This window comes from Berghia stephanieae, chromosome 9 (genome assembly GCF_034508935.2).
Source record: "Berghia stephanieae isolate SIO BIC M18660-M18661 chromosome 9, UCSD_Bste_1.3, whole genome shotgun sequence".
NCBI classification, from domain to species: Eukaryota; Metazoa; Mollusca; class Gastropoda; order Nudibranchia; family Aeolidiidae; genus Berghia; species Berghia stephanieae.
In genome coordinates this window covers 25,297,166-25,358,592 of record NC_088368.1, presented here as the reverse complement: position 1 = coordinate 25,358,592, position 61,427 = coordinate 25,297,166, and the positions used below count along the sequence as shown (strand labels likewise).

The window sequence follows — 61,427 nt, the reverse complement described above, 5'->3', positions numbered from 1 at the left end:
CGGACAGAGAAAGATGTGACGTCACGACTTTTGCCTCTCATTGGACGCTGTATTAGAGACAGAAGAGAGAAAGAAGACAATTGAAGATCTATATCTGATATTGGTAAGAGAATATATGGCCTAGAACTGTATTCCTCAAGAGATGATTGAGCGTTTAACCCCATAGTAATGAGAAAAGAGAATTGATCTTGTTATAGAGGTGATTTCGGGGAGTTCTTTTTATTTGAAACGTAGCTTTGTGGTTTAAATGAGCTTTTTTTTATGTAGCGCAATATCCACTGACCAACAGCAACACGTAACATGTAAAACGAAACATGACGCCTGTTAGGCGATATTACAATTATTTTTGTGACAGAGACAACGCTCTCAACGACCAGGTACTCATTTTACACCTGAGTACGGTGAGAGAATGTGAGTTAAGGAGCCTTTTTCCAAGGACTCAACCATGCACCGAACGATGCTCGAACCGAGGACCTTCTGATCCGAAAGCTAATGTCATACTCATACCACAAGACCACGACATAGCCGCACTAGTGGTATGTCATAATTTGTCTCTTGACCTACAGATCCCTGGTTTCAGTCTTGCTATTGGTGCAAAGGAAGGGGAGGGGGGGGGGGGGGGAACACTGTTTTACTAAACACAGCTTGCCCAAATAGGTCTATAGATAGTATGCACTTGGCTAATAAGTTCACAACATTGCCATCCGGAAGTATAACTGGCCAACACACAAAACTGTGTGTAACCATGAACGTTTATATAGTCAGATTAATACAGTTAAGTGAGAATTACTCATAAACGCGGATGGCAAAAAACAATAATAAAGACGTGAGTGACGTCAACTTCGAACTATCTATAGGCTTCTGTCCTCTTCCCCGTAAAAGATTCGACATACTCTAGATTATCACGATATGGCGTTTAATGACTTTATCTTGTGCGGAAGCAATGGAGGAAATTAATAGCTCTATTTCAACGCCATATTGCTCTCTCTCTCTCTCTCTCTCTCTCTCTCTCTCTCTCTCTCTCCCTCCCTTCATCATGTACCTTTTACAGTAGTAGTAGTAGTTATAATAATATTAATAATAGTAATAGGAATATAGTAGCGTAATTTAGTCTAATTATAGTAATGTCGTGGCATAAAAAGGAGGGGCGCATTTATTTAGGTTTCAAAATAACAAACATTTTCCCAGATCTATCTATCTGGGAATTATTATTGAAATGTAAGTAAATTTGAATTTATTCTATGTAAACAGCAATATATATATATATATATATATATATATATATATATATATATATATATATATATATATGTATATTATATGTGTGAAAATAATTCAACTTTAATCAAATACAAGTAATGCTTAACAGGTAAAATACTGTGAAAATGTAAGAAAAATTAGGCAAAGCCCCTCTTTTCAAAATAAGCTTAAAAGTTAAGATGTCGCTTACCCCCACTTGTATATCTAGTCCGTCGTTGTCTTCAGATATGATATTTATTATTATATATGTTAATATAAATAAACTTTAATCATACACAAATAATGCTTAAAAAGTAAAATACTGTGAAAAAGTAAGAAAAATTAGGCAAAGCTAAAAAATTTAGATGTCACTATCCCACTTGAATATCTAGTCCTTCGTGGCCATCGGATATTATTATTATTATTATTATTATTATTATTATTATTATTATTATTATTATTTTATTATTATTATTATTATTATTATTATCATTATTATTATTATATTATTATTATTATTATTATTATTATTATTATTATTATTATTATTATTATTATTATTTTTTTTATTATTATTATTATTATTATTATTATTATTATTATTATTATTATTATTATTATTATTATTATTATTATTATTATTATTATTATTATTATTATTATTATTATTATTATTATTATTAATAATAATATTATTTCGGATAAACTTGGTGATAAAAAATGATTTTATTTTTGAAAAATAGATATACAGTGTTTTCTTTTTTAATTTCTTATAGTGTTAAAATTTGTTTCATCAAAACTTGAATACATTCTGCCTATATGGCAAAAATAAAAAAAATGTCTGATGAAATCTTACATAGCTCTTGAGTAATTCAAACCTGAATTGTGTCAATAATAAAAATAATTTTAAAAACTCACTGTAGAGTTAGGAAATGATAACTCATCAATTTTACGGTAAAGCAAATAATATACGTTCTTTGTTTAGAAATGTGTTTTAGTTTAGTTTTTAAAAATACACTTTTAAAGAAAATAAGGAAATAAAATATCTTCGTGTCCAGTCTGTTCAGTTTATTTTTTAATTTTTAAAACATTTTTGTTTGGGAAAGGGGGGTGGGGTGGGCTTTTCGTATTGTGGTATGACATTTGACTTATGTCCAGTAAGTATACAGTTCGAGTCTCCCTCTGGGAGTCGTAAATAACAATGTAAATGGTGCTGCTTGAAGCTCGAAGAAATAAATAATAATGTGAAATAGAATTTAAAATACGAAAACAGAATGTATGGACGTTTCGGGTTTCCCCGTTATTATGGGAGTCGCAACGTTTAGTCTTTAAAAAAACAGAGGAAATGATTAATCAACCGTACGCTGATAATATATATTATGTGGTCTAGTGGTATGTCACTCGCTTTCGGATCGGAAGGTCCTGGGTTTGAGCCTCGGTCGCGCATAGTTGAGTCCTTGGAAAAAAAAAACTTTTTACTCACATTCTCTCACCGTACTCAGGTGTAAAATGAGTGCCTGACCGTTAACAGCGTTGTCTCTATCCGAAAAATTGTAATATCGCCGAACAGGCGTCATGTCTCGTCCTATGTGATAAGTGTTGCTGTTGGCCAGCGACCCCTTGTAAAGCGCTTTGAGCACGTTTAGTGGATATTGTGCTATATAAAAGCGCATTATTTTTAAAATAATAATGCTGGACATTATCGGACCGTATCGTTACTATAATTTTTAGAAGACAACGAAAGAGAGAGAGGTAGGTAAACAAAATGACAATGAAGAAGGGACATGCTAAGAGAAGGGGCGTTCGTTTTCCTGTCTTGAAGGTGTAACGAGGGGTGGTGGTGGTGGTGGTGGTTGTACACTTGAACGACGAGTTAACTGAAACGACATACAGAGGAGGTACAAAATACAGAAAGCATTCTTTATTTGTTGTTTATGATAATTTGAGAGAGAGAGAGAGTGAGTGTGTGTGTGTGTGTGTGTGTGAGAGAGAGAGAGAGAGAGAGAGAGAGAGAGAGAGAGAGAGAGAGAGAGAGAGAGAGAGTTAACTGAAACGACATACAGAGGAGGTACAAAATACAGAAAGCATTCTTTATTTGTTGTTTATGGTTTGAGAGAGAGAGAGAGAGAGAGAGAGTGTGTGAGAGAGATAGATAGATAGATAGAGAGAGAGAGAGAGAGAGAGAGAGTTGTATTTGTGTGTGTGTGTGTGTGTGTGTGTGAATTATTATGTATGAGATTGTGTATGTGTTTCAATTTTAGTACATTCTGCTCGTAACTTCTACCAGTTATTACAGTAAAAATCTGTTTTATTTCTATAGCAGTAATGATAAAAATTCATTACTACTATCATTTACAAAGTCCTGATAACGTAATAGAATTTGTAATTTTCTATAATTTCCATTTGACATAATAATTAGCTTATTTATAAATGAATTTATATATTATGCAATTCTTGAATTTTTGTCTCTACTGATGGCGTGTGAGACAACAGAAAACATATTAATATTTTGTCCGAGTAGATAGAAATGTCCCGCAACGAGCCTGACTTCTATTGATTTGACTGCATCACAGACATGTTGACCGAGGTCACTGACAGTTGGGTGATGATGAAAATCTCTGGTCATCGTTTTGTGTCCATGGGTAAGGCATTTACACATAGCTACTCCACTCAACTGGTGTGGATTAGAATCTTCTGTGAATGGACATGGCAGTGATGGACATCGAAATATTGTCAGTAGAAGAAGACGCACTGTATGAAAAGCAAGATTGTATCCTTGTAGCATACGGTCAAAAAATGCGAAAAATTATCAAACCGTACGGTCGAGTAATGCGAAAAATTATCAAACCGTACGGTCGAATAATGATAAACCCTCTTTGTTCATACTCTGTCACCAAACTCAGGTGTAGACCTCAGGCGTTGTCACTGTCCAATGAAAAAAAAAGTAGAACGCCACACAGGTGTCTTACATGTTAAGTGTTGATGGTGGCTTGGTACCTTCTGTATGGCCCTTTGAGCATATTTATTGGATATTGCAATATATAAAAGTTCAAGATCTTCTTTTTTTTAAGTAGAAAAATAATTCATTGTATTGACACAAAGTATCACCACAAAACACCTTGCAATAAATAGGAATTTATGATCTTTTGTTGTGCAACCAAAAAGAATGTTGAATATCTCCATGTTGTGTAAATCTATAGCTGGGAAATATCACTTTTTCATTGTCCCTAAGGCTCAAATAGACAATTACAACGTTAGGTTGATACATAATGAGCAATCTGAAAATCATGTCATCGACAAAATATGTCCATGGTAGTTGAGAGTGAGAAAATTTAACCCTTAACAACGAAATCGAATTTCATCAAAATTAGAATTTCTATCTGATTAACGTGCAGACTCAACACAACTTTTTCTTTGTTTCCCCCCTCCTCTTCCTCCTGCTCCTCTTCATCCTGCTCCTCTTCCTCCTCCTCCTCCTCTTCCTCCTCCTCCTCCTCCTCCTACTACTACTACTTCTACTACTATTACTACTACTACTACAACTACTACTACTACTACTACTACTACTACTACTACTACTACTACTACTACTACTACTACTACTACTACTAATACTCTACTACTACTACTACTACTACTACTACTACTCTACTTCTTTCTTCTCTTCTCTACTACTACTACTACTACTACTACTTACTACTACTACTACTACTACTACTACTACTACTACTACTACTACTACTACTACTACTACTACTACTACTACTACTACTACTACTACTACTACTACTCCTTCTTCTTTTGTTTAAGATTTTATTTATTTATTATTGGAGAGAATAGATCCTTAAACTATCAAAATCACAGCAACAGAAAAATACATAATTCGATAAATAAATAAATTAAAAATATTCGCTTTTTGTGTTTGGTTTATTTCTAAATGGAGGTCCCAATACTCGCTTCACATGCAAAGGGATTGAGTTCGATCCCGGGATGAAGTCGAAATTTTTATTCTGCCCCCCCCCCTGTCCACCCAGAGGTGAATGTGTACCTGGGTCAGCTAGATCTGGCGAATAATAATTTGAAATAGACTAGCGTCCTATATAAAGAGTAGCATTGCAATTGCTATTGTTTTTTGTTGTTTTTTTTTCATTCACGCCATGGAAACCGGGATAAACTCCGAATCCATGGATCTACTGACCTAACGGTAAAAATAAAAAAAAAAGAAAAATAAAGAGATAAATGGAATTTTACTTGTACTTCATGCGGCTATGTGGTCTAGTGGTATGACACTCGCTTTCGGATCGGAAGGTCCTGGGTTCGAGCCTCGCGCTCGGCGCATAGTTGGGTCCTTGGAAAAGGCTCTTTACTCACATTCTCTCACCGTACTCAGGTGTTAAATGAGTACCTGTCCGATAACAGCGTTGTCTTTGTCCGAAAAAATGTAATATCGCCTAACAGGCGGCATGTCCCATCCTACATGTTAAATTCTGCTGTCGACCAGGGACCCCTTGTAAAGCGCTTTGAGCACATTTAGTGGATATTGCGCTATATAAAGCTCAATTTAAAAACATTATTTCTGGCGTTTGATTTACTCCTATATAAAATCGTTTTATGGCATGAGATCACATGAGATGAGTGGTCAGGATACGATAGAACTCCGCATTGAACGGATTAAGTACTATTACAAAAACATATCTTGCTTTTGTCATCACTAAAAACTGTGTGAACAAATTGAAACGGATCCGGTTATACCGAGTTAAAAATAATATAGGACACTATCGGACTATGAAGTTAAGCAACCCCTTTTCGTTATATGAGAAGCGGTGTACCCTATAAATATGACACACAAAAAGCATTTCTCGTTAGAGTATCGAATAAATACGTACTATGGAGTTATGATCATCTGGAGAAACAAGCATAAAGTGTATTTGCTTTCGTTTACGATTTATTAAGTTCTCATCTAGCTAGATTGATTAAAAGGATTTATTTGTGTTTTCAAATTACACGTACGATTTGACATTGATTACAACTAATAAAAAGGTAGGTGACGTGAGCTATAATGAACAACCTCACATAACCAGTGAGTAAAAAGAAAAAGTCATAAAAAATAATTAAATAAATAAATAAATTAATTAATAGACAGGTGTATAAATACCTATTTTTAAATAAGGAAGAGAAGAAAAAAGAATAAATATATTTTTAAAAATAATTTAGATTGATTCAAAACTGAAAATGTTATCAAGTAGCTTCCAAATATGCCCCGAGCAAGTCTCGAACCCAGGACCTTCCGATCCGAGAGCGAGTGTCATACCACAAGACCACATAGCCGTATTAACCATTATTATTTAATTCTTCAAGATTCAAGCAGCAACATTATCACTACTTAGATTCCAAGAAGTTGGACACTTTAAAACGAATAGAAAGATCAAACATGGATACCGTAACTATGGCAACTGTTGAGACATGCACGATTTGATTCTTTAAAATCCTAAATATTTATTAGTTTTTATAGACGTTAAACAAAGGGATGAGAAGTTGTTCTAAAAAGTGGGAAGCACGATTTTCTTTACATGTGTGATTATATGTGTTAATACATGGGATTATCTAATGTTCAATTAATGATATTTAAACAGCTTGTTAGCTGAGTCCTTGGAATAGACTCTTTACTCACATTCTCTCATCGTACTCAGGTATAAATTGAGGATATGGCCGTTAACAGCTTTGTCTCTGTCAGAAAAAAATAATATCACCTAACAGTAACAGGCGTCGTGACTCGTTCTACTTGTTACGTGTTGTTGTTGGTCATGGACCCTTTGCAAAGCGCTTTGAGCACATTTTAGTGGATATTGCGCTATACAAAAACTCTAGTTAGTATTTTTATTTACAAAAGTGAGACCAGAAACGTTCGTAGTATCTGTCTTCTTTAATTAATTCAAACTCCCATTAGAGTTTACCATTGAAACTAAATAGACAAGGTATTAAGAAAGGAGGAACAAACAATTCATCATCATCATCATTGCCATTTTCAACCGGGGTCGGGGTATAGGCCACAGACAAACTGTTTCCATCCTTCTCTATCCCAACTTTTCTAACGCGTTCCATGTCTTATCACTTCTCTGTATATCAGCTTCTTTAATTCTTCTCTATGTTCCACGTGGCCTTCCCTTTGATCTTCTGCCCTGACGGTTCCAGTCCAATACTTTCTTTGTTATAGTCGAGTCATTCTTTCTAAGTTAAGGGTGTGTCCAATCCACCTCCATCGTCTTCTTCCTATTTCCTCTCCCACTAGTTTCTGTTGTGTTCTTCTCCATACTTCTTCATTCTTAATTCTATCCATCCATTATATTCTGAGTAGCTTACGCATGCCCTGTTTTCGAAAATCCGTATCCTCCTTATACATGCCTGTGATGCATTCCAAAAAACAATTGCTAAAAATTATTTCACTCAGGTTACAGAGCGATAGGCCGCAATAAAATAGTCAAATGTGGGAAATTATAAATTCTTCTTCTTCTTCTTCTTCTTCTTCTTCTTCTTCTTCTTCTTCTTCTTCTTCTTCTTCTTCTTCTTCTTCTTCTTCTTCTTCTTCTTCTTCCTTTTTTTTTTTAGAAATAATTAAAATTACAAATATTGTGTCGGCCGTTTCTTGACCCACTATGGGCCCCTTTTGTGGAATGATCTGCCCAGAAGGACAAGAGAGGCAACATCTATGATAGTTTTAAATCATTGTTAAGGCACTCCATTTTTACCGTTACATTTTCATGACATTGATTGGATATTACATACATTGCTGCTATTAATATCATTGTGGTATACGTTTTGTATATGCTCATTTTTAAATACTTATTTGTGACGTTCATTGATCTTCTCAAAGTGATGAAAAGGCGCGATGTAAATGCCATGTATTATTATTATTATTATTATTTATTATTATTATTATTATTATTATTATTATTATTATTATTATTATTATTATTATTATTATTATTATTATTATTATTATTATTATTATTATTATTATTATTATTATTATTATTATTATTATTTATTATTATTATTATTATTATTATTATTATTATTTATTATTATTATTATTATTATTATTATTATTATTATTATTATTATTATTATTATTATTATTATTATTATTATTATTATTATTGTTATTATTATTATTATTTTATTATTATTATTATTTATTATTATTATTATTATTATTATTATTATTATTATTATTTATTATTATTATTATTATTTAGACTGTAACTTCAATTTTGAATATTATTATTCCATTTTCCACGGTATTTTTCTTTCATTTGAAATGTGAGACTATTCTAGTGCTTTAATTGTTTTTTGGTTTTGGCTGAAGAAGAGTTTTGTGCCCAAATCGTTCCGAGTTTAGTATTTCGTTCTTTTTCGAGGTTGTTATATTCAATTTTGTTTAATACTTTTTACAATCCGCATCTTATAGCAACTTAGTGTCACGTTTACACATTTACTTTATACTTTTTTTTTATTCTAACAGATTCATATCACAGCATCAAAAATATATGTCCAATATGGCGCATTCCAACCTTTGGATGGTAAGTAATATGTCAAACCTGTGTCTCAAAAATGTGATATGTATATCGGAGTGGTATTGATGCTGGACATTTAATTAATCGTCAAAAACATGAAATCTAAAATTACGTTTATGATTTATATTGCCAAAATGAATAGCATAGTCTCATAACGTGCAAACACAAAGTTTCTTTTATTTCTGTCCATTTTAACCCCCCCAAAAAACACACATTATAATGCATATGACAATAATAAATCTTTTAGATATACGGCCACATTTGTGTTGTTTTGCTTGTTTGATTGGACTAACTAACAATAATCAAATGGAATAGAATATTCAATTATATTAACGAAGACGGGTAATGTGGGCGTTTGTTTTGTCAATCAAGACAACAACAAAAACAACAAAACAACAACAACACAAACAACAACAAAACAACAACAAAACAACAACAAACAACAACAACAACACAAACAACAACACAAACAACAACAAAACAACAACAAAACAACAACAACAACAACAACAACAGCAACAACAACAACAACTACAACAACACAAACAACAACAAGACAACAACAACAACAACAGCAACAACAACAACAACAACAACAACACCAAAAACAACACCAACAACAAAGATGAATGAATGAAACACCATCGAAGAGGAATTTGAGATGAAAGAACGGCCTTGTAATGGTGAATCAATCACCTTAACTTGAGCTTGGGCTTTTATTTTTTTATATAGCGCAATATCCTAAACGTGCTCAAAGCGCTTTACTAAGGATCCATGACCAAAAAGCATCACGTAACATATTGTAGAGCGAGGCATGACGCCTGTTAGGCGATATTAAAAAATCAACGATGTTAAAAGGCAGGTACTCATTTTACACATGTATATCGTGAGAGAATGTGAGTAAAGAGCCGTTTCTCAGGACTCAACTATGAACCGAGCGAGGCTCGAATCCAGGATCTTCCTATATATGAGAGCGGGTGTCACATACCACAAGACCACATTATAACCACACAACAACGCCACTCTCGCGTGTTCTGTTGACAAAGGGGAAACCCGAAACGTCCACATTATCTGTCTTCCTTAATATAATCGAAGCTTCCATTCCATTTGACTTTTGTGATTTATTTCTTCGGGCTTTCACAAGCAACAATTACATTATCCTATATTCTTGTTTGATTATGCTAATTAGACGTGCAGATATTTTCAGTTCTGATAACCCAATTCATTATGAGCTCATTGGTTGTTGTATGATATGATATGAATTTTAATGGGCCAAAATAGGCTAAGGCCTTTAAATTCCTATGACCCGTTAGCATGTCAGCAAAGCAAATCAATTCCAAATTTTAGCCAAGAACATTTTAATTTAATTTACAAGTGATTTTCCAGCAGTAACAGCCACGGATCTGAAATGAGAGATACAAGGCATATTGAACATATTGATGGAAATCTCAAAATATTTTCCATTACAACAATGTTAACACAAGTATATAATTGCTTTCGTGATGTCAGACCTGCATATATCTACACGTTGGGTTTCTTGTATTTGTTTTTATCCATTAATATGCATTCATCTGCCAGAATTAACTTTTTTGTGTGTCTACGATTTTTTTTCTTTATTGCAGTTCCATCTGCTAGCACTGCTGTGTCTTGGGTTCCAGACTGCTTGGTGTAATGTTGGTAAGAAGTGGTGGCCTTAAACATATCAGTACTTTATAAGAAAATATGTTAGAAGTTTATAAGAAAATATGTCAGTACTTTATAAGAAAATATGTCAGTACTTTATAAGAAAATATGTCAGTACTTTATGAGAAAATATGTCAGTAGTTTATAAAAAATGATGTCAGTACTTTATAAGAAAATATGTCAGTACTTGATAAGATAATATTATGTCAGTAGTTTATAAGAAAATATTTCATTACTTTATAAGATAATATGTCAGTACTTTATAAAACAGAAATGTCCCTATAGACGGCAAATAATTATCAGGGTTATAAGTAATGTATTATGGGTTTTATTGGGGTTTTTTTTAGTTGACTGAAGAAGGGGTTTGAAGCCTAAATGTTCTTGGCATTATTTTATTCTTTTCTTCAAGCTGTTCTATTTTTTTAAATTTATTACTTTCTACAGCTGACAGCTTTTATGAGCTCAGTATCTAATCGATAACGATTGAGTGAAAAGATTATATTTCAAATCCAATCCCTTGAATGGGGGACAAAGTATAGATATAGATAGAATGAACTTGACGTCACTCGGGTCTTTGTTATTGTTTTTTGCCATCCGCGTTTATGAGTAGTTCTCACTAAACTGTATTAACCAGACAATAAATGTTCATGGTTACACATAGTTTTGAGTGTTGGTCCGTTATACTTCCGGATGGCAATGTTGTGAGCTTCTTAGCCAAGCGCATACTATTTATAAATACAAAGACCTTTCCACACGGAACTGGTATCTCAGTGTTGTGGTTTGTTGTTTTTATGAATTGTGTGATTTTATGTGCTTTGTTCACCGGTAGAAACCATCGAACCTAAAAATATTCTTTCCATGTGTACTGTAACTGTCCTCTTAATAATGTTCACTCTGTTGAACACAACTAAAGGACCGAATCTGTGAGAAGCGCATTCACCTCATAAATATGATCTTTTAGGAAAGTAAGAAAAAAACTTATAAAATTTCATATAATTTTTACTCGAAAATAACTTTTAAGCATCTGTGGGGTTATGTTGTCGTGTGGTATGAAACTCAACTTCGGATCGGAAGGTCCAGGATTCGAGACCCGCTCTGAGCGGCGCATAGTTCACTCCTTGGAAAAGGCTCTTTACTCACATTCTCTGACCATGCTCAAGTATAAAATGAGTACCTTGCCGTTAATGGTGTTGTCTGTGGGGGAAAATACAATATCGCCTAACAGGCGTCATGCCTTATCCTACATGTGTTGCTGTTGGTTAGGGACACCTTGTACAGCGCCTTGAGCACGTTTATCGCTACTGAACAAATATCGTAACCCTGTCCTTACCACCTACAGCAAAATCGTCACATTTGTTTCGACACAATATTCATTTTTTCTTATTCAAATTTATTTTGCACATCACAATGATCTTTGTTTAAATAATAAGAACATAAAGGTTTGTTGTAGAGAGATTGTTTGAGTTTTTTTTTCTGCTGGGTAAACCTGCCATTTTGGGAAAATACTGAAAAGGATCGTAAGGAGAGAGTTAAGGGCTTGGAGTGATGGGAATTGAATCAAATCCAAGAGTAACCAAGTGATTTGATATATTTGTCCATTAAAAACAACAGAAACTAGTACAGTAGAATCCTGATAAACTCAACACCGCCGGACCAGACATATTTATTGACTATTGATAGAATGAAGTTGACGTGACTCGGGTCCTGTTATTGTTTTTTTTTTATTTTTTTTTTGCCATCTGCGTTTATCACTAAACTGTATTAACCAGACTATAAACGTACAAGGTTACACATATTTTTTGTGTGTTGGTCCGTTATACTTCCGGATGTCGGTGTTGTGAGATTCTTAACCAAGCGCACACTATCTATCAGCAAGTTTGACTTAATCCATTATCAATGGAACTCACTTATATGAATAACAGAAAATTTGGGGGCCAACTAGACGTGTTGACTTTAAGCAGAAGTTGACTTTAAGAGTGTTGACTTTATGCGGGTTCCACTGTAACCATGGGGGTCCTGATAGCTCAGTTGGTAGAGCACTCGCTTCACATGCAATGGGCCCGACATCGATACCGGGTGCAGTCGGGATTTATTTTTTTTTCTGACCCGCCTGTCCACTTAGCAGTGATTGGGTAGCGGGGTCTGTTAGACTTGGCGGGAAATAGTTTGCAATAGACTAGCGTCCCATTAAAAGGGTCGGTAGCAAGCAATTGTTATTGTCCTTTTCACTCTATAGAAACAGGGATAATCTCCGGCTCCATGGACTAAATGACTCGGAAGGACTTACTATATGGATAGTATGCAGATGACGTCACTCAGGTCTTTGTTATTGTTTTTTGCCACTCGCATTTATGAGTCATGCTCACTGAAAAGTATTAACCTGACTATAAGCGTTCATGGATACACACAGTTTTATATGTTGGTCCGTTATACTTCCGGATGGCAATGTTATGAGCTTCTTAGCCAAGCGCATACTATCTATAGACTCCGAATCCATGAGCATCAATCAATATCTATGATTCACTTTCTTCTTTCCTATACAGTGTATTCCTCCGACATGCCCATTAACGATGAACCGGCAGAGGGAGGATCCATAGATGAAGCTATTGTCAATGCTGCAAACTCTAGTAAGTAATATAATATTATGTTCATCTCAAAGTTTGTTGAAAATGTTCATATCATACTAATGTCACTAATACAACTTGGATCATCGGCTGTCAATAAGTACATATAGAACGTTTTACTTATCTTTATTCTAGCAATTAGAAGATTTCTGAATTAATGTGATCTAACCAAGGCCTTCTTGAGTACTGTAGTTACGTCATGGATCTAACATATTAAAATCACGTATCAGTCAATTCAATACAATGCAATGATAATAATAATCATAATAAAATAAAAAATAATAATAATAATAATAATAATAATAATAATAATAATAATAATAATAATAATAATAATAATAATAATAATAATAACGATAATGATAATAATAATAATAATAATAATAATAATAATAATAATAATAATAATAATAATAATAATTATAATAATGATGATGATGATGATGGATGATGATGATGATGATGGATGATGATGATGATGATGATGATGATGATGATGATGATGATGATGATGATGATGATGATGATGATGATGATGATGTACATTTAGTAAAGCGCTTTCTATGCAATCGCAATAATATAAAAACGTATAATGAAAACAAGAAATGATTTAAGATTTAGATACACATTACGTGCGGCAATGCGATCTTGTGGTATGACACTCGCTTTCGGATCGGAAGGTCCTGGGTTCGAGCCTGTCTCGGCGCATAGTCGAGTCCTTGGAAAAAGTTCTTTACTCGCATTCTATCATCGTCTCTCTCTTCTACGTTCCATGCCTGGTTCAGGCTTCGGATACTGCATGAATTACCTCTCTCCATTCCTCCCTGTCTCTTGCTTTTTCAAACAGCTCTTGGATTGTTAGGTTGGTGAAGCCCTTTAGTTGGTCTATGAGTGTTTTTCTTTGTCTCCCCCGGGCGCGTTTACCAGGTATTTTTCCACAACTTGCCAGGTATTCATTCTTATCTTTCCTTACTATGTGTCCGAAAAAGGATAGTTGTCGACCCGCTATTAAGGGCATTAGTTTCCTACTCAGGAGTAAAGTGAGTACCTGGCCCTATCGGAACAAAAAATTACTATCGCCTTACAGGCGTCATGTCTCGTTCTACATGTTGCATGTTGCTGTTGGTCTGGGACCCTTTGTAAAGCGCTTCGAACACGTTTAGTGAATATTTTAACTATAAAAAAGCTCAAGTCTTATATGTTTCTTCTTTTTACATCATGAAAACAAGAAGAAAGGATGTATGATTTATATAACACGTTACAAATATAAACTCTTTACTTTCATCGTCAGGCAAAGAGTTTGAGTTTTTCTACGACGAAAACGCAAAGTTTCTGAAGCTGGAATATGATATTGTGATGTCCTTTGACGAGTATGAGGCGATGCGAGAAGCGTAAGTAGACAGGCCCTGCATAGGTTTTTTGTTTGTTTTTGTTTGTTTTTTGTTGTTGTTTTATTTTTAGAAAGTAGTGTGTGAAAAATAAGAAATGATAGTTGATTAATTCGGTGGTCTCGATGACTAAGTTGGTAGAGCACTCGCTTCTTATCTCAAAAGGATTGAGGTTAGCAAGTAATTGCTATTGTTCGTTTCACGCTATAGAAACCAGGATAAACTCCGGCTCCATTGGCTTTACGGCTCTGAAAGACTACTCTTTATAGTGGAGAATAAACATAATTTCTTACATTGCCACTAATTCTAAGTTCCTCTGTCTTATAAGTATAACTCTATATTAAACTGTCAGAGCTCCAATTCATTTTGATACTCTGATATACCGTGATGAGACGGTGGGTCACAATTAATTGTTGCAGTGTGAGAATATAAGTTGATAGCTATTTTTCTTTTCTTTTTTTTTTCAAGGACTCAGTTTTGGGTCGGCCATAGTGAGTCTCGAACCAACGCCCTGTGTGTATCCAAAAACGACTGTCGTGCCTCGAGACCACACATTATCCACATATAAGCTTCCGTCGCATACTCTGTTCAACTGTTCTCTGTTCAAGTGTTCAACTCCTTTGTTCATACTGATGGTACGAGCGCATTCCAGTTGCGCAGAATGACATGACGACAGAATTTGGGCCAAATTGATTCTCATCTGCGCAGTAATTTGTCCAGGCAATGGGTGACATTTGTGCAGAATAATCTTCTCTTGTCAGTAGACACTTGCGCAGTTATTTTGTTTTATGTTAAAGTTGACACGAGCAATTATTATGCGGTGAGACTAAATCTGGTTGTATTTTTGTCGTTAATGTTCACCGTTTACGCAGTTGACGAAATATGGAAACTGGTTATTTCTACTCTGTGTTACTTTTGTTTTCATATACAATCTGCGTCTTTTGAAATTTTAGCTTCAATAAAACGGAAAACTTATAATCGGTCAAACTATATGCGCAAGGAAGAAAGGACGAAATCGGAAAAACGCGAGATGATACAAAATCCTACGGTGAAATTGATAGAGAAGAATATATATACTTAAAATGGAACATTTATATCTTTCAAAAATGGGGATCTGATCAATATGTAATTTATTAAACTCTCACTGTGACTGTTTAATAATTTTGTACGTAGTTTTAATGGGCATTTAACATACACATTGTTTCGTAAAGTGTTTAGCCATTAATAGGTTACTATCACATTATCATTAAAAATATATGCATTCATAAGGGCAATAGGGATCACGGTGAACGTGAAATGAAAATGAATGAAGATGACTAAAGATTAAAAACAAAAGGTTAAGTATAACTATAAACGAAGGCAGCAAAAAACATACAAACGTCATGTAGCAATATGAAACTCATTTGATGTGCAAGTGTTAATGAGACCATAAATAAAGAAATTGCGTCATATGTCCACAAACATCCAGAAAAAAATCCCTCGCTTGTGTTACCGGCATCTGATAAACAAACATGCCATTTAAACTTTTTTTTTAAAACTGCACAAGATAACTCGCAGCCTATCCTGCGAGTCATTAGATTTTAGTATATTACAGTGCTGCCTACTTGAAACGTCAGAAATTCGTAGTTTCCAAGGAAAAAAGAAAAGTCACCATATAAATAGCATTATACATTATAATTTGATCTGAACATGATAAAAAAGTACTCCAAAGTCCTAAATATCGGCTCTCTTGAATGGCACTTTCCTTTTCAATAAGATTTATTGAGTCAAAGACACATTTGAAGCTCCGCAGCCGGAGCCAAAAATTTGTAACTCTACAAATTGTTCGTAGTACTAGGAGGTCTGCAATACGCAAGAAGCGCTGAAGATATCTTGGGCACATCCTTCGCATCATGGAGCCTGATAGTCTCGTGAAGCGACTCTAATGGTCTGCAACAAAGGAGGCTCAGTCTATCCAGAGGGCTCCTTTTTTCATGGACGCGCCTTGTAGGTGTCTTACTATCATAGTAGAATTCAATATGTACTGTACTATCTACTGTTTTCTGTGTTTATGTAACAGTAACGCAGAAGAAGAGCCAGCGGAAGCTGCCAGAAAGAAGCGAACTGTTGGACTTAAAGCTGGCAGATGGGGTGCCCAAAGATGGGAGAACAACGTTGTGAACTATCAATTTAATCCAGATTTCTGTAAGTAAAAAAATGTCTTTTTAACAATTAACTGTCATATTCTGAAAATCCGTCATTCAAATGACTATAATCTTGGCAAAAACTCTCAAACTTTGGACTAGTAGTAGTAGCAGCGTATGGCTGCACCTCCAAATTCAATTCGTCAATCCAGCTTCGGAAGTCCTCCTCCGCCCTAAGAACTGTTTCATATCCACCTGCAAGTTTAGTAACTGGACAGTGGATGGCGATGTGATCGCTGGTCTCTGGAGCTGCCTGACATATTCGGCAGGCATCACTGTTCTCAAGTTTCCATCTGCATCAAATATTATGTGAAAAAAAAACAAAAACAAAAAAAAGACAAAAAACAACTTGGGACTGAAAAAGACCTCTCGCGGTCCAAAGTTTGAGAGTTTTTGACAAGATGAGGGCTATTTAAATCGATCGACATTTGAAGGAGAGTTTTCTCGCCAAATCTTTAAATACATATTTTTCCAGAGCACGGCAGTTAGCAGTTAACCTTACCGGCACTTTTTTACAATTATCCCAGGAATGGCAGAGATTTTTTAAAACTCAAACAATCTCTCGATAAAGCAACTCTATGTACTTATCAATTAAACAAAGTTCCTTACGAAGTACAAAATAAATCTGAATAAGAAAAAAATGCATATTGATCTTAACAAATTTCAATCGATTTTGATGTAGGCAGTAAGAAGAGGGTTAATCAAAACTCTCCCCAATACAGGGTTTACTATAACTCACGAAATTTTAACCAAATTTGGTTGAAGACTCTCATTTACTAGTAAACTGCCGTACTCTGGAAACACATATATTATTTTAAAATTTGGCCAGAAAATTCGTCCTTCAAATATCTATCGATTTAAATGACCCTCAACTTGGCTAAAACTCTCAAACCTGTGACTTACCGATGTCATGATGCCGGTCATTTAACCCTCTCCTTACCAGCCATTTTCAGAATTTTCCCCAAAACTCCACACCACCCAAAACAAAAACAGACATTTCTTACTCAAACAGAAAATCAACAAGCACATTATATACATAATATTGTTCGACAATATGAACTCTATTACAGAATGTCGTTTTTCTAGCTATAGCAACAACACATGAAATCCGGATGAGAACAGTGGCTGTAGCATCGTAACAAATGTGACGATTTTCCAATAGGTGGTAAGGAGAGGGTTAAATAGATCAATATTAGAAGGACGAGGTTTCTGGCCAAAATTCTAAACACATGTTTTTCCAGTGTACTTCAGTTAACTGGCTAATAATACTCACCATTTTCCTACCCCAGCTGGCAAAGACATCAACACAATCAAAGCAGCTATGGCAGACTGGGAAAGGCACACCTGCATCGACTTTAGACAGAACAACCGGGCCCAAAACAGAATTATTATCAAGAATGGAGGAGGGTTAGTAGAATTAATTAGTTGTGATTTATATAAAAACTTGAGTTTATATATAGCGCAGCGCAATATCCACTAACGGTGTTTAAAACGCTTTACAAGGGGCCCCAAGATAACAGCGATACTTAACATGTAGGACGAGATATGACGCCTATTAGGCGATTTCCCTTTTTGTTTTTGACAGATACAACACTGTTAACGGCCAGGTACTCATTTTACACAAGAGTACGGTCAAAGAACGTGAGTAAAAAGCCTTTTCAAAGAACTAAAATGTGTCAGTGAATGACACAATCAGTCGGAAGGTGAAAATCTTTGCATTTTTGCATATTCTGAAAGAATATGCTCCCCAGAGCATTTAATCTTTATTTGAAGTAAATCGGGTGATTTTTCATGAAGTTATGGTCAGATGTATGGGAATGGTATCCAGCAACTTTGCTCAAATTTCATCCTTTGTTAACTTGACTAGCTGTAGCTTTGATGTTTCCCGAAGATGTACAAAAAGGGTTGATTTAATAATTTATGACAAGAACCCAGTTTTGATATGACATTCTAACTAAACTTGGCACTATCTCAGTTCAAACCTTTTCACTATCCGACTGATTATGTCATTCACTGTAACAAATATGTGTCGTTCAGAGTGGGACTCGAACTCACGACAGTCCGATCCGAAGGCGAGATCATACAACGATACCACAGAGCCCCACACCTTTTACAATAAGCGGTGTCCAGAATTCCTTTGTTGCTTCACATGCAAAGAGACATGGCTCAATCTTGGGTAGAGTTGACATTTTTTTCTTTCTTACCTCCCTTGAGCTTTTGAAGTTTTATATAGAGCATATCCACTACTAATATGCTCAAAACGCTTTACAATGGGTCCCTAGTCAACATCAACACTTAACATGTAGAACGAGACATGACGCCTGTTAGGCGATATTACAAATGTTCAGATAGAGACAAAGCTATAATGGTAAGATACCCAGTATAGCACCTGAGTACGGTGAAAGAATGAGAATAAATAACGTTTTATATGAACCCAATTTTGCGCCGCTCCGAGAGGGACTCGAACCTACTGGCCCGAAGGCGAATGTCATATCATAATGTATTAGACCACAAAGCCGCAATCACAGCAACACGCCTTTAATGCGTTTATTTCTTTTCTTTTTCTCTTTACATATTCGCCGGCAATGCTAAGGAATTGTGAATATTTTTTTTTACTTTAAAACTGCCGTACTCCATAAAGACACGTATTTAAAATGTTGGCCAGAAAACTTTTCTTCAAAAATCAATCGTATTTGAAGGACGAGTTTTCTGGCCAAATTTTTGAATATGTGTCTTTTCAGAGTACGACAGTTAACTGGGTTAAAATCAATTTTGTGCCACTACAGCGACTGAATTGGGGTCCCAATAGCTCAGTTGGTAGATCACTCGCTTCACACGCAAATGGACTGTATCTGTATAGACTGTATATCTGTTTTCCAAACTTGTCTTTGTCCTAGAATCAGATTACTCGGTTTTGACCTTACCCTTGTTGTAGTCCTTATCTGGAAGGGAAAGAATCAAATGTATAGTCAAATTTTGGGAGATGACATTTTTTCATTGAAAATAATCTCTCTATTTTGTATTGTTATTTTTTAAATTTGGTTTTAAATTGTAATTGTAATTGTTTGTAAACATTTGAGTGTATACATCTAAGTGGGGACCTGTGCTTATGTCTGGACTTTTAGGTAATCTAAAACTACATCGATAGTATGCTTTTGTAACTACAGTAGAATTACTTTAAACCGAAATTTTGGGGACCTTCTAAACCATTTCGGTTTAAAGACATTTTGGTTTAAAGCAAGTTCCCGTTTTGCAATGTTTTTCAAGGGTAGTAACTGGCCTATTTAAGGAATTTGTTCATTTAATCGTATCATGGGTTTCCCGTTAAATGGAGTTGTTGAATAAATGCTGTCTTCGTAACCATTAATTGTTTTGTTGTTTTTTGTGTTTTTTTTTGTGTGTGTTTTAAAAATATTTTTGGGGGTTTTCGTTTTCAATTCAAAATTGTTGAAAGAGTTGAGTTCGGGATGTCGTGTATTTTACATATCTCTGTCTTGATCAACTTTTTTTTTTCATAGACTTCACATAGTATTTTGATTTTAAACTCAAACGTGTAAGCACAGTGCTTTCTTTTAGACATCTTTTAGTAAAATGCAAAGCTTAAATAAGATCGAAAGTTCTTGTGCGATAATTGATAATGAATGATGTGCAGCTACTCAGAGGTGAAGTGAAATGGAAATGAAAAGGCGTGTCAATGCTAAGCTGTCTACTACACATCTCTCTTTTGTTGAAAAGCCATTAGGTTCAAAGGCCTAATTACATAGAACCCCCCCCCCCCCCCCCCTCACACACCCATTTAAACAAAGTGGAAATGAAATGGCATGTCAATGGTAAGTTGTCTACCACCCCCCCCCCTCCTTATCGTCGCGTTGAAAATCCAGTCAGTTCCAAAGCATCAACACACGAGCGAGAACATCTCGCTTGCGTGATTCTACACCCCAACTCCCCCTCTTTCCTCATTTTTTGCCTGCCAGTCAACCGCTGTCTTCCTTTCTCTGTGCGATTGTGGTGTGAATGCCCTGGGTGTTGGCCAAGCCCAAGTGCAGTGATTGAAGTGTTTGCCCCCCACCCCACCCATCACCCTCATCTTATACTTACGCTCTATTTAATATCGCCGGGCATTATTACGTGTGGCCACCTTCCCGAATTTTTGAAGACAAATAGAGAGAGAAAAAGGGAAGGTGCTCTCAGGTTGTTTCGGTTTAAAGAAAGTCCTGCTTAGAAGTATTTCGGTTCATCGTAAGAATTAATACAAAGATAATGAAGAAACTCGTACAATTTATTAAATTCTTTGCGGTTTAAGGTATTTTTCGGTTTAGCTTCTTTCGGTTTAAAGTAATTTTACTGTACATCTGTTTCCTATTTAAACCATTCCCCTTTGTCTTATTTTTTTTCTCGTGTGCTCTTAATTGTAAATCTATCATTTTTTACTATCTAATTTACTTGCTTTTCACTTGCACTGATACGACCTAAATATGTTGCAAGCGAGCAAAATCCTTAACAAAAAAAAAAAAATCGAAAAAAATTAAGTTCCCTCCCCCCCCCCTTAAATATTCCTCAGATGCTATTCTCGTTTGGGGATGGTGGGAGGTACTCAGGAATTAGGATTGGCAGATGGATGTAGATATGTAAGTATTATTTTATATTATAGATATGCTCCATGCAAATGGAAATTATAGTCAATTACAGAATAAGTAATACACGAAAATTGAATATAACAGCTTTAAAAAGCAAAAAAAGAACATATACCAAACACGGAAATTTTTTTGAGCCTGAGTTTGAGCTTTTCAAAAATTAATTTATATATATATATATATATATATATATATATATATATATATATATATATATATATATATATATATATATATGTATATATAAATTTTTTACCTTTTTTAAAAAACGATCCCAGGCTTCAGCAACAACCCCCCCCCACCCCCCCCTCCCACCCCCCCCCCCATACACACACACACACCTACAAACACAAATCTCAAATATACAAAGTTGACACCTTTTGAAAAATTAAAAGAAAAAAATCAGCTTTAATCAACAGAAAGGCATTGTGATTCACGAGCTTGGACACGCTCTCGGCCTTCATCACGAACAAACCCGTCCTGACAGAGACAATTATATCCGCATCATCAGAAGAAATATTCCTCCAAGTATATATTTTAACTTTAAGAAGCAAAGTTGGAAGACGGTAATGCAGTTGGGCATCCCGTACGACTACTCCAGTATCATGCACTATGGATCCACGGTATGTCAGCATTGTGTGAGACCGCATACGTTACAGTGAATGACATATTCAGTCAGATGGTAAAAAGGTTTGAACGGAGATATTGCCAAATTGCCAAGTTTAGTTAGAAGGCCAATTTTGATCAAAAATGAGTTCTTGTCATAAATGATTAAATCAACCCTTTTTGTACATCTTAGGGAAATATCAAAGCTTAATTTTACTTTTAAATATTTTTTTAAAAGCTAGTCAAGTTGGAAAAGTAGGAAATTTGAGAAAATTTGCTGAATACCTTTCCCATACATCTGACCATAACTTCATGTAAAATCAGCCGATTTACTTCAAATGAAGATTAAAATGCTCTGGGGAGCATATGCTTTCAGAAAATGAAAATAAAAATTGCAAATCCAAAATGTTCACCTTCCGACTGATTATGTCATGCACTGCTGACACATAATATACGATATTGTCCTTTTGTTGGTTACAGATAGAGTTATTTCTTGCTTTTAAATCTCTCCTTACCGATCATTTTCAGTATTTTCCCAAAATGGCAGGCTTATCCAGCAGAAAAATTGATTGTTTAAACTCAAAAAAGCTCTCTACAAAACAACATTATGTTCTTATTAATTAAACAAAGATTATTCTTCAAAGTTTGTGATATATAGAAAATAAATCTGATTTTAAAAAAAATTATATTATGTCGTAACAAACGTGACGATTTTGCTGCAGGTGGCAAGGAGAGGGTTTAACCAAGAAAGAACAGTATCTCAAAACATTACGCAACATAATATAATATTACATCAACGAAATCGCCGACAAACGAAAAAAAAAATATCATAAGCTAATATTTAATGTTAGAAGACTTCCACTATGTAATATAATTTAAGAGTTATGAATGAAAAAAAACCTAAATGTGTTGATTGCGGTAAAACTGGCTGGATCTGGGTCAGCCATATATACCGTACAGTCCCTTTTGTTGGGTAGGGCAGTATTGTGTACAACAGTCAATCCAGTCGTAATTTTCTTTCCATTTGATTCAATTGGATTAATGTTCAATCAAGAACAGAAGGATATTTAATATGTCAATTAATTACAGGTCCTCATTCGTTCTTCCTCAGTCTTCTCACACATCTCCTTCCCCTCCTTGTTATCTATCGGAACAATGACGGACGCCGTTATGAAATACTTCTCCGATAAACATAAAAGTGTATCCAGATGAGAAAAAACATTATAAATATGATCATGTTTTGACTTTTATACATTCTGATCACATGACATGTGAAAAAGTTATAGCCAGCAAGAAGAATAAAAAGTACCGATTTTCTTTGTTTACAACCAAGCTGCTCGTTTCTGGTCGGACGTGACATCAGACTAGTGAATCCTATTGCAGCCAAAATTTTGCATTCTATGAGTTTGTGGGCAGGACTGTTTTAACCTGACAGATAATGTTTTAAATTGACTGGTTTTATTTTAGTCCTATAATGTGTTTACATTCCAAGGCTTTCACAACCAATGGACAAAGAACGATCGAAACATTACAGAGCCAATATCAAGACAAGATTGGCAACAGGAAAGGGTTGACTTACAGCGACATCAAGACTATGAATGTTATGTACAACTGTAAACGACGTAAGTCATGACTCGTCGTCACCCGAGATTTTATATAACTCAATACCCACTTAATGTGCACTTCACAAGGGGTCCTAAGCTAAATAAAACAGTGAATGTGTATTTCAATTTTCAAAGCTGAAGACAATACGTTGTGGCGCTGCACTGGCCATAAATCAGTCTTTCCTTGGAATAGACATAAATACTAATTTTCCCTTAGGACTTAATTCTTTTTTAAATGAGCTTTTATGTAGCGACATATCCACTAAACGTGCACTCTATTCTCGAACAGAGGCAACGTTGTTAACGGCCATGTACTCATTTTACACCAAATAATGTGAGTAAAGAGCCTTCTCCAAGGATGCAACTATATGCCGAGCGAGGCTCGAACCCAGGACCATCCGATCCGAAAGCGAGTGTCATACCACTTGACCACATAGCCGCACATTGATACAAAACTAGATACCTTGCATCTTTTATTCTTTCTTTGTTTTTAAATCATCCAACCATTTACAGATAAACGGGGTTGTAACAAAATTATGGGAATTGTCCAAATAATGGGTTTGTGGACAAGGACTGTCAATGTGTGTGTATGTGTGTGTGTGTGTGTGTGTGTGTGTGTGTGACGGTGGAAGTATTTCAAATCCCACTAAAGCTTGCGAGGGTGGTACTAGTCCAAACTCTCGAAAAAAAGTTCTACTTAACAGTGCTGCGCAAAGCAACGAGGAACATAAAAGGAAAAAAAAAAATCACTGGTGTGATAAATCTGAAAAAAGTCATATATTTAAAACTGTTGATACAAAACCATCTTGCAAAACTTTTTCTTTCTTTTTTCAATCATCTAACTATTCACAGATAAACGTGGTTGTACCAAAAATGATGGGGATTGTCCAAATAATGGGTTTGTGGACAAGAACTGTCAGTGTGTGTGCGACGGTGGAAGTATTTCAAATCCTACTAAAGCTTGCGAGGGAGGTACTCGGCCAACCTCTCGTCCACGACCAACCCCGAGACCTACTCGTAGACCAGTTACTCCGAGACCAACCCCGAGACCAACACCCCGGCCTAATCGTACGTACAATACTTGATCGAGTTGATAGACGTGATGCTCTGCTTGTGTACCATGTTGGAACTTTATAGTATTCCTATCTCTGCCGTACTCTGGAAAAACCCATATTTAAACATTTGGCCAGAAAACTCGTCCTTCAAATATCGATCGATTTAAATGACCCTCATTTTGGGAAAAGCTCTCCAATCTGGGACTTCGCTAAGTCCCTGGTTTGTTGATAAATGGGAAACCCGCAACTCCACAGTATCTGCCTTAGTCTAGTAAATTGAATTTATAACTCAATACTTATATTTATTTTTTGTTATGACAATTTTTAAATGACGTTTTGGGGAAAATCCAAACATTGGTTGGTAAGGAGAGAATTAAATATCAACATTGTGCTTGAATGCTTTTACTTTCACCAAAATTTGTCTATTTTTCTAAAATGTAAGTTTAACACCTAGGGAAATTGTATTATTTTTAAATTCCAACTAAATAATATTGTCATTTAATCTTGTTTTTGGTAACACCCCCCCCCCCCGCCCCCGCACACACTTTTGATTTATAAATGTAAAATTAACACCAAGGGAAAGTGTATTATTTTAAAAAAATTCCAACTAAATAATATTGTCATTTAAGCTTGTTTTTGGTACCCCCCCCCCCCCCCGATTCCATTTTTCCCCAGAATGCCAAGATCAGCACAGGGCCTGCTCGTGGTGGGCAAGTAGAGGAGAGTGTCGCAATAACCCACGATACATGAATCTGTATTGTAAAAGGTCTTGCAATAAATGTGGTGGCGGTGGTAGAATAGTCCGACGTAAGATTTTTTTTTTTTTTTAAATATCAGGAATGAGAGAAATCCAATGTTTGTCGACACTTTGCCAAATTAGTTTTATCTTCATATTTATTATACATACAACAATAAACATAGGCATAGGGATATTGACCTAAAAAAAAACTACAATAACTAAATCAATTTTAAAAATACATAAATAAATAAATAAATAAGAATAAATAAATATATAAAAAGATCAATAAATACATAAATCAGCACAAGAGCTGCTCGTGGTGGGAATTTAGAGGAGAGTGTCGCAATAACCCAGGATACATATTGCTGTAATGTAAAAGGTCTTGCAACAAATGTGGTGGTGGTGGTGGTTCAACAGTCCGACGTAAGTTTACTTTAAAAATGAAGAATTTATCACGGCAAGGATTAAATAACACTTTAAAATCCATAAAATCATGTATTCTGTCACCAACTTTCATTTTCTATAAGGTTCAGTGACAGATTTTCTTGAAATGCATGACTTGGTTTGCTCATTGCCAACTTTCGAGGTGACCATTATAAAAAAATGACGTCAAAAGACAAGTCTTTGACCACTAAAGAAAGCAAATCATAAGTTGAATTCAACAGTTCAACCAATGAAATAGCTTGTTTCCTTGAACTCTACTAACGACAACTTACTAGACACTGCACAAACCCTAAAAAAATTAACGTCAAACTATTAGTCTTAGAGAGGGCTCTAGCGTTAACGATGGCTTAGGTTCTAGTGTCGGGCCACGCTGCATCCCGGAAGCCCCCTCGATGACCATCCGGTCATGGAAATGAGTGAGTAAGTGAGTGATTTCCAGTTTACTGATTAAAATCAGTATCATCTACAGTCAATCCTTGCATTACACATTAGCTAATTTTTTTGTAAGGTATCTATAAGTATAAGTATGAGCATACTTCAATTACCTTTTTTTATTTTTTTTTATTTGATTTTTCTACAGCGCAATGCACAGACAGTCACAGTGCATGTGCACAGTGGAAACAAATGGGCTATTGCGTTTATAGGTATCCACACATTGTTAAACCACGGTGTAAGAAGTCCTGTGGTGTGTGTACTAGCGGTACTAGAGACGCTGGTACTGGTGAGTATTTATTATAGTTACTTACTTATAGTAGGTTTCCGATATAGGTCCCTTTAAGGCTCCTCTTCACTGGAGTCAATCATCTTTGGCTTCATTTCTGCCTCACTTTCAGTTAATTTAATATTGGCTTTGAAATTATATAACATTTCTTGATTTGACCAGAACTTATCGTGACGGATTTTAAACGTATTTTACGGAATTCGAAGTTACAACAGATGTTGGCAAACTGTTCCATATGTTGGCGAGTCTTAGGGCAAATGAATTTTTTCTCAGTGATGTTTTAGAATGCTGATGGTAAATTTTAAGTGGGTGACTAATAGAGAATAAAAATGTGATGTCAATCTCATTGGAAGTGTAAAACCACCCTACTGGAGGACTGGATACATACCTTGTGTAATATAATTTCTGGTTTCAGAGTGATGGCGTCTTTTTTTTCTACTCTAAATATATGTTGGTTGTTAATAAAGTTAATCCATCCTCGCTCTTTTACGTCCCATAATCCCAAGAATATGTCTATAAATCCTGCTACTAAAATATATATGCCACTTTCTGATTCAATAAATGTGTAACCAATTCAGTATTGGTCCTCCGAAGGACTCGTTACATAAACACTTCCAATGGAATTTGGGTCAAGAAAGTAAAAGGTATGACGTCACGACTTGTCTGCCATGATTGCAACCTAAAATCTCAGTTCGGTGTTGGGGTGGCAGAACCAGAGTTTAAAACATATATATTCAACCCTAACCTTAATAAATCAATAGATAAATAAATAAATAAATGGGGTACCTTTGATAAAATGAAAACTTTGCCTGTTTGAATTTGGAACATTTTGAGTCATCTCAGATTTGTTGTACTCTATTTTTCTGGTTAAAAAACGACTTTAATCTAAGGTTATAATTGGCACAAAGCTAAATCTTACTCGTATTCGTCCAAAATTGGGGGCCTCAATAGCTTAGTTGGTAGAGCACTCGGTTCACAGGTCAATTAACCGAGATCGATCCCAGGTGCAGGCGAGACATTTTCTGACAACCCCCGCCCCCCTCGTCCACCCAGCAATGATCGGGTAGCTGGGTCCGAGAGATTTAGCGGAAAATACTTTTTGATAGACTAGCGTCTTGTCCAAAGGATAGCAATCAATTACTATTGTCTCTTTCACGGAACAGAAACCGGGACAAACTCCAGCTAAATGGGTGTTATGGCTCATAAGGATGACCCCATTTAATGCTTATTTATTTATTTATTTATTTATTTATTGGCATAGAATCTGGTAACGTTTAATCGATGAATACAATTTTGAATGCTTGTCTTTCAATGATACGAGAATTAAATAGCTAATTATCGGATTAGTTTTGTCTATTTATTTAATTATTTATTTATTGTTTTTTTTTGGTATATAATTTGGCAAATTCAAATAAATAGATAACTTCTAACTCATAATATAATATTTCAATGTCACAGGAAATGCACAGGCGAATGCAAACTGCAGGGATTCCAATTACATGTGCCCCTCTTGGGCCAGGTCAGGAGAATGTAGTAGGAATCCCCGTTACATGCTTGGTGTTTGCAAGCTATCTTGTAGACAATGTACTGCTTCTAACCCTGCAGCACCTGTTGGTAATTCATCATCTTCGACGTCGTCGTCGTCATAGTCATCGTCATTATCATCACCATCATCATCATCATCATCATCATCATCATCATCATCATCATCATCATCATCATCATCATCATCATCATCATCATCACTAAAATCATCGTCACCATTATCATCATCATCATCATAATCATCATCATCATCATCATCATCATCATCATCATCATCATCATCATCATCATCATCATCATCATCATCATCATCGTCATCATCATCATCATCATCAGCAGCTTCCTCACCATCATCATCATCATTATCAATATCAACAGATCAACCAATTCACAAATCAATTAATAAATCAATCAACCACGCATTAAATCATTATCGCCATAATTCTTCCTTCCTACCACTTCTAACCAATTCCAACTCCGTCTGTTTCCTCCACAGTCAACACCCAAACTAAAACTAACTGTTATTCTTCAATTCTAACCTATTCCAAATCCATCCATTCCCTCAACATACAACACCCAAACTAAAACTAACAGTTATTCCTCACTTCTAACCAATACCAATTCCACCCGCTCCCTCCAAATTCAACAACCAAACTAAAACTAAATGTTATTCCTCCCTTCTGACCAATTCCAACTCCATCCATTCCCTCAATATACAACACCCAAACTAAAACTAACAGTTATTCCTCACTTCTAACCAATACCAATTCCATCCGCTCCCTCCATAGTCAACACCCAAACTAAAACTAACAGTTATTCCTCACTTCTAACCAATTCCAACTCCGTCCTTTCCCTCCACAGTCAACATCCAAACTAAAACCAACTGTTATTCATCACTTCTAACCAATTCCAACTCCGTCCGTTCCCTCCACAGTCAGCACCCAAACTAAAACTAACTGTTATTCCTCACTTCTAACCAATTCCAACTCCATCTATTCCCTCAACATACAACACCCAAACTAAAACTAACAGTTATTCCTCACTTCTAACCAATACCAATTCCACCCGCTCCCTCCAAATTCAACAATCAAACTAAAACTAAATGTTATTCCTCCCTTCTGACCAATTCCAACTCCATCCATTCCCTCAACATACAACACCCAAACTAAAACTAACAGTTATTCCTCACTTCTAACCAATAACAATTCCATCCGCTCCCTCCATAGTCAACACCCAAACTAAAACCAACAGTTATTCCTCACTTCTAACCAATTCCAACTCCGTCCTTTCCCTCCACAGTCAACATCCAAACTAAAACCAACTGTTATTCATCACTTCTAACCAATTCCAACTCCATCTATTCCCTCAACATACAACACCCAAACTAAAACTATCTGTTATTCCTCACTTCTAACCAATACCAATTCCATCCGCTCCCTCCATAGTCAACACCCAAACTAAAACTAAATGTTATTCCTCACATCTAACCAATTCCAACTCCATCCGCTCCCTCCATAGTCAACACCCAAACTAAAACTAAATGTTATTTCTCACATCTAACCAATTCCAACTCCATCCGCTCCCTCCATAGTCAACACCCAAACTAAAACTAAATGTTATTCCTCACTTCTAACCAATTCCAACTCCATCCATTCCCTCAACATACAACACCCAAACTAACACTGTTATTCCTCACTTCTAACCAATTCCAACTCCATCCGCTCCCTCCATAGTCAACACCCAAAATGAAACTAACTGTTATTCCTCACTTCTAACCAATTCCAACTCCATCCGTTCTCTCCACAGTCAACACTCAAACTAACGCTAACTGCTACGATATCAGGAACTACCCTTGTGCTTATTGGAGACAGACGGGCCAATGTTATAGCAACCAAGCGTCCATGAGATACTATTGTAAAAGAACATGTGGCTTCTGCTCTTAACTTATAACAATACGTCACACAGCATCTCAAAACGGTATTATATTGGGATGCACTAGCTGCAAAAAAAACAACAAAAAAAAAAAAAAAAAAAACAAAAACAAAAAACAAACAAACAAAAAAACAACAAAACAACTGAATTTATAGCCACATGCACATGTATATGAAACTTATGATTTATTTCTCTCTTTATCTTTTTTACTCTGGATAGGGGCTCCCGTTGTCATGGTGGAGAAACCGTTCACATACAAAGGGGCGAGATCGATCCCTGGTTAAGTTGATATCTTTTTATTCACTCTTCCCCCCCCCCCCCACACACACACAAACACACACACACACACACACACATCAATCCTCCTCCCTCTTAAGCGGTGTTTAGTTTGACTTTTGCTCTCAGGAAAGTTAAACAATAACTGTCAAATAAAATCATTTCTGCTCGATCCACGGTAACATAGCAAAAACAAACAAACAAACAATCAACAACAACAACTACAACAACAACAACAACAACAACAACAACAACACAAAACCCCAAAGCTTTTCATATTTGTTAAATTGAGATTAAACCATTAAGAATTTTTTCTTATTGTAGTTATAAAAATCAGACATTGTGTAGTAGAGTTCATTTCTCAATACAATATTATGTTTAGAAGGTACTTGTTATTGTTCTTTTTGATTAAGGAAAAACTGTTTTTTTGTGTGAGGTGTGTGTAAACATTTGGTGAAAATTCTGAAAATGGCCGGTGAGGATTGAGTTAATCGATTGCTATTTGTAACCCATCGCTTTAAAACGATATTGTGTTGGGTTGAACTAGAAACTGGAAATTGAATTTACAGCCAAAATTATGAAATTTAAATAAAATTATTTTTTCTTGAGGAGATTTATCTAATTTGGTTTCTTGAATATAAAAAGATACATCAAAATTATGCTATTTAATGGCCATTTTCAATTTCAAATCGCCTTTAGGCATCGGGTCTTGAGGTATAATACTCAGCTTCGGATCGGAAGTTTCTGGGTTCGACTCCCACTCTGAGCAGAGCATAGTTGAGTCCTCATTCTCTCACCGTCATCATTTGTAAAATGAGTACTTGATTATTAACAGCTTTGTCTTTGTCGGAAAAATAAAAGAATGTAATATAGCCTAACATGCGCCATGTCCTGTCCTACATGTTAAATGTTGCTGTTGACTAGGGACCCCTTGAAAAGCGCTTATAGTGGATATTGCCCTATGTAAAAGCTCACGTTTTTTAAAAGAGCGACAAAATACCAGATTGGTGCGTTTGGTCGCATTCTGAGGTTTTTTGGTGTTTTTTTTTTTTTGGGGGGGGGGGGGGGGGGGGTTGGTGTTTGGGGGGGGGGGGTTGTCCTAGATGAAAGAATTTGTTTGTTGTATTGTTCTTTGTTTTTGTTTTTGTTTTGCTTTGTGTTTTTTTTCATCGTTGTGTTGTTATTTAACATGGTGATTTAAATGGATAAGATATATCTGTCACAAATTTAACCGACATATCTATCTATGCAAACTTTAAAACTCTCTTTTCCAGCCATTTTCAAGATTTTCCCCTAAACTTTACACCCAACTAACACAAAATAGATTTTTTATCACTCAGACATAATAGTAATTTTTGTAATACATAGTTTTTTTTAGCAGAACATGCTCTTTTAAACACTGTTCATTTTCTTTAAATTTTATGAGGTACAAAAGAAATTTGAATACGAAAATGGCTTATTGTATCGTACAGAATGCGACGAATTTCTTATTGTTGATAAGGAGAGGGTTAAGTCTGGTTTGAAAAGATTTCTCGCAAATTTATTGACGATGGTATTTTCATCCGACGTATGGTGCTTCAGTTGCACATAATAAAGCCGACACATGAGATTTCCAAATCAGCACTGTTTGATGCCATCTCTGCTATCAACATCTCCCCCAATTGTTATAATTAGAACTAATAATTAGAATTTATATATATATATATATATATATATATAATATATATATATAATATATATATAAATATATATATATATATATATATATAATATATATAAATATATATATATATATATATATATATATATATATATATATATATATATATATATATATTGCCATCTTATAGTTTGTATTAAACTATAACTTATTATTGCTGTATTCCTAATTCCCTGTATTCTGATAGATTTATAAAAAATATCGCCTTACTCCGAAAATAGCAAATGATTTTAAAGTGTTGGCCAAAATAATAATTGTCCTTCAAAAATCGATCGATTAAAATGCTCTTGTCAAGCAAGAAAACTCGCACCTGGAACTTTCTCTAATACTTTCATTCAGTTATGAGAGTTTTTGACAAGATGAGAGCCATTTTAACCGTTGATATTTTGAAGGATGAGTTAACAGGCCACCATTTTAAAAATATGTTTTTATTTTCAGAGTACGCCATGATATGATAGCACATAAATAATATTTTATATGTTTGTAATTCTTTTACACAAAACGAACGAAGAAGTGCTAAAACAAACATACCAACAAAGGAAACTAATGCCCTTAATAGCGGATCGACAACTATCCTTTTTCGGACACATAGTAAGGAAAGATAAAAATGAATACCTGGCAAGTTGTGGAAAAATACCTGGTAAACGCGCCCGGGGGAGACAAAGAAAAACACTCATAGACCAACTGAAGGGCTTCACCAACCTAACAATCCAAGAGCTGTTTGAAAAAGCAAGAGACAGGGAGGAATGGAGAGAGATAATTCATGCAGTATCCGAAGCCTGGACCAGGCATGGAACCTAGAAGAAGAAGAATTCTTTTACACTTGTGGCTTTACCTATGTGTACCTGTTTTCGAGTTCGATGACCCAAATTGATAAGTGATTAATAATTAATCGTTGTAATGCAAATACTTCAAAACCAACACCAATAATGTTAAACCAAGTACATTATTGTGTTTGGCTATCAGACCTCCAAAATATGTACTCGTCGCGTCTCTCTATTCCGGAACTCCACGATAGGGATGTTTCCATTGTCCGGACAGGTTGTCAGGGACGGTTTTGTTTTTCTTCTTTATTTGCACACTTTAAGGACCGATTCTACTCTCTGAATGTCTCTATTATCTGGACAAGTTGCCTTGTGTCAGATTTACTTTCTTCTTTATTTGTAAACTTTTGGAACCGATTCCACTATCCGGCATGTTTCGGTAATCCGGACACAATGCTGGGAACGGAGATTGGAAAGACTTGTACTGTAATGTGGTTTACTATAAAAAAAAACTTACTAGATTGCACAATGCTCGTATTCTGATGTAAAACATTTGATATTCTGTCATGTAACACCCTGATACCATTGACAATACCTCTGGAGATTAAACATTTACCATAGTATTAAAATTTAATGATTGCAAGAGTTTGTCTTAATTTTTCGTCATTATAGATGTATGGCTACAGAGAGGGGTGGGGGTTGCCTGAAGTCGTGGATCATGAAAATATTAAGGAATGAGTGGAGAGGCGTCAATTGGGAACAACAATAAAGACAATGGGCGTTTCGGGTAAAAAAAAAAAAACCCTTCGTCAGCACAACAATAAACAAATGAACGTGGAAAATAAATATATTTAAAACGAATTTTATTTGTAATCCACGTTCATTTATCTATTGTTGTGCTGACAAAGGGTTTACACCGGAAACGTCCATTGCCTGTATTGTTCCCATCCGCAGCCTCATCATTTTCACTCGTAAGTGGTCAGATGGTATGACAGTCGACTCCAGCCCAGAACAGTTAATGATAGCAAGAGTTTACTTTAGTAGTGCGGATATGTGGTTTAGTGGTATGACACTAGCTTTCGGATCGGAAGGTCCTGGGTTCGAGCCTTGCTCGGCGCATAGTTGAGTCCTTGGAGAAGATTCGTTACGCACATTCTCTCACCGTACTCAGGTGTAAAATGAGTACCTGGCCGTCTGTCTCTTTCCGAAAATAAATTGTAATATCGCCTTGAAGGCGCTATTTCCCGTTAAACATGTTAAATGTTGCTGTTGGCCAGGGACCCCTTGTAAAGCGCATTGAACACATTTAGTGGGTATTGCGCGATATAAAAGCTCAATTTTGTTTTTTCATCATTATAGATATGTGGCCATGCTGGCTATTGGTATGACACTTGCTTCCAGTCAAGAAGGCCCAGAGTTTTAGTACTGCTCCAAAGGGCCCTGAATTGAATTCTTGGAAAAGGCTCTTTACTCTCCTTGGCTCACCGCGCTCAGGTGTAAATGAGTACCTTGGCGTTAACAGTGTTGTATTTGTGGCCCAACAGCATCATGTCTGATCTTCCGCAGTCAGTATTGAATTTAGCTTGGGATCCCTTGTAAAGCGCTTTGAGCACGTTTAATGTGTTTTTGGCTATATAAATAAATGCTCTAGTTTAAATGTTCAAATTTATATTTTATTAAAATAGGAGAGTGGGTTGATAAACCTATTTTAAGATATAAACTAGACAAATAGAATATGAGAATAACCAATGATAAAACTCAAATCGTAATCACTTTCTAATGTGAGCCATCGCCTCAAACCGGCATGATAAGGTAGATCCCTTTATTCATCCCTAAAGAGAAGTTTTTATTGTTGATCTATTCCAAGGGAAGACTGGAATAACCCAGGCGTCGGCCGCAGTGCAGCGCCGCAAAGTGAGCTAAGGCTAGGAGATTTGCTCAAGGCCACACAGCGCGACAGGTACTCGAACTCGGTAAATTTCGGGTACGAAGCAAAGACCATACGGTTGAGCAACGCTGTCCCATTAGAGGCTTTGGGTAGGAAAGTAAAATACTTTTTGCTGTGAGTTTTTTTTACTCTTGTGGTATAACACTCGACTTCGGTCCGTTAGGCCTCTGGTTCGAGTCCCTGTTTTGGGAGGCGCAAAGTTGAGTCCTTGAAAAATTGTCTTTATTCATATTATCTCACCCTACTCTGGTGTAAAATGAGTACCTTGGTTGTTGGAAACGTTGTCTCCGTCTCGAAAAAATATTGTAATATCGCTTTACCGAGTGATGTTGCTTCTTACATGTCAAGTGTTGCTGTGGAATTTGACCCCTTTCAAAGTACTTTGCACATGTTGAATGGACAATTTGTTCTGAAAAAGCTTGAGATTATTAGAACTTACAAGCGATTCTACCAAGTGACTGCTTGTAGGCAGATGGGTAAGAAAAAAAGAAGTAAAACTTGACTTAACCAAATATTGCAATGTGTACCTAGCTATATGTCAATTGAGCTATCGGGACAATCACTCTCTGCCTTACAGAGAGAGAGAGAGAGAGAGAGAGAGAGAGAGAGAGAGAGAGAGAGAGAGAGAGAGAGAGAGACTACCCTCTCTCAACGTGTCTAAAATCTTTCAAAAAAGTAAAACTGATATTGGCGTAATCTTTATTTAACCTACACATGAATGACATTCTAACAGCGACACATTAAACAACTGTAACAAAAAGAAAGGTGAAAAAAGAGAGAAAAAAAAGGGAAAGAAAAAAAACAACACAAAAAAACAACAAATAAGATAAAGGGAAAGAAACACGCATGCACACACACACACACACACACACACACACACACAGTGTGAGATCCTTATCATCAAGGTCACATCAGGAAAATCCAACAAGTTCAAAGGGCAGCTTCGATGTTTGTTACCAACAATTGGACCGAACCAGAATGCGTTGCTGAGGCCCTGAAACTGTTGCGGTGGAAAACACTGGAAAGTAACCGGAAAGAAAAACGCAGATATTTCAACAAAACAGTAGTAACTCTACCACAGTATTTCACAAAACAACACTGTAAATCCACAAGATATTACCATAGCAGTAAGTTCACAACCCCAACTCACAGAACCAACACATATAAAAACAGTTTCTTCCCAAGAACCATCAAGGGATGGAAGACTCTCCCACCAAAAATCTTAGATACTACCAACAACAACAAATTTGGTAAACTATTAAACATGTATCTTTCAACTCAATAACACAATAATGGAGAGTAACTACATAATTGTATAAAATCTGCAGTGATGGGAAATCGGCTTTTTGCAGATAAAGACGTTGAACCTGAACTTGAACTTGAACACACACACATACACACACACATACACACACACACACACACACACACACACACAAATCTTTAGAGAAATAACATGGGACACAAATCGTGCAAGCATTGATAGAGTACTGTAATTACCGAGTTACCTCCCTTACATAACCCTATACCAGCCACAACACCATGAAGAAAGATAACATGAATATAAAAAATCTTTTTGTTTGTTTGTTTTTCACTGAATAAGGAATCTTATGAGGCTTTTAAAAATCTATTAAAATAAAAAATTATGAATCTTACATTTAAAAAGAATTAATTTTACTTTCGTGCGGCTATGCAATCGTGTGGTATGACATTCGCCTCTTGGTTGGAAGGTCCTGAGTTCGAGTTCCACTCGGAGCGGCGAATAGTGGTGTGCTTAGAAAAGGCTATTTCCTCACATTATTTCACCTTACTTGTGTGTAAAATGAGTACATGGCTGTTAACAGCGTTGTCATTGTCGGAAAACACTTCAATCATACAAATTGCAATTCCATTCAGCCGAAGATAATCTTGACTGTGCCTCTAGTGAGGACACCTGGACGTGTCTAAGCCTCCATTATGATCTTATCTAACTTTCTCTTGAATTCTATTTGTCCATTAATTATGACTCTGATTCTTTACGGTTGGGAATTCAAGATCGGTCGAGGCTGGGGAAAAAACAGTTGAAATGGAGTTTTCAGATTTATCAGCGAAAATGAGACGAACAAGACAGGTATTTTTCTCAACATACATAAACGACCATAACAGTAACGACTACTAAAGAATACAAGTTTGGTTGCTCTGCTTTTGAAAAAAAAGAGCTTTTTTTTTTAGCGCAATATCCACTAAACGTGTTCAAAGCGCTTTACACGGGGTCCCTGCCTGGCCAACAGCAACATTTAATGTAGGACGGGACATGACGCCTTTTAGGCGATATTACAATATTTTTTCGGACATATACAATGCAGTTAACGGCCTGGTTCTCATTCTACACATGAGAACGGCGAGAGAATGTGAGTAAAGAGCCTTCTCCAAGGACTCATCTATGCGCTGAGCGAGGCTCAAACCCAGGACTTTCCGATCCGAAAGCGAGTGTCATGCCACTAGACCACTAAGTCAGTAACACGTGTGGCTACCACGATTTCAAATCATTGCTCGGACAAGTCTCCAAATGAGTTGATCAAGGTGTTTATGTCATTTTGCTGTGATGTTTTCTACTCCGATTCAACATTGTTACAAAGCTCATAAGCATTCCTTGCTTGGCACTGTTGTTCCTTTGAAGGTCTTTTGACATCTCAGAGGTGCTCAGTAAGATTAGGGTCTGGATTTACAGCTGGCCACTCAAGCACCAAAGTCTTATTCTCAATTAGTTGCCTTCTCGTTCTCAGTCGAGCAGTTTCAAGTCTTCCTAACACTCTCCGTTTTGAAATGTTGTTTTCCACAGCGATGTCAGAGGCATAAGAAAGGGGTTGGTTTTGTGTCGAGCTAATATTCGATCATCATTGGCCTTATTATTCTGGGTTGGCCAGTCCGCCATTGGTCCTTCACAGTGTTGAACTTTGCGGCAATAGAATAGCAGGTAGCTCTAACATTCCAAAGCTGTACAACCTGAGCTATTTCTGTTTAGCATAAATACGGGCTATTCGACGCTCAGTTTCGGCATGTTTTCAAGAATAAAAGAATTCTCTCATTGCGTCATTTCCAAAGTCGAAATATCAGGTTGTTTCTACAAAATTGTTCGCCATCCACGCTGTAATTGAGAGATTGCAATATAACAAAGCATGCATGTGGTTCAATAAATTCTCCTATAGGTGATCTATAATTCTTGACTGTAACATATTGTTAAACAATAGTAATTTAGCGTATAAAATGTAAAGTTATTTTTGCACATGGGTATATATTACCTAATGCTCAAAATAAGGAAAGACATTTTCTCCCGAAGATTTTATTATTCTATTTTCCAACCGAGGTTTACATGTAAACTAATAAGTTCCATATTATATCAAAATGTCAAAATAACAGGATTCAGGCCATAGTGTGTAATCGACTACATTTAATGACCAATCCATTTAAATATAACAGTCACAAACAAGTTAATGATTGCATGATATCGCACTCTGGCAATAAAACAATTTTTATATAAACAATTTTGACTAGAAAACTCGTCTTTAAATATTAAACGATTAAAATGACCCTCATCTTGTCAACAACTCTCTAACCTGGGACTGCCCGAAACATATTATTTAAAAGCCTTTCCCAAAATAAGGGTCAATTTATTTGATCGATATTTGAAGGACAATTTTTTCTGGCCAAAATTGAAAATACGTTTTTTTCTCTCTCCAGAGGCAGAATGAGCGTAATAGTCGGCAAGTAATTGTTTTATGGCGATTATTTGATGTGATGAGCTGATATCATTTTCGTTTTCTGGGATAACATGTTATTTGGAATTGTCCACTTATATTCCAACAGCAAAACGAAAACAAATTAAATATTTAAAAAAACGAGTAATCCATACGTTGTAGAATATAAAGCACATGAAAGCAAATATATATGTAAAGCAACTCTCATCACTATTTGTGGATACTGGCGCTATATCAACTACTACTACAACTACTACTTCTACTACTACTACTACTACTACTACTACTACTACTACTACTACTACTACTACTACTACTACTACTACTACTACTACTACTACTACTACTACTACTACTACTACTACTACTACTACTACTACTACTACAACTACTACTACTACTACTACTACTACTACTACTACTACTACTACTACTACTACTACTACTACTACTACTAATACTACGACTACTACTATTACTACTACGACTAATAATAATGATAATAATTATGATGATAATGATAATAATAATAATGATAATTATTCGGACAGAGACAACGCTTTTAACGGCCAGGTACTCATTTTACATCTAAGTATGTCGAGAGAATGTAAGTAAAGAGCTTTTTCCAATGATTCAACTATGCGTCGAGCGAGGCTCGAACCCAGGACCCTCATATCCGAAAATCGTAATATTACTTAATTGGCATCTAGATTACTCAGAAAAATACCGTTTTCTTACAATCGGTCACGATTTTTGTTAATACGTTACCCCTATAACTGTTTTACGTTTACTGCATCATTTTCATAAAATTGGTTTCCTTTGTATTATATTCATTAAATAATTGTTTAAGTATTGTGGCCATTGCAAAGCACACGTAGTCATAGATTATATTGTGGTAATTGAATCACGTATTATTAATGTAGCTCGTTTGCTCTGAATTGTTATTAATAATAACGTCAGGGAAGTAATCACCCCATCTAAATATCACAAATGTTATTACTAATAAAAATAATACTAATGATAATAATAATAATAATAATAATAATAATAATAATAATAATAATAATAATTGTTTTTTATTATTATTATTATTATTATTATTATTATTATTATTATTATTATTATTATTATTATTATTATTATTATTATTATTATTATCATTGGTTTTATTGTTGTTGTTACTAATATCACTCATCATATTAATTTATTCAAACCAACCTGTTAAAATAGCATTTTAATATTGCTGACATTGACATTTATAACTTGGCCTTAATCGTGATTCATTGTCTCAATAACTATTCTGCAAATGTCATTAATTATTATTAATTTATTCTTTGTTTCAGACAGGAATCCAATCATAGTACGTCATGCTACTGTTCACGCATTTACTAGTAAGTGTTCAATAGAATGGAGTACGAAATGATTTAAGATATACGTTTAGCTTTAAGTTCAGCTTTTATATAGCGCGATATCCACTAACCGTGTTCAATGCCCTATACAAGGGTACATGACCGACAGCAACAGTTAACCTGTAGGACGAGACATGATGGCTGGCGGTATAACCTTTTTTTTTCCGACAGAAACAACGCTGTTAACGGCCAGGTAATCATTTTACATCTGAGTATGGTAGAGAATGTGAGTAAAGAGTCTTCTCCTAGGACTCAACTATGCGCCTAGGACCTTCCGATCCGAAAGCGAGTGTCATACCACAAGACCACATAGCTGCAGAGACCTGCAAAAATGTACACGTCGATATTATGTTGGGGTGAAATGGAAGTCAGAAACTTTCCAATGACTCAACTATGCGCCGAGCAAGGCTGAAACCTGATTCGAATACGAGTGTCATACCACAAGACCACATAGACGCACATATCAAAATTATACTATAATAATAGCAACACATTTTGGAGCAGGCTGACTTTTTTTAGATGACTTTCCTCCTTTATCTATCATTCTGCTTTGTCTGGAACCGACGTGTACTTTTTTGCAGGTCTAATTGCCCAATTATTGCAATGGAAATACTCCCAAGCCGACGTAAAATATTAAAATATTACATTTAAATCCAGCCCACAGTTGAGCTCGGTCATCGGACATGCCTATATGTGCGCTTAATCTGGAACTATTTCCAACGCACCTTGTCAGATCTGCGGCTATGTGGTCTTGTGGTATGACACTCACTTTCGGATAGGAAAGTCCTGGGTTCGAGCCTCGCCCGGCGCATTGTTGAGTCCTTGGAAAAGGGTCTTTACTCACATTCTCCCATCGTACTCAGGTGTAAATTGAGTGCATGGCCGTTAGCAGCGTTGTCTTTGTCCGAAACAAATTGTAATATCGCCTAAGGCGTCATGTCCCGTCCTAAATGTGAAATGTTGCTGTTGGCCAGGGACAACTTGAAAAGCGAGCGCGCTTGGTGGATATTGTGCTAAAAAAAGCTCAAAAAGAAAGTGAAATCAAGCCCATAGTTGAGCCCGGTCATCAGAAAGGCCTATATTATGTGCGCTTAATCTGGAACTTTTTCCAACACATCTTGTCAGATCTTTCCAGTTGAAGAGAATGCTGTATAAAATCATGTTTTGATCACCCTGTTCTTGTATTATTTGATGTAATGTCTCATTTCAACTAATAGTTGCTATATTCGTATTTGAAACCTAGGTATCGTCTCTCATACGGTATCGAAAAGTAAGTTTTAGAAATGGGCGACTACAAATAGTAGATTTAACTCTCTCCTTACCATCCATTTTCAGGATTTTCCCCAAACGTTACACCCGACTAACACAAAAATAATCTTTTATCACTCAAACACAATAAGTAAAGTAAAGTTCTTGCAAAATATAATTTCTTTAGCAAAACATGCTCTAAACACACTGTTGATTTTCTTTAAATTTTATTTTGTACAAGGGAAATTTGAATAAAAATTATGTTGGTTGTATCATAACGAATGTGACGACTTTCCTATAGTTGGCAAGGAAAGGGTTAAGCTTTTGTAATATTTGAGAAACAATGTCTATTGTCTTTAATTATTCTTACAAAGAATTTCTCCTTATCTTGGATTTGAGGCGCTGTCCTTTTTCCAACTACCCCGAATGGAGTGCGTTATTCCAAGAAAAAAAGATTAATCGTGATGGAACAGATACAAAATATTTATTTCTCAGTTTTAGTAGTGCGAGGGACCCTCTCATAGGAATTTCATCATATCTGTACTGCTGTTATATTAAAGAACACAGTATGTATTATTTGGTTAACATAGCATATACTGTGTTTTTTACTGCCGTATATTAGCTAAACCTTTTCACTTTTTTCATAGAAAAAGTATCAATTCTATTCAGGTAAATGCACAATAATGAGTATTTTTTGGGGTTATGATTAGAACCTTTTTATTTGTCAATTTCAGCCACTGGAAGTGTCTGCAATTGCGGTACTGCAGTGTGTTTGGGGCCAAAGTATTGATGAAATTATCGCGAATTCATGGAACACAAGTAAGTCTTTAGAATACAAAGGAGGCAAGGGTTCATTATTATTATTATTATTATTATTATTATTATTATTATTATTATTATTATTATTATTATTATTATTATTATTATTATTATTATTATTATTATTATTATTATTATTATTATTATTATTATTATTATATTATTATTATTATTATTATTATTATTATTATTATTATTATTATTATTATTATTATTATTATTATTATTATTATTATTATTATTATCATCATTATTGTTATCATTATTATTATTATTATTATTATTATTATTATTATTATTATTATTATTATTATTATTATTATTATTATTATTATTATTATTATTATTATTATTATTATTATTATTATTATTATTATTATTATTACTAATAAAACTCATATTATCAATTTATCTTAATTGAAATGTTAAAATGTCACTTTAATTTTACCTATGTTGACGTTTATTAACTTGGCCTTTATCATGACTATCATTGTCATTATCATTATTGTTATATATTTCTTTAAACACGGTATACCATTTATGAACATTACTCCAAAATGGTGTTTTGCCTGGTTGAAGTAACACGCATAAAACTTTAATTGTTGTTATTAGGAAGAAACAATGAATATCATAGCGAAAAAGGTATTTGCCATAATATTTCTGATCAGTGTAATCATTGAATTCCCTACTCTGGAAAGACACGTATTTTAAAATTTGGCCAGAAAACTCGTCCTTCAAATATCGATCAACACTGAGTATTGTTTGGATATATATACCATACCCATTCATTATTTGGGAAATATTCTCTTCATTTATAGTTGTTATGAATTTTTACTCATTAATGATTAATAATAGAAATGTCAATATTTTATTTACATTTTCATTCATTTGATTCAGTAAATTACCTTCATATCATTGACTTAAATCATGCTTCATTGCCATCACTATTGTTTATCACAATGATTTGTAATCACATTACCATCATGTTGTTCATCAGAATGATTTGTAATCACAATCTTTCATTGTTATTGTCACCCATTCATATACCTACGTTAGTATAAACATGTCCATGTAAATAATTTAATTGTAGCACAAAGCATAACAATGGATTAACGCTGTAGTATCATGATAGTAAATTTACTTCCGTTGGTAAAATCTATCTCTCCCATAATGGTTAAAGAGTATATTTTAAGCGTGGGTGGGGGGTGTCACAGTAAAGGGTGTTCACAATTATCTTATTAAATTTTATTTTATTAAGGACTGAATTCATCTCACTCCAGTTATATTTTGGTAGGCTTAGATAAACTTTACCTTCTAATATTAGATAATCCTTCCTATTATAGCTTTCCCTCGAATTAATTTCGAATTAGTGAATACTTTTTGTTCTACATTCTGTCACGTAGCCATTTATTATAAAAGCTGATAGGTCTAACATTCTACACTCACTTCTCTCTACAATCTATGCTGGACGGCCAGCCGCTCTATACCTCATACACTGATATATTTGAAGATTTTTATCTTTTGGCACTTTGGGGGGTTGGTTAATAATCAGCCCCAAAATATCTACTCTCAAGATCTCGTGACTTTTTATATACAATAAATCTATGGTTTGAATCAAGATAGACTCATGCACAAAAAAAACAAAACAATTGGAGCATTTATTTCGTACAATAACCACTAAACGAACTCAAAGCGCTGTACATATTTGCAAAGCGTGGACATGGGTACTTCATGTTCTGAATCATCGAAATTTCCTAATTCTGAACATTGCATTTATCGAGCAAGTTTTTTATTATACACTCTCACAAATAGTTGGTTGAGTTAATTTAGCATCTGGTTTAAAATTAACCCTTTCACAACAGCACCATAAGATGCGTCGCCTAGGCGTTCCACGCAGGAATATAGATAATCCATTAAACAGGAAATCTGATATCGACAGGAATCGCCCATGTTGTCCAAGTGAGCAAATTAAGGGTTAATAATCTTGTCCATAATCTTTGAAATTCAAAGAACCATTAAGCGGACCAAACATCACCAAAAGTGAAATTGAACATGCCATGGAACGAATGAGGGATGGTAAAGCAACAGGCCCTGATGAAATATCTGTAGAGGTATTAAAAAGCCTAGGAGATCTAGCAATTGATGAACTTCACATATTATTCAACAATATATACAATACTGGGAAAATTCCAGAAGATCTCTGTAACTCTATTTTCATAGCAATACCAAAGAAAGCAGGTGCAGTCAGATGCGAAAATTTTAGAACTATAAGTTTAATAAGCCACATCAACAAAATACTGTTGCGAATAATTATCAACAGGCTAAGGAATAAGATTAACCCGAAATCGCAGAAGAACAATATGGATTCCAACCTGACAGAGGGACAAGGAACGCAATATACCTCCTCCGTGTTTTAAGTGAAAGAGCTATACAGGTTCAGACCCCACTATACCTCTGTTTTGTCGACTACAAAAAAGCTTTTGATAGTGTACGCCACGAAAAAATACTAAAACAACTGCACTCCATTGGCGCTGATGAGAAAGACCTCAGACTCATGCAAACATTATACTACACCCAGCAGGCATCTATCAAAATCGGAAACTCTACAGGAAATTCCATTCCTATTAAGAAAGGAGCCCGTCAAGGGTGTGTTGCCTCACCAGATCTGTTTAATCTATACCAAGAAACAATCATGAGGGGCATAAATAATATGGAGGGAATAAAAGTGGGAGGTCACAACATAAATAATATAAGATACGCAGACGATACGGTACTCATTGCAACATCAGAAATCCAACTTCAAAAGATTGTTGACAAAGTGGTAGTAGATAGTGAAGCCAAGGGAATGGAAGTGAATATCACCAAAACGGAATGCATGGTAATACAGAAAAACCCCGAAAACAACAACACCTGCAATATAACGATTCACGGCGAGCAACTTACCAACGTAGAAAGTTTTAAATACCTAGGTTCAATAGTGACAACAGATGGAAGATGTAACCGAGACATACGAGCAAGAATAACTCAAGCCAAACAGGCCTTCATGGACCTGGGAAACATTTTGAAAAACAAACAGATGTCGTTCGGGATTAGATTCCGAGTCTTGAAGTGCTACGTGTGGCCAATCTTGTTATACGGATGCGAAAGCTGGACTACAAATGCAGAAACACAAAAGAACATTGAAGCTTTTGAAATGTGGTGCTTGAGAAGGATGCAGAGAATATCGTATACTGCACACAAAACGAACGAAGAAGTGCTAAAACAAACATACCAACAAAGGAAACTAATGCCCTTAATAGTGGATCGACAACTATCCTTTTTCGGACACATAGTAAGGAAAGATAAGAATGAATACCTGGCAAGTTGTGGAAAAATACCTGGTAAACGCGCCCGGGGGAGACAAAGAAAAACACTCATAGACCAACTGAAGGGCTTCACCAGCCTAACAATCCAAGAGCTGTTTGAAAAGGCAAGAGACAGGGAGGAATGGAGAGAGATAATTCATGCAGTATCCGAAGCCTGGACCAGGCATGGAACCTAGAAGAAGAATCTTGTCCAAGAAGTGCCTGAAGCGGGGCTTGACCCGAACCTTCCGGATCACAGTGCAATGTCTTAGCCACACGGCCACTTCCCCCTCTCCCCTCCTCTCTCTCACTCTCTCTCTCTCTCTCTCTCTCTCTCTCTCTCTCTCTCTCTGGTATTATAGATAGAATTAAGATGACGTTACTCGGGTCTTTGTCATTGTTTCTTTGCCATCCACGTTTATAAATAATTCTCACTTAACTGCATTATCCAGACTATAATAGTTCATGGTTACACCGAGTTTTGTTTGTCGGTCCATTATACTTCCCGGTGGTAATGTTGTGAGCTTTTTAGCCAAGCGAATACTATTTATAGTCAATGTATTTATTGGATTAATGTCTACATAAATGAGTTACCTTACTTTTTTTCTTTGCTATTTACAGGTAGAGAATTCGATTTCTTCTATGACGAGAATAACCATATTGTTAAAGTGGAACTGGACCTCAAACTGACCTACGAGCAATACAATGAATATTATGGGACGTACGTTAACTTTTTATTTTTATATAGTTTAAAAAGGAAGATAAGATCAATGATGCTGTTACAAAATACGTTGTTTGTAATATTCGATTAAAAAAAACATAAACATCAAATTATAATTCTATTGAGGTAAAAAAAATTCATACAGATGTCTATTGGGATAACTTTTTATCCTACGAAAACTACAATTGAAGAGTGGTTTTCCAAAACTCTTAACTCCGTTTTTTTTTCCCATTTCGAGATATTGAAAATTATTTCCCCTAGAATTTCTCATTCGGTCTAGATATTATGTATCAAATTTACATAAATTTAAGGAAACTTTTGTGTCATTTGATGCTAAAGGTGAGATTTAGATTTTGGGAGCGGGGGAAGGGGGGGGGGAGGGGAGAGTATTTTGCTGAGAGGAAAATATTGATGAATCTATCTTTATGTGAGAGCTAATGGATTTTTTCAATAATTGTCGATTTTTTACTTGCATGAAAATTTGTACAGTGTTCTTTATAAATCAATAGGGAATGAGATTAGCGGAAGAGTAGCGTCCCTTTATTGGACGTCACCTTACAGAGGGAACGTCAATTTAAAAACTTATAACTTTCAACTGAGGATATCTTTCCTTTGGATAAGAAGATTTCACTAATTATGAAAAAGAATTAAAGAATGAAAAATAATATCAAGCTTTAAAATATAATGTTACTGGTGTGAGAGAAAAAAAATGTTTAAAATTAAACACACGGTTCGATAAAACTTAAAGATTGCTGAGAAACTATTTAACTAACCGCGCGGTTTCCCTGGAAGGGCAAAGGTGTAAATCCCGGTTGACCGTCACGAGACCATCCCGGGTATCGAGCCAACGAGCCACATGAGCTGCTCGCCCCGGTGTGTGACTAAATTTGATCCAACCCAGTGCCCGAATAGCAGCCGCTATCACGGGCGCCGCACTACTATCTTCATGAAGGTTCCAAATCAGTTCAGTCAATGGCGAAGCGGTCTGCCGCCTAGCCAAATAATACCGCGTGCCTGTCGCCAGGGTCGTCGGCACGTTCGAGAAAAAAGCAAGCGTCCTCTACATAATAGATTCGCGGCCTGCCGATCGGAACATGCGACGGCGGGGACAGCAACCTGACGCATATATTGTCCCTGAATGTCGAGAGCCAGAGTATGGCAAAAAATGAGCTTTTATCAAAGCTATTGGCCGCCCATAGCGTAGACATCCTCCTGTTACAGGAGACCCACCTTTACTCAGGCACGCAATCTTCCCGATTCCAGATCCCAGACTATACGGTGGTCCAACGCGAGGACACTTCGAGGCTCAAAGGAGGGGTTAGCGTTTACGCTAAAGAGCCGTGGAAGGTGAAGGTCATTGAGAGCGTAAAGGACAGCAATGGGGTGAACCGAATTTCCGTGGAAGTAACTGGACTGTGTTTGCATAATATCTACAAACCACCCCGAGCGACTTGGACTACAACACCGGTACCGGTGGTCAGCCATCCTTCCATCTGCCTGGGAGACCTTAATAGCCACCATCACGAATGGGGCTACCGAGACTGCAACGAGGCAGGAAGACAACTCCGCTCATGGATGGACTGTAATGATCTACACCTAGTGTACGATCCTTCAGCCAAGGGTACCTTCCGGGGTACCCGCCATAAGAAGGAGTATACTCCAGACCTCACCCTCGTTACGAACGGCGCGAACGGTGAACCGCTGTAGGTGCCCCCTCGTGGATCTTTACCTAGCAGTGGTGAGGGGGCTTGAGGCACACGGGAGGGCAAAGGTGTAAATCCCGGTCGACCGTCACGAGACCATCCCGGGTATCGAGCCAACGAGCCATATGAGCTGCTCGCCCCGGTGTGTGACTAAATTTGATCCAAACCCGGTGCCCGAATAGCAGCCCTATCCCGGGCGCCACACTATTATCCTTATGTCGAGTCCCAATCAGTCCCGTCAATGGCGAAGCGGTCTGCCGCCTAGCCAAATAATACCGCGTTCGTGTCGCCAGGGTCGTCGGCACGTCCGAAAAAAAAGCAAACGTCCCATGCATCAATCGATTTGCGCCTGCCGATCGGAAAATGCGACGGCGGGGATGGCGAACTGACGCACATATTGTCCCTGAACGTCGAGAACCAGAGTATGGCAAAAAATGAGCTTTTATCAAAGCTATTGGCCGTTTACTGCGTAGATATCCCCCTGTTAGAGGAGACCCACCTTTATTCAGGCGCGCAATCTTCCCGATTCCAGATCCCAGGCTATACGGTGGTCCAACGCGAGGACACTTCGAGGCTCAAAGGAGGGGTTAGCGTTTACGCTAAAGAGCCATCGAAGGTAAGGGTCATTGAGAGCGTAACGGACAGCAATGGGGTGAACCGAATTTCCTTGGAAGTAGGTGAACTGTGTTTGCATAATATTTACAAACCACCTAGAGCGACTTGGACTACCGGTTCCGGTGGTCAGCCATCCTTCCATCTGTCTGGGAGACTTTAATAGCCACCACCACGAATGGGGCTACCGAGACTGCAACGAGGCAGGAAGACAACTCCGCTCATGGATGGACTGTAATGATCTACACCTAGTGTACGATCCTACAGCCAAGGGTACCTTCCGGGGTAACCGCCATAAGAAGGAGTATACTCCAGACCTCACCCTCGTAACGAAAGGCGCGAACGGTGAACCGCTGCAGGTGAAGCGGACAGTCCTCGGGACTTTCCGCATAGCCAGCACAGGCCGGTTCTTGTCACAGCTGGGGTGACAATACCGAGGGTGCAGTCTCTCCCACTTTGCAGATGGAATTTCAGGAAGGCTGACTGGGAGGAATTCAGTTCCTATATCGAGCAGGTCTGCCCTGCCATTCCTCCCAAGTCAAAGAATATAACCAGATTCAGTAGGCTACTGGTTAAGAGCGCTCAACGCTCAATTCCATGGGGCAAACGGAAATTCTACACCCCTTGCTGGACAGCAGAGTCAGAAGAGCTGTACCGAGAGTACCAGCAGACCCAGTCCCAGGACGCAGCCGATAGACTACTTCAGTCTCTGGCAGAGGGAAGGAAGCAACGGTGGCAGGAGACCGTGGAAAGTCACGACTTTACACACTACAGCCGCCACGCTTGGCGTTTGATAAAGAAATTCGGAATTTCGCGAAGGTTGCACCGGAATGCGAGGCAGACACAATTGCCAAGAACATTAAGAACTGTAGTAAGCGGGTCCCTAATCATGCTTTTGAGCGCGGTGTCCGCAAGGCGTACCGTACGATTTTGGACTCGCTACCTACTGGACGGCCCCGTTCAGTCCCCGAAAAGTGGATGCAGCCATTAGCGAAGTGAAGAACGGCAAAGCAGCAGGGATAGATGGTGTATCCCGATATGGTGACGCATCTGGGCCCCAGGGCACGGGCCTGGCTAGCAGAGGCAATGTCTGACATCCTTGCAAAAGGAAAGCTTCCACAAGTGTGGAAGCACGCGAAGATAGTTGCCATCCTGAAGCCAGGGAAGCCGGCGAAGGAGGCAGACAGTTACAGACCCATATCGCTGCTGAGCTGTCTTTACAAATTGTTGGAGCGTGTTCTATTAAACCGATGGGGGCCGGTACTAGACGCTGCCCTGCCACCTGAGCAGGCAGGCTTCAGGGAAGGGAGGTGCACCACGGAGCAGGTCATTGCCCTTACAGAGCATATTGAGCACGGGTTCGAGAGAAAACAGCAAACAGGTGCTGTGTTTATAGACCTATCAGCGGCGTACGATACGGTCTGGTGCGATGGGTTAATGCTCAAACTTGCAAAAATCATAAGGTGCAAAAAGACCTTGAAGTTGTTCTCTTCGATCTTAGGGGAAAGGCAATTCCACGTCGCGCTGGGAGATGTCACGAGCAAAGTAAGGAAATTGAAGAATGGGGTCCCTCAGGGGTCGGTACTTGCGCCAATGTTGTTTAACGTTTAAATTAGCGATATGCCGAACACTTCCTCCCTGAGGCTGGGATACGCAGACGACTGGGCAGTCGTTACTCAGAGTAAAGTGTGGACCCGTCTCGAGAGCGTACTCAGCGAGGACGTTACCAGACTCAAATCCTACTTTGACAAGTGGTACCTGAAGATAAACACTTCAAAAACCGTGGCCACTGCATTTCACTTATGCAGTGGTTGACACACCCGTAAACTGAATGTCCTAGTCGGGGACCAGCCATTCCCATATGAGCCGCGTCCAAAATATTTAGGGCTGACGTTGGATCGCAGCCTTACCTATCGGGTTCATCTCGAAGGGGTTGCCAGGAAGACAGAGAAACGCAACAGTCTTTTGAGGAAGCTGGAGGGATCGACTAGGGGCGCTAGCCAAGCGCTCGTGAGAACATCCGCCCTGGCACTATGCTATTCCACCGCGGAGTATTGCGCTCCAGTGTGGGGTAGAAGCAGAAACGTTGAGAAGGTGGATGTAAAACTTCGCAAGTCGATGCACATAGTGTCGGGAACGCTAGCAACAACCCCTAGAGAATGGGGCCCGATAATGGCAGCGATCCAGCCCCCGATGTCCGGAGGGAGACCATTACGGGAAACTGGCTGAGTAAGATCAAAGAGAGAGGGAATGGGGATATCCCTCTCATGCGCATAATGAACGGTGCCCCCGTTTCGAGCCGAAATAAGTCCCAGCAACCCTTGTACTCAGAATCCCTGACTACGGACAGAGCTGCACATACGAGAAGGAAGTCGGTTTGGACGAATTCAATCCCTCGTGGGGGCGGGGACCTACACTCCTCTAAGCTTGGTGAGAAGTTGCCAGGCTTTGATACCAGTAAGAGGAGACACTGGGTAGCTGCGAATCGGCTTCGGTCGAGGAGCTGCCTAACGGCCGGTGCGTTACATCAGTGGGGTCTAACTTCCTGTCCAATATGTCCTTATGTTGGTAACAACAAGATATGAAGTGAGTAGAAAAGTGCCAGAAGACAATAGAGAATAAATTTTTTTTTTTTCGCGGCGGTGGTGGGGTTTGAACCTGCGACCTTATTGGTACGACAACTCCGCCTGGCAGGTGAGAGCGTGGCTCTACCGTGTGAGCTATCCACGAACACAAAAATATTCGTTTCAAACCCAAAGTCATTTCTAGATCCCTCTCTCACCCACTTCTTGAGATCGCCGATTCGTTCGCCACCATCGCGAAGTAATTTTGACCAGCAGTTAAGCTTAATAGCCAATATTCTCATCACAAACATATAACATAGAAACGATTGAGACATTGAGTATGCTCCGGTGTATGGGGTGAATTTTTAATTCAGAAAAGTGAGTGGAGCAGGCACTTATGTTGGTAACAACAAGATATGAAGTGAGTAGAAAAGTGCCAGAAGACAATAGAGAATAAAATTTTTTTTTTTTTTTCGCGGCGGTGGTGGGGTTTGAACCTGCGACCTTATTGGTACGACAACTCCGCCTGGCAGGTGAGAGCGTGGCTCTACCGTGTGAGCTATCCACGAACACAAAAATATTCGTTTCAAACCCAAAGTCATTTCTAGATCCCTCTCTCACCCACTTCTTGAGATCGCCGATTCGTTCGCCACCAAAAATTTTATTCTCTATTGTCTTCTGGCACTTTTCTACTCACTTCATATCTTGTTGTTACCAACATAAGTGCCTGCTCCACTCACTTTTCTGAATTAAAAATTCACCCCATACACCGGAGCATACTCAATGTCTCAATCGTTTCTATGTTATATGTTTGTGATGAGAATATTGGCTATTAAGCTTAACTGCTGGTCAAAATTACTTCGCGATGGTGGCGAACGAATCGGCGATCTCAAGAAGTGGGTGAGAGAGGGATCTAGAAATGACTTTGGGTTTGAAACGAATATTTTTGTGTTCGTGGATAGCTCACACGGTAGAGCCACGCTCTCACCTGCCAGGCGGAGTTGTCGTACCAATAAGGTCGCAGGTTCAAACCCCACCACCGCCGCGAAAAAAAAAAAAAAAAAAAAAAAAAAAAAAAAAAAAAAAAAAAAAAAAAAAAAAAAATTTATTCTCTATTGTCTTCTGGCACTTTTCTACTCACTTCATATCTTGTTGTTACCAACATAAGTGCCTGCTCCACTCACTTTTCTGAATTAAAAATTCACCCCATACACCGGAGCATACTCAATGTCTCAATCGTTTCTATGTTTATGTTTGTGATGAGAATATTGGCTATTAAGCTTAACTGCTGGTCAAAATTACTTCGCGATGGTGGCGAACGAATCGGCGATCTCAAGAAGTGGGTGAGAGAGGGATCTAGAAATGACTTTGGGTTTGAAACGAATATTTTTGTGTTCGTGGATAGCTCACACGGTAGAGCCACGCTCTCACCTGCCAGGCGGAGTTGTCGTACCAATAAGGTCGCAGGTTCAAACCCCACCACCGCCGCGAAAAAAAAAAAAAATTTATTCTCTATTGTCTTCTGGCACTTTTCTACTCACTTCATATCTTGTTGTCCAATATGTCCACGCTGTGGGCAAGAACCCGAAACGGCAGAGCATCTAGTCGAAAGGTGTGTTGTGACGATGCTACCAGGCGGGTTCGCGACGGTGCACGAATGCGGACCGGACTTTGCTGATTGGGTCGATCGTCATAACATAATAGTGTGAACCATAAGAAGCTGCTGCTGCTGCAGGTGAAGCGAACAGTCCTCGGGGACTTTTCGCATAGCCAGAACAGGCCGGTTTTTGTCACAGCAGGAGTGACAATACCGAGGGTGCAGTCTCTCCCACTTTGCAGATGGAACTTCAGGAAGGCTGACTGGGAGGAATTCAATTCCTATATCGAGCAGGTTTGCCCTGCCATTCCTCCCACCAAGAATATAACCAGATTCAGCAGGCTACTGGTTAAGAGCGCTCAACGCTCTATTCCACGGGGCAAACGGAAATTCTACACCCCCTGCTGGACAGCAGAGTCGGAAGAGCTGTACCGAGAGTACCAGCAGACCCAGTCACTGGACGTGGCCGATAGACTACTTCAGTCTCTGGCAGAGGGAAGGAAGCAACGGTGGCAGGAGACCGTGGAAAGTCTCAACTTTACACACTCCAGCCGCCACACTTGGCGTTTGATAAAGAAATTGGACCCAGATCGGAATTACGCGAAGGCTGCACCGGAGTGTGAGGCAGACACAATTGCCAAGATCATTAAGAGCCGTAGCAAACGGGTCCCTAATCAGGCTTTTGAGCACGGTTCCCGCAAGGCGTACCGTCCGATTTTGGACTCGTTACCTGCGGAGGAGTCGGACTGGACGGCCCCGTTCAGTCCCCGAGAAGTGGGTGCAGCCATTAGCGATGTGAAGAACGGCAAAGCAGCAGGGATAGATGGTGTATCCCGATATGGTGACGCATCTGGGCCCCAGGGCACGGGCCTGGCAGGCAGCGGCAATATCCGACGTCCTTGCAAAAGGAAAGCTTCCACAAGTGTGGAAGCATGCGAAGATAGTTGCCATCCTGAAGCCAGGGAAGCCGGCGAAGGAGGCAGACAGTTACAGACCTATATTGCTGCTGAGCTGTCTTTACAAATTGTTGGAGCGTGTTCTATTAAACCGATGGGGGCCGGTCCTAGACGCTGCCCTGCCACCCGAGCAGGCGGGCTTCAGGGAATAGAGGTGCACCACGGAGCAGGTCATTGCCCTTACAGAGCATATTGAGCATGGGTTTGAGAGAAAACAGCAAACAGGTGCTGTCTTTATAGACCTATCAGCGCGTACGATACGGTCTGGTGCGAAGGGTTGATGCTCAAACTTGCAAAAATCATAAGGTGATTAAAGACCTTGAAAGTGTTCTCTTAGATCTTAGGGGAAAGGCAATTCCACGTCGCGCTGGGAGACGCCACGAGGAAAGTAAGGAAATTGAAGAATGGGGTCCCTCAGGGGTCGGTACTTGCGCCAATGTTGTTGAACGTTTATATTAGCGATATGCCGAACACTTCCTCCCTGAGGCTGGGATACGCAGACGACTGGGCATTCGTTACTCAGAGTAAAGTGTGGACCCGTCTCGAGAGCGTACTCAGCGAGGACGTCACCAGACTCAAATCCTACTTCGACAAGTGGTACCTGAAGATGAACACTTCAAAAACCGTGGCCACTGCATTTCACCTATGCAGTGGTTGGCACACCCGCAAACTGAATGTCCTAGTCGGGGAACAGCCACTCCCATATGAGCCGCATCCAAAATATTTAGGGGTGACGTTGGATCGCAGCCTTACCTATCGGGTGCATCTCGAAGGGATTTCCCGGAAGACAGAGAAACGCAACAGTCTTCTGAGGAAGCTGGCGGGATCGACTTGGGGCGCTAGCCAAGCGCTCATGAGAACGTCCGCCTTGGCACTATGCTATTCCACCGCGGAGTATTACGCTCCAGTGTGGGGTAGAAGCAGAAACGTTGAGAAGGTGGATGTAAAACTTCCCAAGTCGATGCACATAGTGTCAGGAACGCTAGCAACAACCCCTAGAGAATAGGGCCCGATAATGGCAGCGATCCAGCCCCCGATGTCCGGAGGGAGACGATTACGGGAAACTGGCTGAGTAAGATCAAAGAGAGAGGGAATGGGGATACCCCTCTCATGCGCATAATGGACGGTGCCCCCGTTTCGAGCCGAAATAATCCCGGCAACCCTTGTACGCAGAATCCCTGACTACGAACAGAGCTGCACATACGAGATGGAAGTCGGTTTGGACGAATACAATCCCTCGTGGGGGCGGGGACCTACACTCCTCTAAAGCCCCCCATAGACGCTGACATCCGCTGATCGGGGTACGGATGACCTATTGCTGTGACCCGATCCCTGCGTTTATCGCAGATTATTTTTGCCCACATACGGGGAGATATTTTTTTGAGGCGATCGGCGATCGGGGGCGTGGCAGTATAAGAAAGTGGACAATTTTTTTCGGATTTTCGCTGTTTTCACGTCGGATTCGGGATCAGCGTCAAATTTACAATAGGTTTGATACTAAGAACTGTGTGTTAACTCCAAAAATTGGTGAAATGAGAAATACATATTAATTAATAGTGAGGCTATGTGGCCGAGAGAACCGATCCCAGTTACTGTCTGTTATTCTATCTTTCGTCTTGCGCACAATAGTGATTACTTCTCACTAAATTATATCAATTAGACTGTTGAAGGAACGAAATTGACATCATTCCACTCTTTGTTTTTGTATTAATGCAGTCATTTTGGTAATTAGTTCTCACTAAATTATATCAATCAGACTTTTAACGTTCAAGGTTACTCGTAGTTTTGTGTGACGGTACGTTATTTCCGACTGGTGGATGTTGTGAGCATTTTACCTAAACTCATAGCATCAATAACCGTCCAAGATATTCGCATAATATGTAGCAATAGCTATAAGAGAGAGAGAGAGAGAGAGAGAGAGAGAGAGAGAGAGAGAGAGAGAGAAATTTACTTGCCCTATATATACCGCTATAATCAATAAAGGTGCTCAAATCACTTTATAAGGGTCTTTGGCCAACATAAAAACATGTTAGACGAGACATGACTGCTAAGCGATATTGCAATTGTTTCCCGACAGAGAGGACGCTGTAAACAGCGAAGTACTCTTTTTAACAGTGAACAAGGTGAGAGAATGCGAGTAAAGAGCCTTTTCCAAGGACTCAATTATGCGCCACTCAGAGCGGGACTCGAATCCAGTACCGTCCGATCCAAATGCGAGTGTCATTTCACAAGACCACATGCATAGACGCACAAAAAAGTGATGACAGAATAGATTCATATGTATTGAAGGAGGAGAGAGAGCGGATGGAGTGAGTTAAGTTCTTGGATATTTATAGAAGGAACCAAATTGACGTCACTCATCTCATTGTTATTGTTTTGAGACACCCATTTTTATGATTAGTTCTCATTAAAATATATCAGACTATAAAGTTCAAGGTTCCATGTAGATTTTTGGGCTGGAGTGATATTTCTGGCTGGCGGACTTTGTGAGTATTTTAATTTTAACACAGAGCATCAATAGAAGGAATGAATTTGACGTTAGTCAACCCGTTGTTATTGCTTTTAGACAGCCATTTTTATAATTAACTTATCACTAAGTTATATCAATCAGACTATGAACATTCGAGTTTGCAATTTTGTGTGTTAATATGTTATACCCCGATGGAGATGTCGTGAGTATTTTTCCAATACGCATAACATCAATACATTTGCAATCCGATTTAAGTTTAAAAGCGATGTAGACCACGGACATTTTTCCATTTGTGGACAATAAAGATTTATTATTAATCGTCATAATTATTATTATTATTATTATTATTATTATTATTATTATTATTATTATTATTATTATTATTATTATTATTATTATTATTATTATTATTATTATTATTATTATTATTATTATTATTATTATTATTATTATTATTATTATTATTATTAATTTAAAACAAATCGACAGTGTTCCCGTGGCAGGTTAAACGGGTACTCCTCGGGACTACTTGCATTCGCAGCCCCCCCCCCCCCCCCCCCCCCCACCACCACCACACACACGCACACAGCTCTTTTTTTTTTTTTTTGGAGGGGGGGTTGTTTATAGATTATAATTCAAGGTTACAATGTCCACCCCTGTCGTCGAGTAGTCAAGGCTTTTTGGCATCTGCCAATCCCAAATGTGTGTGTCAAGGTCGACCGTCATGTCGCGTCAACGGGTGAGGAAAACAAAAAAAGAACTGGCATATTATTATATCATCACATTGAAAATTATGAAAACTATTTTTTATTTTGTATGAAATCCTTTATAAATTTTACGATGATCAAGAACGAAACTTTTCCCATCTACCTCTTCCTGGCGCAACATTTATAAAAATATTATTTAAAAAAAAATAAACACAGCATTTATTTGGCGCAATATCCACGTGCTCAAAGCGCTTTACAAGGGGTCCCAAGGCAACAGCAATATTAAACTTGAAAGACGAGACATGACGCCTGTCAGGCGATGTGACATTTTTTCCCAACAAAGACAACGAACGGCCATGTACTCGTTTTACACCTGAGTACGGTGAGAGAATGGGAGTAAAGAGCCTTTTCCAAGGACTCAACTCTGCGCCACTCAGAGCGGGTCTCGAAACCCGAATCTTCCGATCCGAAAGCGAGAGTCATACCACTTGGTGCATCACAAAACAGGAAGGGGCACTGTTCTGTCGGCCACATAGCCTCAATATTAATTAAAATTTATTAATTTTATTATTTATTTTATTTTTTATTATTATTTGATGCTATGAGTTTAGGTAAAATGCTCACAACATCCACCAGTCGGAAATAACGTACCGTCACACTAAACTACGAGTAACCTTGAACGTTAAAAGTCTGATTGATATAATTTAGTGAGAACTAATTACCAAAATGACTGCCTTAATACAATAACAAAGAGTGGAATGATGTCAATTTCGTTCCTTCAACAGTCTAATTGATATAATTTAGTGAGAATTAATCACTATTGTGCGCAAGACGAAAGATAGAATAACAGACAGTAACTGGGATCTGTTCTCTCGGCCACATAGCCTCACTATTAATTAAAATTTATTTCTAATTTCACCAATTTTTGGAGTAAACACACAGTTCTTAGTATCAAACCTATTGTAAATTTGACGCTGATCACGAATCAGACGTGAAAACAGCGAAAATCCGAAAAAAAATTGTCCACTTTTTTATACTGCCACGCCCCCGATCGCCGATCGCCTCAAAAAAATATCTCCCCGTATGTGGGCAAAAATCATCTGCGATAAACGCAGGGATCGGGTCACAGCGATAGGTCATCCGATCCGCGATCAGCGGATGTCAGCGTCTATGGGGGGCTTAAGCTTGGTGAGAAGTTGCCAGGCTTTGATTCCAGTAAGAGGAGACATTGGGTGGCTGCGAATCGGCTTCGGTCGAGGAGCCTAACGGCAAGTGCGTTACATATGTGGGGTCTTACTACCTGTCCAATATGTACACGCTGTGGGCAAAAACCCAAGACGACAGAGCATCTAGTCGAAAGGTGTGTTTTGACGATGCTACCCGGCGGGTTTGCGACGGTGCACGAATGCGGACCGGACTTTGCTGATTGGGTCGATCGTCATAACATAGTAGTGTGAACCATAAGAGGCTGCTGCTACCAATATGGACAAACAACATCGTCTATTACCAAATTAGATTCCAAGACTTCAGTAAGTCGCAACCAACTACTACAAATTATCGATCTATTGGATATGTCTGTATATCATATCGGAAGTAATCGTTGCACATATCATTTCCTTTTCTATTTTCTTCAAAACATCAACTTGAATTGATGGAATGAAAGGGAACGAAGCTTACCCTGGATTCATAATTGCGTTAACTCTCTCCTTACCAGCTATTTTTAGAATTTCCCCACAAAATTCACTCCCATCAACACAAGAATAGACTTTTCTTACTCAAAAAAAAAGTAACAAATGAGCTCTACAACAAAGTGTTTAGTGTTTTATAGCTGTAATCAAAGCATTTTGTGATGTTCAAGAGGAATCATAATGAGAAAATTGCCGGTTGCATCGTAACGTATGTGCCGATTTTCCTATGGGTGGCAAGGAGAGGGTTAAAGAGAGTAAAAGTTGCATGGGATATATCGTCGTCTTTTGGCAAGGCAAGGTCTTTCAGGCCTAACTACACAATAAAACCCCGACTGCTCCCTAGCAGTATTCCTTTCCCTTCTGCCGGACAAAGCAAGTGCCTGCCAGTTAAGATAATATATCTGAACCTCTAGGATGGTGTCGCCGGAAATAAATCTGCAGAATATTTTAAAGCATTTCAATATTTGACGTTATCTTTGAGGCAAATTTGTCAAAACTCAATATTTAAAAAAAAATAAACGCTAAAAAAGGCTTCAATTATCTTTATATTAGATTTAGTCCAAAAAAAAATTTAAAACATGTTTTATTCCAATAATATGAAATGCTATTAGGCAACCCTCATGGTTTTCAACTATTATGCATTTAAGAGTCAATTTTTTTCTACTATATTTTGAAGCGATACATTATAAAGAAACGCTCACTTCTCTCCACCCTAATTAACATATAATTGATTTATGACTTTTTCTTCCAAAAATAGGTTCTTAAATACGCAGTTTCAGACTTATAAACTTATATTGATGTCTTTTAAATATTTACATAAATGAAACACACTATCATGTTATACAATACAATACATACAATACAATAGTATCTAATAAGAGCTAAATTAGGTCAATAGTGTGGCCTATGTTACCCAATCACATTGATAAACATAAACCGATAGGCAATAGTTAGATATAATGTACAGGATATCAATTTAAACATAAACATAAATTACTTATTGAATTGAAACTTAAGTTGATCAAATATCTTATCAAAACAGTTCTTAGAAAACGTTGACATTTCTTGCAGTTCTTGAACGTGCCCAATGACACTAGAGTGCTTCAGGTATTGCCCTAATGAGACCACCTTATATAAATCAATTTGAGAAGGTTGCAGATCGTGATCACAGTGTATAGCAAATTTTATAAATAAAATTTCCTTTATTCATCCTATAGGGGCAATTTTTCTCTAGGGTCTATTCCAAGGGAAGACTGGAATAATCGTCAGCAACTGAGCAGAGCCGCAAATTGAGCTAGGGCGAGGTGGCTTACTGAAGATCACACAGTGCGGTGGTGGGTGATCGAACTCGGTACCTTTCGGGTACGAAGCAAAGACCGTACCGCTGAGCCACGCTGCCCCTTGTGATTCGGTCAAAATTGCATCTAGATTAATTATAGGATTAAGGCCTTCGTTGGGGACGAAGTGGCCGACTGGATAAATCATTGCACTGCACTCTAGGACTTCATAATATACTCTATAGATGTCACTGACTGTACTCCATAAGGTCCCAGGTTCAACCCCGCTTCAGGCACTTTCTTTTTTTGCTTGAGAAAGATTATCAACTCCCCGATTTGCTCATTGGGACAACATGGGTGATTCTTGTTGGCATCAGACATTCTGTTTGATGGATTATCTATTTTCCTTCATGGAATGCCAAGGCGACGGTATCTTATGATGCTGTTGGGAAAGGCGTATTTTTAAAGGGCTTAGTTGGTTTATCTAATCAGTTTGATTACTGAAACAAACATCAAACCCAAAGTCCATCAAGCCAAGCCAGTCTCTGTTGTGCGGCTATGGGGTCAAATGGTATGACACTCACTTTCTGATCGGAAGCTCTTGAGGTCGAGCTTCGCTCGGAGCATAGTTGCTGTCCTTGGAAAAAAAGCAATTTTACTCACATTCTCTCACCGTACTCAGGTGTAACATGAGTACCTGGCCGTTGACAGCGTAGTCTTTGTCGGGGAAAAAAATTCTAATATCGCCTTATAGGCGTCTTGTTCCGCTCTATATAGTACGTGATGCTGTTGGTCAGAGACCTTTGTAAAGCGCTTTGAGCACGTTTAGTGGATATTGCGCTATATACAAGTTTAATGTTGTATTTAATGTACAATTTCATACCACTTCAAAGTGGCTATATTAAAGCTCAATTTTGTTTTATATGTACAATTTTTATAGCACTTCAAAGTGACTATATATAAGCTCAATGTTGTTTTTAATGTAAAATTTCATACCACTTCAAACTGTTTGTCTGGAGTCCTAATTGTTACCCATAGCACTATACATCTAAATTGTTGAATATGTTTAATTCTCTACTCAGATCTTCAAGATCGTGAGGAAATCCGGAAAGCCGTCAAAGAATGATGTCTGGATTTCAGACAAACTAGCACTGCTCAGAAAAGAATCATTCTCGCAGATGGAGATGGGTGAGTAGCAACGTGTACTTTAACCCTCTTTTTACCAGTATTGGAAAATCGTCATATTCGTTACGACAAAATCAACTATTCTGGTTTCTTTTATATCTCACAAATTCAAAGAAAATGTTATATTCTAGCTATAAAAACTAGACACTGTATTGTAGAGCTAATTTTGATGAAGAATATTACGTATAGAAAATACTTGTTGCTTTCTGTTTGAGTAAGAAATGTCTGTTTTGTGTTGGGTGGGTGTGGAAGTTTCAGGGAAAATCATGAAAATGGCTGGTAAGGAGAGAGTTAATCCTCTCCTTACAATCCATAAGAAAATCGTCATATTCGTTACGATGCAACCAACAATTTTCTCATTCTGATATCCTTTATACATCGCAAATTATAAAGAAAATACTTTGTTATAGCGATAAAAAATTGAAACTGGACAATTATGTGTATAGAATGTACTTGTTCCTTTTTTGTTTGAGAAGAAAAAAAATCAATTTTTGGGTTGGGTGGGTGTGAAGTTTCATGAAAAATTATGATAATGGCTGGTAATGAGAGAGTTAAATTGTTATGGTCTCATTGTTGAAATGGAAATTCTCTCAATCCATCGGAATAGCTTTATTAACAAAATGTTAAAACTCATATTCTCTCATTGTACTCAGGTGTAAAATGAGTACCTGGCCTGTAACAGCCATGTCATGTCGCCTAACAGGCCTCATG

At 37.6% G+C, this 61,427-nt stretch overlaps 1 protein-coding gene across 3 annotated transcripts; it reads left to right on the top strand.

Annotated features, from left to right (window-relative positions):
• The first annotated feature begins 1,114 nt into the window (after positions 1-1,114).
• On the top strand, positions 1,115-30,131 carry LOC144979923 (uncharacterized). Of its 3 annotated transcripts, none has more exons than XM_078927208.1 (15): positions 1,115-1,218; positions 8,762-8,819; positions 10,436-10,490; positions 13,040-13,123; positions 14,412-14,511; positions 16,568-16,692; positions 17,981-18,098; positions 21,253-21,319; positions 21,745-21,948; positions 23,424-23,553; positions 24,388-24,603; positions 25,266-25,397; positions 26,354-26,494; positions 27,953-28,108; positions 29,846-30,131. In XM_078927208.1, exons 2-15 carry the CDS (start codon positions 8,787-8,789, stop codon positions 29,980-29,982), a joined length of 1,698 nt encoding a protein of 565 aa, XP_078783334.1. In that variant the 5' UTR covers positions 1,115-1,218; positions 8,762-8,786; the 3' UTR covers positions 29,983-30,131. The 3 variants fall into 3 exon arrangements, with proteins under 3 accessions (XP_078783334.1, XP_078783336.1, XP_078783337.1); XM_078927210.1 differs by lacking the exon at positions 1,115-1,218 and adding an exon at positions 5,978-6,279; XM_078927211.1 differs by lacking the exon at positions 1,115-1,218 and adding an exon at positions 8,011-8,127.
• Positions 30,132-61,427: the final 31,296 nt, after the last annotated feature.

Excerpts from the sequence above, each read along its gene's own strand:
- LOC144979923 (XM_078927208.1), top strand. The coding sequence starts at position 8,787 with ATGTCCAATATGGCGCATTCCAACCTTTGGATG. Across the intron at positions 14,512-16,567 it reads TATGAGGCGATGCGAGAAGC|TAACGCAGAAGAAGAGCCAG; the intron begins GTAAGTAGACAG and ends TTTATGTAACAG. Across the intron at positions 24,604-25,265 it reads ACCAACACCCCGGCCTAATC|AATGCCAAGATCAGCACAGG; the intron begins GTACGTACAATA and ends ATTTTTCCCCAG.